Below are 72,089 nucleotides of genomic sequence, written 5' to 3' on the forward strand. Positions count from 1 at the left end.
CAAGCACCTGAGGGCTGGGAGAAGTGTTGGCGGTGCACATGGATAAGGAAGCGGGCCAGCATGGCGGGGGTGTGGGAGCCATGCTGAGCCCTGCAGCGCCCCCTGAGTTGGAGCTGGAGCTTCCTTCCCTTCCCAGGGGAGCTCCAGGCAGGGCAGGGATAGCAGGAGGGCACAGCTGGCCAAGCAGGAGTTCACCTCCACTGGCTGCTTCTTCACATGTTTTCTGGAAGGCACTCCACTTCCTTTCTTTAGAACCATAATCCCCTTGGTTGACTTTAATAACCAGCAAGAACATTTTTCAGGCTGTTTAATTTTATTAAAAGATTCAAATTTGATGATAAATAGTGGCATGGTTGCTTCAAGCCTCAGATACAAGACTTGCTCAGCCATGGACATATTATCGACACCCACTGTCATCCCCACCGGGAACTCCCCCCACCAAGATGTAGTCAAAGACTGTAAATAATCTAATTATTTCTTGTACTTTGGTAAATATGCCAAGAACACCGTAGCTCTCTGAGACCCACACAGAATATTAACTTGGTGGTTTTTCTTTTTTCTCTTTTTTTTTTTGAAAAGAAGAATGGATAATAAGTTAGAGCAATTTGAGCAGGCTGATTGAGACCCACACAATCTCAGGGAGGACAAGGGCTTCCCTCTAAAAGCATCGTTAGCCTCAGAGTGACTGTTGTTCAAAATCTGCAATAAGAGCCAGAGACAGGAACAGGGAAGAGGAAGGAGAGGGTGAATCAACCGCACACAGTCCCCCAAACCCTTGAGCCCATCAGGATACCAGTTAATTTCACAGTGTACAGATGAGGCCCTGGGAACATAGGCAGGGTTCCTGAAGAGGCACAGCCTGTCCCCACCGTGATGATAGCCCTCTCTGAGCTGAGAAGGACACCAGTATATTAGCACCACAGCGAGGGGGCTGGGAGGGGCCGACTTTCCTGGGTCCTGGCCTCCCTGTGTTGCCATGTAGCCTGGTGATGCTGAGCTCCCCCTGGGGTGGTCCCAGAGCTGTGTACTCGGGAGGTTCCCCCCCCCCCCCCCCCCCCCGTCAGTCTGGCACAGGGAATCTGGAAGGCCAAGGACAGCGGTGCAGGGCTAATTACAGAGCATGTTAGCGCTGCTGCTAGCATTAGTATTAATTACTCTCCAAAGACTGGAACACTGCTCTCCTCCACAGACGTGCCCCCGGCATCCAGCCCAGTGTTCACTGGTGTTCTGCATGGGCGAGGGAGGCTCAGAGGCTAAAGCATACCAGGGGAGGCCACATTTCTCAGCTCAAATGGAGCCCTCTTTGCTTGCACGTGGCTCTGGAGAACTGGATTTATCCACACGAAGTGTTGACAGCTTGAGGTCTGACTCGAAGAAGCACAGGCAGATGCAGACAAATGCCAGCAGTCAGAACTCAAGAAAGACAAGTGGCCCCCTAAGAGACAGGCCCTTTGCCAGGAAGCTGAGAAGCTCTGGAAGCCCGAAGTGGCATCTTTAATTCATGGCCCCGCTTTGAGTTTGTATTGCTAAATTTGAATTAATAAACTTTCAACAACAGCCTGAAGGCTTAGCAGAGCAGTGAGCGGCACTGTCCCTAGGCACCATCTCAGGCTCTCGCTCCCATCTCAAAATCTCAAGGGCCAGGAAGGGAGGGGCAGGGAGCTCTTGGACAGTGAGCCTCAGGGTGGTCCTCTGGCTCCAGCCTGCTGGGAGACCATCCAAAACAGGAGCATGGGTTTGTTTGAAAAGTCGTGTAGCCACGAACTTGACCACCATATCCCAGAGTGTGGTCATTGGCCCCAACTTTGCAGGTGCCCTTGAGCTCATGTTTTGGGCCTCTGGGACACAGGCTGCCTGCTGAAGCCCTGGGGCCACGTGGCCGCCACAACAGAGAAGTACTGGTCCTTCCGGAGGTGGCCCAGTCCAGAGAAGGTCTGGAAGTTAAGAGGATGTCATGGCCACTGGAGGAAGGCCAGCTCTGGGAGTAGGAGCAGCAGGGCGAGAGGGGTGTCAGGAGGACACGCCCCCCCTCCACGGGGCTGCAGGGACCTGGGGGTGGCTCCAGCCTGCCCCGTGCAGAGCACCAGGGGTGCCTGGTAGGAAGTGGGGCGCTTCTCGGGCGTGTCTGGACTTGACCCGTCGGTGGGCCTCTGTCCGATGAAGAGCAGGCTCTGCCCGCGGGGGTCTTGCTCCATCTTGAAAAGCTCGTACTCCACGTGCGGGAGCCTGATGCCCAGCGGCAGGCAGCCGTTGGTGACCGTGACGTCCCGCTCGGCACCCACAGACCAGGCCCCGGGGCCCCCGCAGCTGCTCGGCTCGGAGAGGTTGAGCATGGCCGCGGTGACCTGGTCCATGGGAGTCACATGGGCTCGCGTGACCTCGAACACCAGCTCGGTGGCGCCGTGGACCCTGGCAGACGGCGTGCCCCTGGAGTAGCGGCCGGCGGCGAAGACGGTGAAGGTGGGCCGGCGGCAGGCGGGGTCCGAGAAGTGGCGGTAGTACCCTTCCCAGGAGCGGCCGGCGCCGTGGAAGGTGAAGAGCCGCGTGAGGAAGAGCACGGCCGGGCGCGCCTCGCAGCCCGCACTGGCCCAGCGGCCGCCCAGGCGCAGTGGCAGGGCCACCGGGGCGGGCAGCACGGGCGGGTGGCGCTCGTCAGCGCGTGCGATGAGCTGGCAGGCCGGGCAGGGCCGCGCGTGGTGCTGGCAGGGGAGGAACAGAGACCTCTTTTGAGGACTTGGTGACAAGGTGGGTGAGGCCTGGCCCCTCGGTGCTCATCTCCCTCCCAACCTGCTTACCTCCGGCCAGAGGGTCTCACTGCTGACCTTTGGCCCCAGTGAGCAGTCCCCTGCCCAGGATCTTAGCCTGCTGACTTTCCTACCTGGAGCTCCCAGGGGAAAAGTCTGCAGCTCTTCTGCAGGTTTCAGCTCAGAAGAGGTCCCTGAGGGGCTTCTCCAGACCCAGCGAGCCCCTACGAGGCTGTCCCCTGTCCCCTTTTGTTCTCCTCTCCCTGCTACTTTCTCCTGCCTCCTCTGACTCTCTTCCTCCATGAATAAGCACCAAAAAGCTGGGTCTGTCTCCTTGTCTGCAGGGCCTAGCACAGTGCTTGGCTCACAGCAAACATGCTTGGTGCATGAATGAGCGAGAAACGCATGGAAGTCCTCGTGGGCCTGGTGTCTTGGGGCTTAGAAGAAGCTGTCTCCCTCACACCCAGCCGGCTGGGCCCTGAAATGGGACCACTGAAGCCCATCTTGTTTCTCACTCCTGGCTCTTTGAGGCTAGAGCTATGCTAAATGGCTCCTGCAACTACTGCACAGGAAACCAGAGGCAGCTGAGACCTAGAGGGTGGGCGGGGAGGGGTCTGCTACAGCTGCCCTGGCAGGAAGGGGTAGAGCTGAGCTGAAACACAGCTCGGCACAACTTGCTGGTCTGCACAACTTGCTTGTCTGGGTCTACCTCGGTGCAGTTTGTATCTCCTCATGAGGAAAGAGTACTTTTGTCTTCCATCACCCCTTGGACAGCGAATGTGGCAACCAAGATCAGAAGCCATTGAAACAGCTGTGCTTAGGAACCCTCATGCCAGAGGTGGTGCCAAGGGGGTAACTGGGAAGTCATCAAGAGCTGCTCAGAGATGTTCATTCCCGTGCAATTTTCAGTGGGAAAACCAGTCACACCAAGTTTTCAGCCCTCTGTTGCCCCAGGCCATGAACTGATTTCCTCTCTAAGGTCTTATTTACAGTTGTCCGGCCTTACAGATTCTCCAGAGGTTGGTTTACAGTAAAACACGTCAACAGGAAACAGACGCTAAATCAAATTGTGTGGGAGTAGTCAGTCTGAATTTTGGAGCGAAAAAGCTCAGTAGAGGCCAAAAAGGAACCAGATACACATATCTTCTTTTTTCTTAAAGGGAGCTGCCCGAATTTAGCCAAGAGCATCATTCCGAAAGGTCCATGGCTTTGGAACAGCCACTTGTCAAAGCTGACCAGGGAACTAGCAAACACCCATTTTGCCATTCCTAAGGGAAACTTGGGGTCTGGGTCCAAGGGAAAGGGGGCATTTTGAGGACCTGGCTGTGAAGTTAGCTTTAGTATATATTTTCATGCAAAAACCCTGCAAGATTCCCACACATTACAGTTGGGTGAGTTTCATGCCAACCAAGTGGCATAGGGAAGTTCTGGTTTAGAAAGAAAATACCAGATGACTGAGAACCAGGGCTCTTCTTGTTTTGTATTGCCATACTTTAAAAGCTATTACTTAATCCTTATTGAACTCAAACTTCCCCTGGTTTCCATAATATAGGAGACTATACCATTTTTGGCTTGGGGGATTTTTTGGGGGGGGCACTGGGGATTGAACTCAGGGACACTCAACCTCTGAGCCACATCCCCAGCCCCATTTTGTATTTTATTTAGAGACAGGGTCTCACTGAGTTGCTTAGCACCTTGCCATTGCTGAGGCTGACTTTGAACTTGTGATCCTCCTGCTTCAGCCCCCCAGCCCCCCCCCCCAGCTGCTGGGATTACAGGTGTGCACCACTGTGCCTGCCTTGGCTTGGGGGAATATATGTATATATATATATTTTTCAGATGTTGATGAACCTTTATTTTATTCATTTATTTATACGTGGTGCTGAGAATTGAACCCAGGGCCTCACACATGCTAGGCAAGTGCTCTACCACTGAGCCACAACTCCAGCCCAGCTTGGGGGATTTTGACCCAGAGTTTGAAGACACTTTGAAAAGCTAGGACATGACTGCAAAAATGTTTGCAACAGGAAAAAGCAAATACAAGCGTTAGCCTGAGTGTTGGTTATTGGGATTCTGACTGCTAAGTCTCTACTCTAATTGAGGCATTTTAACCTGAATTCCAACTTTTGTCACACTAATGTACATTGACAGGACATAATGCTTTACATCAAAATAATCCCAGAGCTGACCCCCCCATGGGGGTAGGTGGGGATGCTAATTGGCAGAGACAAATTGAGAGTCAGCAAGCTTTCAAGGTGAGAGAGCTGAACGATAAGGCATTTCTTCCGTGGGAAATGTTGAAGGGTCCTGTCCCCCATAGATCATTTCCCAGACATCCTTCTGCAGTGCTCTGGAGTCTCAGGTGTTAATATACAAGGCCCCCAGCCAGCAGAATCCACACTTGTGCGGAAGCCAAACTCTTACTGGCCTGTGCCTGTTACATAAAGTTATTTCTCAAACAGCACATAACAGTTTCTAATTAACCCCCAGAGGTGATACCAGGCTCAGATGATTTTGGTTGAGTGTTGGCTGATTGATTAGGATTCTATATACAGGCAATGAATTTGGGGATCAAATTGGTTTTAAATTAACTTCTAAAAATGTTCATGTTTACCATCTGGTTTGGGTTGTGGGCAAGGCTTAGGCCCCAGAGAGCATAAGGTAATGACTAATTCGTTATTTGGGGATTTATCTGCAGCATTTCCTTATTTGAAATTGTCTCCCCCCTCAGAAGGGGGCTTGGTGAGCGGACATTTAATTTTATGCCTGTACATCTGGCACTGTTCGGCAGTGCCCACGTTTCTGTGTCTTGCTTCTCAATCACATTTCAGGCTGCATAGGCCACCAGGACTGGCCAGGCAGCAGGGAGGGACATCGATGGCCCCAGAAGTCTGCCTGGGGACAGGTGAACTGGTTAGCCCCTGTAGCCCTCAGGGATCTGCCTTTTCCCTCTTGATTGTGGCGCGGGGGGCGGGGGGGGGGGGCAGCAAGCCACTCACCGCCTTGCCCTGGTTTGCTAAGTGGGATTGAGCCAGAGCCGTCTGGAACATTGGTTGCCAAAAAGGGAATGATTTTGAGGTCACTCAAGGAACTCTGAGGCTGATTTTCTGATGACGAGAATTTTGTTGGGTTCCTTCTCTGCTACCCAGATCCTGGGTTTGGGGGAGGGGGTGAAAGAGAGATGGGAGAGTGGCTGGATTTGGGGTCTGTCTCATCCCCAGTGCCACCCCTGTGGACTCTGATAAACTGCTGTTCCCAGGGGTGAGAGGTTTCCCCATCTAGTTTAGTTCCTTGAGTGTCAAATACACAGTAAGCACTCAGTATATGCTAAATGACGTGAGGGTGGCCTAAGAGTTCAAAGGGTACTTGGCAGGGATGCTGAGCTCCTCCATCCTCCCCTCCCTCTTCATCTGCACTTTCAGAAAATGCTGAGTGCCTTGGACCCAAGTTCCTGACCCAGTGTCGTATACTAATTTCACATCCACTAACTTTTAACCTTTCTTCTTGTTGTGAATGTAGGCAGCAAACCCCAGTAGCATCTGCTGAACCTCTGTCACCAATGTTCCTCCATCAGTGTCACAGATACAGAAAGTATCATTGACACCCATCACTGCTCAGGCATGAGCGTGAAGAAATAATTCCTGTTCTTCGTGCTCCCGTGCAGCACATTCGGGTTTTAAGATTGAGGAACTATTTTAATGGGGTGGGTTTCTATTTAAATCAGGTGCATTTCATCTTGTGTTTTTAAAGACAGTTTTTTTTTTTTTTTTTTTTTTTTGTGTGTGTGTGTGTGGGGGGGGAGAACCTTAGGATTCACCTGCACCAGAGAGGTAGGTCTTGGAGACAGAAAAGGTCACAAGGACCACCCTTGTACTGGCTATGTGCCAGGAATACATAATGCAATTAAGGTTAACTTTCTTTCTGTTTGATTATCAGCCAAAAAAAAAAAAGGCTACTAAAACTTCTCCAAATTAGGGCGGCACCTTTGAAATGGCTTCCTAGGTTGATGGGCTTCAGGGAAGTTCACTCTGGAGTTGGGGCTGCATCTCACAGAAATCAGTTCATTTTAGACTGGGCCTCCCCACCCAGAATGCAGACCATGAGGATACATGTTAGAAACATAGGACCCCAGACCCTGCCCGACCTTCACTCTCTCAGATGCCCAGATCCGGGGGCAATATTGATGCAGCTGCACCTAAAGTTAGCGTGAGGGGGTGTCTGTGGCTCTGCTCCCAGGTCCAGGGAGAGGCCCACAATGAGATCCTGAGGGTGGTATCCAGAGGGTATGCAGCAGCCCCAGGAGGAAAGGGGGAAAGATGCCCCTTCGGTTTATTCCTGAGCATCTGTTGGCCAGACGCTGTGCTTTGGCCCCACCCTTGTGAAGGGTTTTGTACCACAGTGAGGAGGCAAAGGAAAAGGGGAGAAGGGCCAGCAGAGCTCCGGGTTGTGCTCTGTGCTGGAAAATATGTGGAGCGGGGATTGGAAGGGACATTTGAGCTGAGAAAACCCGCCCCGTAAGGATAGAAATGAGATCAGCAGGGCCCATGAGGACCAAGTCTGGGGTGCAGGGACTGTGGAAGACCAGACGGGGAAGACTGAACACGTGTCCTTCTGTGAAGGCCTGGAAAGAGAAATCTCAAGCAGGGGCCATGGCATATCCAAATTCCTGAAGCCAGGGTCAATAACGGGCACTGATGAGACAGGGCAGAAAGGACCTTTGGTAGAGACCAGGTCATGTAGGGCCTTCTGGGTGGGCCCAAAGCTCCCCGCCCAGGGCCCCAGACTCACCAGGGCACTCTGCAGTGGGCGCTGGTAGCCGGTGGGCCTGTAGTAATGCCTCTCCGCCCAGGTGGTGTGGACGTCCCCCAGGTACAGTTCCTCCACAAGCTGGGGTGCAGCCCGGGGCTGTGGTTGCAGGCTGCGTTGCACACGGACCAGGCTGAGCTCATGCATGCTGAAGCCCAGTGCTACCATGCAGTCCCCCTGAGTCCGGGTGCTCAGCAGCTCATACAGTGCTCCTGGCAGCCAGGCCTGGGCTGGGGGCAGCCTTCCCATGCAATCCTGGATGGTTTGGGTCTGATTGAGGTGCCTGATGACATCGAGCAGGGCACGGTGGCTGTGGAAGGCGATGCCCACCTTGTGCAGGTGGTAGTCTGCCTCGGTGGCACCCCGAGTGACCCAGGAGGCCCTGCGCAGGCGGACTTTGCCCTTGATGAGCAGAGAGTGGGTTGGCTGCTGGCAGGAGGCATCTCCGTAGTAGAACTGGTAGGCCCGGAAGAGGCGGTTGGGATAGAAGGTGTAGGAGCGGGTGAGGAACTCTGGGCCTGGTCGCACCTCACAGCTGCCGTGGGGAGGAGATGGGTGCTGGGTGGAGAGGTGAGACAGCGTCCTGGGGCCCTCTGTCCTCTGGGCTGGGCTTGGCCTCCCCAACCTCCACTTCTGGCCTGGCCCCCACACTTCAGTTTCCTTGGCTTGTTTGGGTCAGCCTCACTGCTGGGGTGAGTTAGGACCTTCCACCCACTGTCGGATCTTTCTAGTTCCTCTTTCATCCTAACCTTGGGCCTAACAACAGGGGGCTTTTGCAACCATCTCAGGACCTGCTGCTCTGTGAGGTCTGGGAGGCTGTGTCCTGTTTCTTCCCAGTGAGCTCCGGCACCCCCACCCTATGTCCTGACCAGCGAATGAGGGGTGCAGGAACAAGTGATCAGACGATATATAGCTTTGATTTGGTGGGCCAGATGGTTCTGTGGCAGCCACTTATGACTGCAGTTGTAGAGCTAAAGCAGATGTAGATATGGAAGTGCATTGGCCTGGTTGTGTACCAATAGAACTTTCTTTACAGAAGCAGGTGGTGGGTAGGCCTCGGCCCCCAGGCTCAATTCTACTGGTGATGCAAACAAGCTCAGAGTGGAAGGGTAGGAAAGGAAAGCCACCTGGCTCCCAGACCCATCGCCATGCCCCCTGCTGGGCAGGGTAGGCCTCTGGGACTTCCCCACTGGGCTCAGGTGGGGCAATGGGTGGATGTACACCGCTCAACTGGACTCCAACCCGTGCCCCTGTTTTCTTGGTATTTTATAACGGGGCTGTTGGAGCAGAAGAAATATGTTGTCAACCAGTAAGAAAACGGTTTCCCTTTCTTTTCTTTCAATCTTTCTGCTAGTATCAAGGATAAAGGAGCTGGCGTGACTTTAACACCAACCTTTTTTTTTTTTCTTTTTTCCCCAGTGAAGAACAGACTTGGAGCCTTAGGTAGGCCATGAATCTAGAGCAAATCTAATTATGCTGTTTTGTTTCATTGAGTTTCTTTTTACAGTTACTTCTTATTTATGGCAAGTGGCTCTGCTCTTCGTATAGGGGTGATATTGTGCTTCCTTTAAAAATAATTATATTACACTGTAAATGTGTGCAGTTTACTGTATGCCAATTATACCTCAATAAAGCTGTAAAAATGAATGATTATGTTTAAGTAAATAAAGGGAGTTGGTTTAAAGAAAAATAGCAAATGAGTACCAGAACAGGTGGTGGTTAAAGATGGGGAGGGGCGCCCACACCCCAAAGGCCACTGACGAGGCCTGGGGAGTGGAGAGATTTGCTCAAGGGATGCAGCAGGTCACACTGGATGTCTTGGTGGTCCCAGACTCCAGAATCTTTTCCACATTCCTCCCAGAAAGCAACAGGGCTTGCCTTGAGAACATATCAGGGAACTTTCTAGGAAGAAAGTTCTGGAAGAAATTCTAGAATCTGTTTTCTGACTCATCCCTTGGGTTCTCCAGAGTGCTGTTACCTGGAGGAAGGAGAAGCCTAACACCTGTGTCCCCTCCCCATGCCCTGGTTCGGCTTTAGAGTGGCCTTGACAGTGTTGCCTGGACCCCACCTGGACTGGGGAGGGCGGAGGAGCCAGCCCCGGAAAAGCCTGGGAAGAGTCTGAGTGGCTCTGTGGAACTCCCGAGCCTCCCTCCCCGCAAAGCACTACCAGATGTTTGGCAGTGGGGTTTCTCCATGAGCTCAGGAGGCATATGGAGGACACAGAGAGTCCAGTCCTTGACCCCAAAATGGGACTGACTAGGGGGCACATCAGGAGGGATGCAGGAGGAGGAGGCCACAGCTGTCCTACTTTCTACCCCAGCCCTGGGATGGGGGAGCTCAGCTGGCTGCAGCAGGTTTGTGGGCCACAGATGAGGGCCCAGCACAGAGTCCAGGGCTTCAGAGTGGCCACCAGCCTCTGAAACGTCAGTGGAGCCTGTCTGTGAGGAGACCAGCATGGGAACACCAGGCTCTCTGGCCTGCCACTTCCGGCCTCAGGGCCTTTGCCCCAGCTGTGCCCTCTGCTGGGCTTCTCTCTGGCTCTCTGGAGGGCAGACTACTTTTCTTTCAGCTCTTAGCAGAATATCACCCCCTATAGAAGGCTTCCAGGTCATTTGCTTTACAGCCTTGGTTTTCTTTCTTTCGCTGCAGATCTCGGCACCATCTCAAGTTGCTATCAGTTGTTTCTGTTTGGGTACTCAGCACATGCCCCACTGCTGAGCCCTTGTGCCCAGCTCACAACAGGAACTCTCTAAGTATCTAGATAATGGGGCTCCATGTGTTGAATTAACGCATCTCCTGATCTGCTGTCATTGGCAGGGGTGTGATGTCCCAACAGTCCCTGCCCCCAGGTGCCGTCTGCAGAGGGGAGGTAAGCCATGTGCTTAGCACCTACCAGACCTCTTGGGAACTGGGTACACTGTGTGCACACATATGGACACTGAGGCTCGGAGAAGAAGTCCCTCAGCCTAGGGGTCTGTGAGGACTTGGGGGTCTTACCCAGTGGAGATCCAGGGGCCATCAAGGTGGGGGGGCAGAACTGCAGTGATGGGCATGCCTTCAGGCGTGGGTGGCTGGCAAGGGGGCTCCCAGCGCAGGTGGCCACTTCTCACTTCCCCGGTCACTTCTCTGGTGCCAGCTGCAAACCAGACAGATCTGGATCAGAGATGTGTACACCCCAGATACACCACCTGCCTTCCCTACTCTCCACCTCCACCCAGGGATGTAGCTTGGGAGGCCAGAGGAAGCCCCATAGCCTGCCTGCACCTCTACCTCATTCCCCAGGGTGACCATTCCCCTTTCCCTGCCTGTACCTCCACCTTGTCCACCAGGTTGTCCAGCACCCCTTAGACTGCCCCCAGTTCTGGAGGTACTCTGCATGTTGGAATTCCTAGAATCAGTTTTCTGACTCATCCCTTGGATTCCCAGTTGTGACCACCCTGGAATGCAGGCCTCCTTGAGGGAGGCTGGCCCAGATTCTTGGTCTGGGAAGCCTCTGAAAATTCGGCTCTGGGATCCAGACTCCTAGAAGCCCTGCCCTTCTGCAGGCCCCCTCCTGGGCAGTACTGGACAAGGAGGACTCAGATCTGAGGAGCCAGGGCAGTGGGACCCCAGTCCTCCCCCAGAGCAGACCTCTTTCCTTCACCGAGGAACCCAGGTTCTGCTCCACCTCTCCAGCCTTGCTGCCCACACCAGGCCACTTACTCCCTGTCCTGTTCCAGTGCCAGGTCTTTGGTTTGTCCATCTCTATCTGTGGGACCTAGACCAGTGCCAGCTTGCTGGGTGGGTGGTGAATGAGTGTGGGCATGGCCCACCAGCAGAGGCCCAGTGCTCCTGTAGAAGGCCACCTTGCAGCCTCATCCCTAATCCTAGGCAGGAATTAAAATGTCTTAGAAGGAGGTGGTCAGAGGGTGGTTGTGAGCAGCAGAGTCATTGCACTGGGCTCCAGGTCCTCTTGGGGAATCCCCCATGTGCCCTGCCCTGACCCTGCAATAATTGAGCCAGGGCGTGGGATGGCCACTATGATTTCCAGGAGTTGTTATGAGGTGCACCCAGGACCTTCAGCTGCTAAAGAGCAGCAAGTCCCTCAGAAACTGTCATCCTCACTCAGAGGCTGAGGCAACCCAGATGGCGGGATGCTGTGGGAAGCTTGGCAGGAGCAACATCCGAGCATTGCAGCATCGGGCTGTGCTCATGGGGCCCGACCCTGGCCAACCGGCTGCTGCAGCTGCTGTCCTGTCTTGTCCTCCTCTGAGCAGTGGCTAAAGTGGGTCAGGAGCAGCTGAGCCTCCAGGGCTTCAGCCCAGGAGGTGAGACTTTGCCAGGCAGGGCCCTGGGAAGGGTCATGAGCTGAGAGGTGCCTGGTCAGCACATTGTGCCCTCTTCCCTGTGAGTGTTTGTACTTTCCCATCTGGGTTTGGGGGACCACGAGGCCCCACACAGCCCTCTTGGAGCTGTGTGATTGGAAACAGGGGCCCCAAGCTTGCTGTGCCCCGGTGACCTCTCAGAAAAATGAAGTGGAGCAAATTCCTCTGCCCCCGGGAGGTTGGGAGTCCCAGTCAGGGTCCGTGGGGTCCCCAGTGCCCAGCTGAGAAAGCAGAAGTCAGGCTGCTGATGACATGGACGATGACAACAAGGCTGGACTTCATGCACGTGCGCACATCATCCGGTCTGAGGCTTCACGGTCCCCAGAAGAGCCAGAGTATGGTCCTTCTCCAACGGGCTCATCCAGATGGGCCCAGCAGGATGGGGATTGTGACACTCACGTGTGACAAAGCCAGGACCCACACACAATGTTCTCCTGGTCAACCGGCCCCTCGGTTTCAATCAGCCAAACTGGAGAAATGGAAGAAAAGAGCCAATCCAGGCCAAGGTGTCCTCCCACAGACATGTTGTCGTGAGAGTACCTGAAGCTGCTCAAGGCAGTGGAGCAAAGGCCTTGGAAGACAGAAGCTGGTTGCTTTGCGTGGCCCTGGCACAAGGCTAACATGCTGAGGGGAGCCCGAGCCAGGATGTGGGGGCCAGTGAGGCATCCACATTGGCCCTGTCCTAGTGTCACCCCCACCCCCCCAGCCTGCACTGGGACAGGCTGCCTCAGGGTCGGCACCTCGCAGGTTTGGCTGCGTCTTCATTGGAAGACGCCGGGTCCCCCGGATTCAATTCTGCAGGTTAATTTGAACATCACCGGTGTCAATGAAACCTGTCTGCAAGTGTTGATTTGAAGAACAGATGGAAGCAAGGCGAAGAAAAGGATCAGGAGGGGTCAGCCCGACTCGCCTGGTAGGAAAACTGAGCTTGCATCTCAGAGCGAAAGAGCGGGTGGCCCTGCAAATTATATTTTCATTGTTTCATGAAAATCGGTGTTTTGAGAAAATGCTTTCTGTTCCAAAGAAAACAAGCCTCCCCCGACCCCGCACCCCTCCTGAAGGTACCAACGCCGTTTTTGTCACGAATCCTCAGATACTGTGTTCCCGCTAGCCGCGTTTTGGTTCCTCTTGTTTTTCTGGGAGAAATTAGGATTTAATTATGTTAGCAGATTGTGAGATACGGTCAAGCCTCGCTGTCTTCAGAACACGCACACACAGCATAGGACACGACCGTGGACCTTCTTTGTGAAAACACCCGGGCCCCAGCACAAAGCCGCCTCTTGGCCGCGGGCGAAGCCTTGACTTCAAGGTTGCAGAGATAAGCTTAACCAATTAGCAGTGACTCCGTGACATTAGCTCAGTTGCAGCTTTTGGGGTGGACTTTGATTTTCTTTTCTTTCTCTCCCGCCTCTCTTTTTCTCTCCCACAGAAAAGTCCTAACTAGATAAACAACTGGAGGCAGATGAGCTGGGGCTGGGCTGCGCAACTTCTTACAAGGACCTGATAGACAGAGTTAAATACAAGGACCAAATTGATTTTTATCAACCATGGATTTTTAATTAACAGTGGTGTCCACTTACTGCCATTCATTATTTACTGTTTACTCACTAATTAAAAATTATGCTGCTCTTGCACTCATAAGAGCAGGGACATTTGAAATTAGATAGCATCGTTCAAATTACCTGCAGAATTAAATCTAGAGTGCCCAATTGCTCAGACCAGACTCCCAGAGCTGAAAATATGATCTGCCATGGTCCACTGTGTGGTCGTGAGTCATAGCACCAGGGACAGGCCACTTGGACACACGAGCATATGGAATCTGCCTAGGGATTCAGGGGAGCGGACACTTGCTGAGCTCCTACTGGGTACGGGTGCTTGGCTAAGCTTATCACCAGGGCATCATCACCATGGTGACCGCGTCTACCAAGCATGTACCGTGGGAGTCGCCTTGGTCAGAGGCTGTTTCTGCGTCATGGCCATGACCCCTCCAGCAGTCCCAAGGCAGGTGGCGTGTCCACACACGAATGCGATGCTGTATGGAACAACGGATCTGCACAGCCACCCACCACGTGGGTCTGTTGATGCCCCCTGGTACAGACGAGGAAACAGAGGTTCAAAAGGGTGAGAGGACTTGGCTGTGGTCACTCCTCAGGCAGTTGCTTCTTGGACAATTAAAGAATGCAGCAAATCACATCTAACATAAAATTCACCACTTTGACCATCTGCAGGAGTATACTTCAGTAGCATTAGTACATTCCCCACACTCTGCAACCACCGTCTCAGTCTAACCCAGAACCTTCCTATCCCCTGAAAGCAGGCCCACACAGCAAGCACTCCCATGTCCCTCTCCCCATGGACCATGGCAACAGCATGGTTGCCACGGACTGGCCTGTTTGTACAGGCCCTCCTCTTACTTGCCGTTCACAGCGATGCCGGCAGGTCAATGTAGTCATCCCCCTGCAACAGAGGCACCCAGGAGGCTTGGAAAGCCACGCCCTGTCCAGGTCCTCTGTTGGGTTTCCTCCCAAGACCTGAAAGCAGGAGGCGTGGCTCAGGCAGGGTGGAGGGCAAAGGGTGGAGTGGGGTCCCTCCCTGAGCAGACACAGAAAGATCAGCTCTTCGGTTGCCTTCCTTTTGGGGACAAAATGGCATAAAAGAACCATTGCCCCCTGTCCTCACAGGTCGGGGCTGAGGTTGGAGAAGTGCAGCTCGTGGGAGGGGGTGGGTGAAGGGGTTTAGGTGCCACCCTGATTCCTTCACACCCACTTCCAGGCTGTTAGAAAAGCTGCTGTGCAGAGCCCATGTTACTGAGCTTGGAAAGGGGGTCCACCTGAAGGGGACTTTCAAATGTTAAGTAATATTAAAAAAAAATATTTCATATGCAAATCAAAACCTCCCTAAGATACCATCTCACTCCAGTAAGATTGGCAGCCATTATGAAGGCAAACAACAACAAGTGCTGGAGAGGATGTGGGGAAAAGGGTACTCTTGTACATTGCTGGTGGGACTGCAAATTGGTGCGGCCAATTTGGAAAGCAGTATGGAGATTCCTGGGAAAGCTGGGAATGGAACCACCATTTGACCCAGCTATTGCCCTTCTCGGACTATTCCCTGAAGACCTTAAAAGAGCGTACTACAGGGATACTGCCACATTGATGTTCATAGCAGCACAATTCACAATAGCTAGACTGTGGAACCAACCCAGATGCCCTTCAATAGATGAATGGATAAAAAAAATGTGGCATTTATACACAATGGAGTATTACACAGCACTAAAAAATGACAAAATTATGGAATTTGCAGGGAAATGGATGGCACTAGAGCAGATTATGCTAAGTGAAGCTAGCCAATCCCTAAAAAACAAATGCCAAATGTCTTCTTTCATATAATGAGAGCAACTAAGAACAGAGCAGGGAGGAAGAGCAGGAGGAAAAGATCAACTTTAAACAGAGACATGAGGTGGGAGGGAAAGGGAGAGTAAAGGGAAATTGCATGGAAATGGAAGGAGACCCTCATTGTTATACAAAATTACATATAAGAGGTTGTGAGGGGGAAGGGGAAAAAAACAAGGGAAAGAATTAAATCACAACAGATAGGGTAGAGAGAGAAGATGGAGGGGAGGGGAGGGGGGATAGTAGAGGATAGGAAAGGTAGCAGAATTCAACAGTTTCTAATATGGCATTATGTAAAAATGTGGATGTGTAATCGAAGTGATTCTGCAATCTGTATTTGGGGTAAAAATGGGAGTTCATAACCCACTTGAATCGAATGTATGAAATATGATATGTCAAGAGCTTTGTAATCTTTTGAATAACCAATAAAAAAAATTAAAGTAAAAAAAAAAACATTTCATAAATCAATGTGTGAGTGGTGGATGTGGGAAGCAGCCTGAGGGCAGCACAGAGGAAGAGGGAGCCGAGGGAGTAGCCCTTACTTCCCAGGAGAGCACAGGACAGCATGTGAGTTCCTGGAGCTATTGTGACAAATGACCACAAACTGGTATAAACAATAGGAATTTCTCTTCTCTGGCCTGGTGTGTGGAAGTCTAAGTTCTGAAACCCACGCGGGCAGGGCCGCCCTCCCTCCACGGCTGCCTGGGGAGGGTGCTTCCCGCCTCTCCCAGCTCTGGGTGGCACCTCCGTCTGGTCTCCGCCTGTCTTCTCGCTCTGTGTGTCTCCTCCTGTCCACATCTCCATATCCAGTCTCCCTCTCCTTTCTCATGAAAAGGCACCACTCACTGATCAGACCCAAGGGTTCAGCACGACCTCGTTCTACCTTGATCGCTTCTGCAAAGACCCGGTTTCCACATAAGGCCACACTCTCGGGAGGTAGGGGGTCAGGTCTTAAAAATGTCTTTTTTGTTCAAGCTCAACCCCCCCACAGCTAGGGAGGGCCATCTAAAGACGGGGACCCTCCCGTCACCTCGTCTGCTTTCCCTCACCCCTCTGCTCACACACTGCACACCTACCTCTGGTTTTCCTGGTACCTGACAGGCTCTGGATTTATAAGGCTGCCCACAATGGCCAGAACTCTTATTCCGTTAGGGAAGCTGACATTAAATAGGCCCATTGTGGGATACCGTCTCACACCATCTGAGGGTCTTGAAGGAGATTCATGCAACAACCCCAAATTTCTGTGGTTCCCAGCGCACTTGGAGTCCCATTCAAGCTTTCCCAAGAGCCTAGTAGGCCCTTTGGAATCAGTTACCGCCTTTCTTGTCATCCAGCGGGCACTGCTGAGAGCCTTCCCTGTGGCTTCCCAGAGATTCCTGGAGTTCCCTGGGGACTCCCTCTGCCAAGCACTGGGTGCTCCTTCTGCCTCCCAAGCATTTCCTGGCAAATGGCCCTCTGTACTTCTCTCCTACTCTGCTCCACCCACCTCTCCTGTGCAGTGTGTACCACATCTGGCAATTATTGATCTGCTTTCAGTTTTTTTGTTTACTTTTATTTTTTGACTTTTTGTTTTGAAATAATTTCAGACTTACAAAAATGTTGCAAAAGGAGTAGAGAGTGTTATACCCTTTGCCCAGCAGATCTGAAGGTCGACATCTGACACAGACATGAAACAAAGGTCAAAAACCAGGAAGTTAGCACAGGTGCAATGTTACAAGCAAATCCACAACTGATTCAAGGCTCACCCCCCTTGCTGGCCCAGGAGGCCATCCAGGGTCCAACAGGGCATTTAGTTGTCATGTCTCCTTCAATCAGTGACATGTCTTTGTCTTTCATGAATTTGAAACTTTTTTAAAGAGTACTGGCCGGTTATTTCATAATATGTTCCTTAGTCTGGGACAGTCTGATGTATCCTCATGGTTAAATACATCAAATGCATTTTTGGTAATCAAGAAGTCTAAGTGATGTTTACCCTTCTGGGTTCATTATTTCAGGAGGTCCCTCTTGTCAATCCACCTTTTTCTGGTGTTGTTCACTGTGATCACTATCTCATAGAAGTGCCTACCAAGTTCATTCACTGTTAAATTATCATCTTTCCTGTTGCAATTAATAATTATCTTCTGAGGTTCTAACTAGAGATGATGAGAACATGTCCTTTTGCATTATTTATGCCTCTAACATTTGATCATCTATTGATGACCATTGATGATTCTTGCCTACAACAATTTGCTATCCTTTCCCCACCATCCATCCATCATTCCAGTGTGACTTCTAGTAGTACAAACTGTTAGATATTTATTTTGCTTATAGGTGATAATCCCTAACTATGGATATTTTGTTGCTCAAATTGTCCCTGAGTTGGCCACTGAGAGCACTTCCCACTCATCTCCTGTATCCTTTCTACATATTCTTGTTTTGAACAGTTCCTTATTTCCAGGTGCGAGGTGATTTCCCAGGCTCATTTTGTGTTTTTTCAGCCCTGGTCCTGGAATCAGCCATTTCTCCAGGAAGCTCTGGCTCATTTATTGGAAAGTGGTGTTTAGAGACCACAATCTGGGTGCAGGGTGCTCACTAATGGTGGGGTGCCACTCCAGCCATTCAGTGTTCTCTCTCTTCTTTCTTTTCTCATTCCTGCCTTCTCTCCTTTCTTCCTTCCCTCCCTCCTACCTCCCTTCTCTCTTTCTTCCCTTCTTCCCTTCATGTTTCCGCACCAGTGTGTCTGCTCTGTTTAAGATGGGCCTTTCTTGCTCACCGATTATGCCTCACCAAGCCCAGTGCCTGACTGACACTTGATAAGTATTTGTTAAGTCACGGAAAGTTCTTAGTGACATGCCTTCATATGGGAGTGCTAGTCACAGTGCCCACTTTGAGCTAAATGGAGGAAGGACACGCAGTGCAGGAGTGCAGGTGAGGCTCCTTCATGACATGGCTTTAGGGCCAGGCAGGAGGGTGCAGTTGCTGGGATTGATAAGAATCTGGCTGCTTGTCAAAAGGTCACCAGTCAAAGAATACCCAGAAGGCTGGTGGTCTGGACTGATCTGAGTAAGCAGAGAGGGACAAGAAGGGAGATTCAAGAGCAAGCCCTGTCAAGAGCTTAGATGGACTGGGGCCAGCCTAAGAATCTAAAGTGGGTGCTTTGTGGAAAGCAACTACTTATCCTGGGAACCTGCCAGCTAAAACAGCCGGACATGATCCTAGCCCTTCCAGGTAAGGTTTCCCCAGCCCTGCAGCATGGCCTGAGAGAAGCTGAACTCAAGCCATAAATGTAAGCCATGGGTGTGGTTTTACTACATGATGTTTTCTGGACCCAGGCTTCGGTGGCCAAGGTGGGCCTTTGTGAACTCCTGTGCCTAATACCTAATACCTAATACTGAACGTGCTTAGGTGGTGGTCACGTTGAACAGATATTTTACTCAGCCCTAAATATTCTATTATAACATGCAACACATACAGAAACTATGAATGAGATGTTTTATTTGCTGTTCTTTCACACCAAGTCTTCAAAATTAATTGTAAAATTTACACTCACAGCTCTGCTCAATCAAGACTGAACACATTTCAGGTGCTCAGGTGGCCTACATGAGGGTCAGAGCTACAGCTTGGAAAAGGGAGTGTGTGGGCCGTGGGGTGCAGTATTGGAAATTTTCAGGTTGGTTTCTGATGACCCCTGAGGTTGTCTTTGGGACAGAGGGGAGACCCTGTTAGTGGGGCCTAATTTCCCAGGCTCAGCTTTGGCCTAAGAAGCCCCACTCTTTGCTCAGATGAATACACTAGGATTCTGATCAACATTTGCTTTAAAAAACGTGTTTGCTTAAAAAAAAAATCTGGAACATTCTGGTTTATTTCAAATCCCTCAGCTTGAGGTAATTCACCTAAAATGTTTGGATTTGGAAGCTTGTCCACATTTTAAATAAAAATGTCAGCAACAGATCCACCCAAACAATGAGCTCTCTTGATTAGAGGGGCCTGCCTTCCACACACTGAGATGTGCTGGCCGCTTGGCCAGCAGGCTTCAGAAAGCGTCTGTTGAAATGGCAGCCGTTACTGGGTTGCTACAGCAAAAGATGTGCTTTGCAATCAAGTCACTGCATGAAAGCACAAAGTTTCCACTGAAAGTCCCCTGAGAAGTTACAGATTGGCATGCTAAGACAGTCCTAGCAAATCACTGCAATTATGACGACAACCTTGGAATTCTAAGGAGCCAGGCCCCCTATTGTGGGTGGCTGGCCTGCAGACACCTCACATGTCCCATGGTGGACTCTGCAACCGTGGGAAACTCAGAAATGGTGTGTTCTTGAAAAAGCATGTTCCACTCCCTGCTCCCGCTCCCGGCAGCCTCCCAGGTCTTTGGAATGTGCCTTCCTCTGCAGGGTGACCTCAGAGAGTTGGCCGTTGCCCTGAGGAACTTGGGAAGGACCAGGCAGCTGAAAAGAAGCAGGAGGGTGGGCTTCAGATTGAGAAGTTGTGCATGGAAAGGTGGTCGAGGGGACATGGTATGTTCCTCACTGTCCTCCCATTCTTAAGACCAATCCCAGGGTGAGCTGGACCCAGGCTTTGGTGGCAAAGGTGGGCCTTTGTGCACTCCTGTGCCTAATATCCGCTGAAAGTGTCTTGTAAAGGGGAGCAGCTGGCCGCTGAGGACACCTCCCTGTGGCCTGTGTTTAGCATCTCTGCTTAGGGAAGGAAGCATATGGCTGCCTGAGTGGGAAAGGAATGGGGGGCTTGGGGAGACCAGATTTGGCTTAGCACGCCAGCTCATCAGCCAGGTTTTTCTGTTTGTTTGTTTAGGAAGGTTCCAGTACAAAAACCATTCACATCAGAATCCTTCCTCAGCCCCATGGTAATGCTAATTACTCTCGCTCTGGCTGGGGCTTCCACCCAGATGAAAACTGGAAAATTCCAGCCAAAGCCCAGCTGTTTCCAAGCAGCCAAGACATCAGAGTGATTGATGGGCGCATTTCCCCCTCCACCCAGATGTTCTGGTGTCTTGGAGACAAGGCCTCGTTAGCCCAGCTTCAGCACCTGTGTTCCCAGATCTGCACACGGTCTGTAGACATTTATAATCTGTACCAAATTTGGCCAGGGCTCTCCAAGGACGCCACACTTCCGCCCTGGGCTGTGAGGAGGCCCAGGCCCAGGGGGCTCAAGCGAGCTCTTGTAGTGGTACCCAACACCTTTAGGTCTGGATGGACAATGGGGACGGCCCTGAGGGGTGTAGTCACAGGTCAAGGTTTGCTAAACAGAACCTGGTCTAGAAGTCTCTCCTTGGACGGAGTCTTTATCAGCTCTTTTGGCAGAAGACTGAAGCTTCCATTGTTCTCCAGAACAGGAATTTGGCAAGATAATCAGAAGGTTTGGACATACTCAATAAGAAAGAAGACGTCTGTATGAATCGTGACAGACGGTCCCCATGGAACCCTGGAAACCCTGGAAAGGAGGCCTCTTAGAGGCACCACAAGAGCTTAGCTCTTCACGGAGCCTTGAGAAATGGTCGACCACGAGGTCTTCGCAGGACGGGCCCACAACCGTCTCATCCACCAGAAACAGTCGGGTTTGGCGGAGCGATGGCCGCAAGCTGGAGGTCCCCGTGGGTGCGTGGGTCGGGGATCCTGGAGGTGCAGGGCGGCACCCCAGCGCTGGGGGAAGCACACACTTGCCGGGCTGTTCCCGGGACTCTCCACACGGGGGCCCTCTTGAGCTTCGGTTGGGGCGCCTGGGAGCCGGGCGCATCCCGGCGGCTCCACCGGCCTCGGGGCCCCCGGCCCGGGCCACCCGCCTCCCGCCCTCCGCGCGGTCTTCGGGAAGAGCGAGCCCTCGAAGGCCCGCGCTGGGCCCAGCTCTCGTCCACGTGCGGGATCTTCGTGTCCACTCGCGTAGAGCAGGGTTTTAAGGCCGAAGGGCAGCGGTAACGAAGTCGCCCAGTTGTCTCCTGCGGGGAGCACGACGGAGGGGACCTGGGAGGCGTGGTCAGCGGAGGACAAAGGACCTCGAGGCCCCTCCGCAGCCTCTCCGCAGGACGCGCGGGGCCTTGGGCGCCGACGGGAGCCGGGAGAGAGATGCACGAGGAAGATTGTCATTTAACAAATCAATTTTTCCTCCATCGTGTTGAGATGAAGTCCGTGGTCTCCTTCATACATTGGAAATAAGGCATTTCCCCCGAGTGCCGTTTTCTGGGAAAACCTACACCGTGTTTCGAAAAACCCATTTTGTGAGAAGGTCCCAGATTTGAAGAGAAACGGTGATACTTAATTACGGCATTATTTTACCGTCTAGGAAATTAATGTGCTTTCCGAATTTCGGGAGGAAGGTGGGCTGTAAAGTCCAAACCCTATTTTTGTGAATTACCATACAAATAGGATCCCAAAGACGCAAATATTGGCTTAAGTGTTGCAGAGGAGGCACAGGAGAATGAGTTGGCTTCCTGAATGTCAAATAAACAGGCTTGTCTCTCTTGCCTTCCCTTGTGACCCTGAGCCAGCTCTGCTGTCTTCCTGGAGAAGAGGGTCACCACTCACAAAAGGGAAGCTTGGTGCCAACTGGGTGACCACAGTGGATTAGTCACCAAGGGCATCATGGTTACCACTATGGTAAAAAGGCATGCATTTCTGGAAAGTTCTAGCGTTTGCACAGCCTATGTTTAGGTGTTCTTCATAATAAACATTTAGGGTTTATTATCTTCATAACAAACATTTAGGGTGGGCATTGTTACGACCCCAGAAAACAGAGGCTCAGGAGAGAGCCCGCCAGTTACTTGCTTCTCCCATGCAACTCTGTGTAGAAAAGCCCAAACTCGAAGCCACCTTGGGTAGCCATAAACCCCAGGCTCTTTCCTCCAGGACTCACAGCCCCTGATCTTTGTTTGACGTTTATTGAGCACCTACTATGTGTCCAAGCACAGGACTGTAAAGATTCTTCTTCCAGTGCTCTGGGTCTGACCTTCCAAGCTAGGCCTGGAACAGCCATGTGTTCTGCCTGGTGCTGGCCCAGTTTGCCTGAGGGAACTGGAGAAGGAGGGGCCTTGGGGGGCTCTCACTGTCTACATGTTCCTTGAGGGTCTTGCAAGAACAGGAGCCGCCTGACAGATGTAGCTGTGCGTAATGGGCGCTGGGGCAGAGCTGCGAAGGTGGCCGAGAGGTGTGAAGCACAGAGATGGAGAGGATGTAATTAGTCCTGGGCCAGGCGGCCTGGGGGAGGCTGTGGGGAGAGAGGCAGAGGCAGGGGGCCGTCCAAGCTGCTGGAAGGCACGGCCACCGCTCCAGGGGTCAGTACTGTGTGTGACGGGTGAGATCACTGTGTTCTCAAAACCGGTGCACTGCAAAGAGCATTGTGCCTCCTGGGGGGAGCCTGCTATTCCAGGGGGGCCTGATGGACGTCTTATGTTTGATTAGTTTCATGTCTATTTTGACTCAATTCAATAACTGACACATCAAGTCTGGGATGGTGTTAGGATGACACTAAGACATAGAGGGATAGATTATTTTTTAAAAATAAGTGAAAATGAGTTAGTTGATTTCAAGAGAAATGCTGACTCAATTATAGGACAGCAGCTATCAGAGGTGACCAAATTGGTGGTGGCCCACAGCCGCAGGCGGTCGGGGGCCAAGGCTCTCAGGCCCCTGTTGTGTAGAGGATGACGTGGTACCTGGATGCGGGTGGCCAGGGGGGGGAAGGAGGTCCTGTGGGGACACTTCAAGTCCTGAGGAGGCCAGGTTGAGGCCGCGGGGTGTGGACAGGAAAGCGCCTGTGGGGGGAGCTCGTGGTGCGGGTACAAGCCCCAGGCCTGGGGTGGGGAAGATGGGGTGCCATCCCTGTAGTGGAGGTCTGGGGAGTGCTGTTCTAGGGGCTTGCTCTTTGAGCACCCAGGGAAGGTGCTGGCTGGGGCCAGACCCTTGCCCATCGCGCACACACACAGATGGTGACAGCATCCCCAGGACAACAGCTCTGCAGGGAAGGCCAGGGGACTGAGGAGGGCTCTCAGAGGGGAAGGAGCTGGAGAGCAAAGAAGAGGGACTGCAAGTAGGACTGTAAGTAAGACTGTAAGTAGGACTGCAGGTAAAATGCAGGATGCCTGGCTCAGTCTGACAGCCAGATACACAATCAAGTATATTTTACTACCACTGCATCCCAGATTTTGCATAGGTGAGGGTAGAAATGTGTCCGTGGACAGAGAAGAGAGGTCAAAGTAGAGGGATGGTGTGAGAGAGAGATTGTGTTTAATGGTTCAATTACTATTTTTGTATAGATTCTTTAAGACCATACGCAGGGTGAAAAAATTAAATCAGAAAATACAGAAAAGCACTAAGATGATTTGATTTCAAGGTCACCTCCTTCAGAGTGGATTGTACCACCTGCTGGTGTTCATCCCTTCTAGATTCTGGGCCCCAGGACTCCAAGGGGGCACAGAATAGGGACTCGGGTCTCCTCTAGACTCTGTCTCTGCAACAACGCCCCATCCTCGAGAGGCAGGCAATATGTTTTTGTTGAATGAATGAATAAATCTCTCTAGGCTCTTCTTCTTTTCATACACATATAATGTGTATTTATTCTGTATTTTTTAGAAAAATGGGATTAACCTGTATGCATTATTTGAAATCTATTGTTTTAACTTCATAATAGATTTTAGAGATCTTTGCGGAAGGTTGATTTTAAGACCAGAGGGTCTGATGCATATTCATGGTATGCGAGAAGGAACCGGCCAGGATGAGGAGGCAGAAGCAGTGGCTGTAATAACCCGGGGAAGCAGGTGCCCTAATCAGCGAGAGTCCAATAAAAACAGGCTCCACTACTCAGACAAAAGCAGGACGTGGCTCGCAGTGGAATTTTCAAAATGTATAAAAAGGTGTAAAATGAAAAGTGCGAGGCGCATCCTACCCTGAAGCCCTGGTTGCTTCCTCCAAAGTGAATCATTTTCACAGTTTCTTGTGCATCCTCCCAGAAAATGGTTTCATGCCGATGTCTGCATATAAATGTGTATGTTTTTTATTTGGCTATTAAAATATTTTTATGAATGCAATCTTTCTATACACATCGTTCTGCATTTTGCTTTTTACACTTAAATTATCAGAGTTTTTTTTTTCCACCTGAGACTTATTTCTTTTTGGAAAAGACAAAACAATACTCCATTATATCAAGGAAGCTTGATTTAGGACCTAGTTAGCCTTTGCTCTGTCGATGGCTATTGAGGTTGTGATCCTTCCCCTTTCCCTCCATCTCCTCCTTCTCTTTCTCTGATTTTTTGCTATTATATCTTTGTGTAAATTTTGTGTGTTTAATGAAGATGTTTCTAACAGAGAGGCTGAATGTGCATTTAGCATGTCAGTACATTTGACCAAAACCATCCTCAAAAAAAAATGTTTCAACTTATCAATGATGTGCGAGAGTACCTGTGTATTTACCTTTTTGGTCACACTAGATATTATCAGAAATAAAATAGGATATGTTCATTTTTGCAAGTCTAACAGATGAAAAATTATAAGAGAAATTCAAAATTAATAAAGATTTGTGGTTAATCACACTTTTTTTGTGTGTGTATGTGTGCCTACAAATGAACAAGGGACACGTATTAATGACTGGTTACTCCACTGCCATGGTTTATTCTCAACACCACCACTCTGCCTTGGGCACCTGTCATTCTGATCATGGCCTCTTGCTGCCTGCCAGGCAACAACTCTGTGCCTGCAATCATTCTCCACGGAGCTGCAAGCATGGTCTTTAAGGGCCATAAATCAGCCCTCTGCCTCGGCAATACAGCCATCTGAATCCTCAGAGGAACTTCTCCTTTGTGCAAACCAGACTTGACTTAATGACACTTTTTCATAAAGCAGGGAAGCCTCGAGTTCCCTGGACCCCAAAAGTGCAGGGAAGTGGGACCCGTGGAAACCTTCCTAAGGGCAAAGTCAGTGTCAGCCTTGCCTGTGGCATCAGGTTGGGTGAATAGGGGCTGGGGTGGTCTTAGGTTGCTGGTGCTTCTTGGCTCCTGAGATAAGCAAATATGAACACTCTTGAGGAAAGCATTATCATTTTAGATTCCAATGTTTTCACAGAGTCAGATCAAACAAATACGAGTTCTCAATTAGAGATCACCAAGTATACAAGTAAGCAACCCACTGCAGAGTAAGAATGAGCAGAAACAAGAAGTTTATATCCCAAGACCATCAGATAATGGAATTATTTATTACAAAACACATAATAATATGTATGAAATGTTTAACAAAATGAAATGTGAAATTAAAAAAAAAATAAGCAAACAACCTTAGCCTATAAAAATGACCAATCAGATTTTAAAAAGAATCAAGTAGAACTTTAAGAAATATAAAAAATTGTTGAAATAAAAATATAGTGACTGGATTATGGAGCAGATTAGACACAGTTGAAAAGGAGATTAGTCAACTGGAAGTTAGATGTATAGGAATTATATCACATTCAGAAAAGGAAGAGAAGGGCCTGAACACTAAGAAAAAAGGGGCTAGAAGACAGAAGAGGTATATTGAAAAGGATTAACTAATGTCTTCCAGAAGGAAAGGAAAGAAAAGAAAAGGTAGAAGAGAATGAAGAGGTAAAGGAAAAAACATCTGGTAACATTTTTGGAAATTATAAAAGACAGCAAACCTCTGGCATCAGGAATCCCAGTGAGCACACCACAGGGTTAACGAAGAGAAACTAACACTGGAGTCTACAGAACACCAAAGACAAGAAAAAGAGAAAAGGATCATCAACTCCAATTTGTATATCTACTGAAATATCCTTCAAGAACAAGGGTAAACAAAGACACCTTTCAGACGAACAATACTGAGGGTGTTTACTGCTCTATTAATTGTCCCTTCTGAATAAAGGGATTTGAGAAGAAAGAAATTTACTGGAAGGAAGGTCTAATTTTTAAGACAAAATAATGAATAAAGAATTTGAATATATTATGTTTAAGGAAAAAAATAAACAATAATCTCGAATTTTGTGGCATCAGAAAAAAGAAAAAGAAGAAAGAAAGAACAGAACTAAAAAGTTGGAAAAGAGAAACATGTAATTTGAGAGAGGGATGATTAGGTGGTTGTTCTAAATTCCTTGTGTTAATCAGGGAAAGGGTTTAGATTAATTAAATTAATTAATTATAGGAATAGCCGATAAAACAATGGAAGTATTGTATCATTTCCAAACCAGAAGAAAAAGAAAGGGCAGTTATAAGAACGAGTTCAGAAAACGAATCCCTCAAGTATTAAAAAAACCAGAAGCAGACAAAGAGCACATGAAGTACATCTGTAGAAAAGATAACGAAAACAAATGGAATACATCAAACCATTTACTTGCCGACAGAAACCATCAAGTTGGTTTGAAACCCCCAACTCTGTCATCTTTACAGTGGACACAATTGAAGCATGAGGACCAGAAAGGCAGAAAACAGACGGGTGGAACTTACCAAATACTCAATCAAAGGGAACTGGATGACCATACAGAGCCAGATGAAGCAGGACACACAACCCCAAACAAGATTAGGGATGTAGGTTGTCACTGCATAAAAGGCCCAATCTACCAGGAAGCCTGAACTGTAAAATAGCATCAAAATATACGAAGCAGGGCTGAGGTTGTAGCTCAGTGGTAGAGTGCTCGCCTAGCACTGGGGAGGCCCCAGGTTTGATCCTTAGCACCACATAAACAACAACGACAACAACAACAACAACAACAACAACTAAAATAAAGGTTACATTATTTTTAAAAAAATACATGAAGCAAAGATTGCTGTAGATCAAAAGAGACTTGGACAAATACACCATCATTGAAGGGATTTAGCACAATTCTTTAAAAAAAAAAAAAGAATGTTTTTTTCCCCCTTTGGAACCCAGGTCCTCGTGCATGCTAGGCAAGGGCTGTGCCACTGTGCCCACCTCCTCCCTGTAGATGGAAGATCAAGGGAGATGAAAGATGAGTAATAAGGCAGAGGATTTAAAAACACAACCAAAGAGTTTGACTCACTACGTGTGTGCATACACAAGTGTGCCTTAGAATGCACACTCCCTTTGAACATTTTAAAATATGCAGCATTTACAAAAACTGATCCTGTGAAGGGTCATAAAATAAATCTCAAAAAAAATTCTAAGAATTGGTATCATGTAAGCTGCATGTCTGATCCCAGTGCAATGAAATGAAAAGCCAGTAATAAAGAATTTTTAATACATGAAAAGCCAGCAATTGGAAACTGAAATAAAACACTCAGGCATCAAGGAAGAAATCAAAATCCAAAATGACTCAGATGTTAGAACTAAGCTGAAATTGAAATAAAGTGCCTCCAAACTTGTCCAACGCCGAGAGAACAATTCCTTGAGGTAAACCTATAGACGGGCTTAAAAGAAGAAAGTCTGACAGTCACTCTAACTTAAGGAGTCAGAGGAAGAAAAAAAATAAATCAATTCAAAGTAAGAAGAGAAAAGAAATAAGAAAAAAAGAAGATATTAATAAAACAGAAAACAAAGCTCTGACACCTTAATAAACTAGAACCCTCTGGTGAGACTGATTGACAATGAGAAGACAGAGGGAAGAAGAGTGTGCGTGGGTGTCTGGGGAAGAAATGAATAATGTCGGGAAGGGAGCCACAGGTCCAGCAGAAAGGGTTTTTTGTTTGTTTGTTTTTTATTGTTAACATGTACATCTGTATCTACCTGTGTGACTTCCTGGAGAGTCCTGTAACTGCTGAAGAAATTGAGTAGGGATTTAAAATATGCCCCCAAGAAACAGAAACAAAACCCGAAACCAAACCAAAGCAAACAGCAAAAGGAGCAGTGATCTTTTGAACTTCAAAGAAACAGACCCCTTCAAGTTTGCATGAGCGATTCCAGAGAGCAGAAAAAGGGAGCAATGCCCAACTCAGCCTGAGTTCTCATGGCCAAGGGCAGGACCAGCCCTCTCAAAGAAAAGAATGCAAATTATATTAAAACTCGTGTTTGGCATAAATGTAAATATTTATGTACTTTTGGGCTTACTTGTTTTTTTGTGGTGCTAGGGATTGAATCCTGCATGCTGGGCAAGTGCTCTATCACTGAGCGACATCCTCAGCTCCCAAATATTTATTTAAAATAAGAAAAGCATAATTATACGTCTTATAAGCCGGCAAATATCACAGATAGCAAAATCTGGAAAAATACCACAGTATTTTTCACAATCAGCCACTCCTGAGTTCACTCTGATGGTTTTTCCTGCGTTTTCTGGATTGAGCTCTGATTGTCTTTTCATATGACAAAAGCCTCGCTTTTCATTTTCAATGGCGAGAGGAGAAAGCCCATTCAGTCCTCTTCTTCCTTTGTTGATTGCAATTTATTTTTTTTGTTATTGATATTGAGTGTTTTTTTTTTTTTTTTTTTAGTTCCGGAAACTCATTTTTATAATGCCACGAGTTTGAGTTTCGAGGTTGTTACCAGGTTTTGGAAACCGGTTAGGTTTCTTCCCCCTGAGTTGTGAGACGGGCGGCAGCTTGCTGCAGTGGGGCTCTGGTCCGTCTGCTCCTTCTGTGTCTCCTCCACCTCCTGGAGCTGGGCTGACTCCTCCACAGTCATCGTCATGCCACCATGGAGGGGATGTGGTGCAGCCTTAGAAGTTAGCCACAGGGTGTGGCTGCAGAACACACGCGCTGGTCCCAGTGACCGACAGAATTGTCACGCGACTGCCTCTGACACTGGATCCCCCAAATGCTTGTGGTCATGCCACCAATTTGCAGCAAAGGCTTTGTTAAGCAGAAAGAGGTTGGAGTGGGACAGAAGCAGGAAAGCAGGGTGGTGGGAAGAGATGTCTCGACTGATTAATGTTAGAATATCTGGGCTGGGGATGTGGCTCAAGTGGTATCGCGCTCGCCTGGCATGCGTGCATCCCAGGTTCGATCCTCAGCACCACATACCAACAAAGATGTTGTGTCTGCTGAAAACTAAAAAATAAATATTAGTATTCTCTCTCTCTCTCTCTTAAAAAAAATAAATAGAGTTAACTATTAAAAAAAAATGTTAGAATATCTTTTGTTTTCAATGTTTGCAAAACTTCCATCCCTGTGAAGGCACTGTTCCCCCAGGTTCCTCACCCTGCCACCTCTGGGCTTTGGAAAGGACTCCGCAGGAGAGGAACCCTGAAGTCCTTGAGGATAGTGAGAGGAAGAAGAAACAGAGCGAGATGAGAAGAAACAGAGCGAGATGAGAGCAATCTTATTTAGGGCCTGCTTGCTATAAGTCCTGAGTAAAAACTTAGTAGATGGCATAGGGAAGACTATGACCAAACGTAACAAAAAGATAATGCATATGTCTGTGTGGGGGTCTATCTCAGTGAGGCCAGAATGGCTTCCGTCAGAAGGATCTGTGAATGTCAGACACCACGTTCACAGATTAAAAGACCCATTCATAGATGCAGAAAGAACATCTGATAAAATTCCGCACCCATTCATAATCAAAAGCTTTCATCAAAAGAAAGATAGTTTGATATGTTCTTGTGCTGATTAAAGGCATTATCAAAAATCCCTACAGTAAATGATATTTTTTTTTTAATGGTGAAAAACCAAACTCAAGACCAGGGATGAGACAAGAACATCGTCATCACAATGAATGCCAATTACTTCCGGCATTTTACCAAAGGTCCTGGCAGTGAGACACAAAAAAGAAATAAGAGGCTTAAAGATTAGAAAAGAAACAAAATCATCACTATTTGTAGATGATGTGATTGTCTGTATAAAAACTCAGCATCTACAGACAAAATTATTAGTAATAATTTGTATTTAGCAAGATGTGCACAAACTAATGATGTTCCCTGGCAGCAACCAGCAGCTGGGGAGAGACCACTTGCAGCAGCAATAAGGACTTCGAGGTCCCTAGGAACATACTTCCTCAACATAAGCAGGGTGTGCTTAGCAGGGATCATGAAAAATTTTGAAAGACATTAAAGAAGATGTAGATAAACCAAGAGAGGCACATTCCTGCATAGAGCATACTGAGAGACATCTGTTGTCTACCCACTGATTCAGATACGATGGGTTCCATTTGGAATCCCAACAGGTCCCCTTATTTTATGTTTTTGGGTTCTTGACAAGATGGCTATAAAACATAGGACAGAGCCAAGGTAACAGGAGCTGAAGGAACATAAGATATAGGGGTGTCTTGTATCAGAGACCGAGACCTATTGGAAATTTGAATAATTGTAATGCTGTTTATTTTGCAAAGAGATAAACAAATTGACCAAAAGAATGGAACACTGAGCTCAGATCTTGACTCAGGGAGTTTCTGCCAGCTACAGGGAGCGGAAAGAGAGGGAAGACCCCTGATAAGTAGGGTTGGGAGGATTGGCCGTCCACCTGGAGAAGAACAAGAAGTCAATTTCGTCCTCAGCTACACCCCCGAACCAATTTCCAAAGATCAAAGACTTAACATAAAAGGTAAAGTGCTAAAGCTTTTAGAAGATATGGAGTGTTTTTATGATCTCCAGAGAGTAAAGGATTTCTTACACAAAATGCAAAAACTACAAAAGGGATTGAAAGGCAACTTGGTAAATATGACCACATTAAAATTAGGAACTTCTGTTACTCGAAGGACCCCACAAAGAGAATGAAAAGAAAATGTCACAAACGGGAAGGTGCCTGCCACACACGCACTGCCAAGGAAAGGTAACTGACAGGCGTGCAAAGGCACCTCCGACCTTAAGACAGACTGGCGCATAGGGACACTGGCACGGGACAGGAGATGGGACCTCACCGACGAAAGTGGAGCGCAAAGGAAGATGCAGAGAAACTTCCCCTCATGAGCATCAGGGCATGCAAATGAAGACCAGCAAGGTGATACTTTGTGCTCCTTGAAGAGGCAGAAGTTATGAATTCCCAAAAGTCAAGTGTAGGTGAGGATCCAGGGGAACCCTGCCACTGGGAGCATAAGCTGGGCTAGTGACTTTGTAAAACGACTTTGGTGAATCAACTCTGTAGACGTCCCCAGCATGAGCACGGTGGTTAACGAACATTTCCCGTGATTCTCAGTCAGAAGTACATTTGATGTCACCACCTGATATGCACACTCACGCGGTGTACACAAGTACACTCGCATATGATGGGCACAGAATTTCCAGGAAATAATGCTGGCTCTCCCTAGGAGCCACCACTTGCAAGTACCCTCTTTTCTTCCATGTGTGAAAAAGTACCACTTGGGTCCTGCTAATGTGGTTTCACGACTCATTAGGAGATGGTGACTCAGATGCTGGCAACGTGTGTACCAGGCAATGAGGACAGGAAGGTCCTTCACAGCCGGCTCACGACAGCCAAGGCTGCACCCAGACGAGCGCCTGGAGACAGAGGCTCAGGAAGCAGCCCGCGGCTTCTTCACACCCCGGAATATTATCCAGTGGTGAAAAGTGGGTGATGCATCAGCACCTGATAGAGGCTCTTAGCCAAGCTATCGGAGGACAGGAGCAAGTGCTGAAGCACAGGTGCTATCAGCCACCCCCTGTAGAAAGCCAAGAACACACAGGGCTAAAAATATGGTGTGCAAGAGCACCTTGCTGGAAAAGACAGCCAGGGAGGAAGAGGCAGGAAATTCACGAAGACCGGGTACTCAGAGGCACAGGCAGCGGAGTTTGGGGTGAGGGTATTTCAAAGTGTGCATTCTCCCTAGTCAAGGCTCCATCAAGCCTCCTGCTGAGACCCTTCCCCTTCCAAAGTCCTAAAAGCCCACTCTGTGCCCAGGATTCCTCTCCTGCCGGGTTCTCCTTGCTCAGTGCTCTCTAAACTGCCATCATCTTTTTGGTCACGCTGAGCCCATGCCAGCCCCCAGCCCTGAGCTCACAGCTGCACGATTGTGGCCTTGAGCCCACTTCTCCAAGCTTTTGGTCCCTGAGCCTGGTCCGGGCCTGGTGCTCCCACGTCCCTCTTCCCAGCACCAAGCGCAGACTGCTCAGAGTGGCCCGCAGAGCCAGGGCCAGGCAACACTGACGGTGCTCAATCCTCCTGAGCACAGACATCAGGGCTTTCCTACCCAGTTCCGCTCCCCAGGGTTCAAGATGCCAGTGGGTTTTCTGAATCCCGTGGGGGAATATCAGAGGGTGCAAGTCCTGGGCAGGGGCCGGGTGTGGGAGGGGCACCAGGTGTGGAGCGTGGCTCCAGGGGGACTAGGGGCCCAGCCCAGGTGCATGGCCGCTATTCAGGGTGCTGTGGGGACACGTGCACCTCTGCCAGCCTCGGGCATGTGCCATGCTGGGTGTGAGGGTTTGCTGAGCAAGGGCGGTCAGCATGGGCCCTCAGGCCTCTGGGCAGACAGTGTTGCCCCACTCATCCTTTGAGGGACCCGGTTCCTTTAAGTAAGACTGGGAGCTCCCTGGGGTGGGGAGCTTAGGGAGCTGAGGTAGAGAAGCAGCTGAGGTGGCCTGGCTGAGGAGCCGAAGCTACCAGGACACTAGTCACATTGGATTAGGGTCCACCCCAATGGCCTCGTTTTAATTTGATCACCTCTGTTAAGACCCTATCTCCAAACAAGGTCCCATTCTGAGGTCCTGGGGGTTAGGACTTCAACACGTGAATTTGGGTGGTTTGGGAACACAATTCAGCCCATAACACTTAGTTGGGCGGTGGGACCCGCCTGCAGTCTCTGAACGCATAGTCACCGCTACCGAACATCTGTGGTGGCAGGCCCTGACAACAATGTGGCCAGATTTACTGGACGGTCTTCTGCTGTGTAGGCACATTACAATGACGTTCACACAGTGACGAGATCACCTCAGAACATGTCCCGTTAGGCCACAATTCACATATCAAACGATAATCCATACAGAGACTCAAAGTGGCCCTTTGTCCCTCCAGCCACGGGCAGTAACCACTGTTAGTGGTTTGGGATCCCTTCCAGATCTTCTTCTAGGAAGAAATAGACATAAATATGTGTTGGGGGTGTGTCAGGCTGTTTTTAATATAAATTTAAATCCTTGTTACAGTGAAAAAATCCGTCTAATGAAAATTGTGTTTCAAAATAGACTGAGGCGTTCTTCGTGCTAAATACATGTTCTGTGTCTCATTTGCAATGGAAAAATCCTTTCTTTCAAAAAAAATTACATTATTAAGAGGCTTTACAATACAAACCACATTTTCCAGTTCAATAGCGCACAAGGTCAGCCAAGCAGAGACTATGCAAACTAGCCTTGAAGCCGCTTGCTCGACAGCCTGGCTCCGAGCAGCGCTGCAATCAGTGCCCTGAAATGATAACCCCCAAGCCCACCCTTCGGCAAGTGGACCGTATTGAAGGATGCTTAACTGCTGTGCCAGCCGTGGCATTTCCTGATTAACAAGGATATGATTTCTTGAAGGAGGAAAGAAAGGATCTTGTTAATATTCTTGGTTTTCCTGAATTGGTCCTTCGCAAAAGAAATACCACCTGCTGCTGGTCTCGGGGTTGCTGATGGGAGCCTGCAGGGACAGCGGGGCCCCGGGAGGGGAGAAGATCTGTCTGAAGTGGCCACTGGAGTCCTGCTGAACCCTAAGCCCGGCTGGATCCACATCTCCCTCCCCAGCACCCTTTCTCTCTATCTGCAGGTCGACCCCTGATGGCGGGTCCCAAGCTACAGAGCTTTCAGAACAATCCCTCCCGCTCTGTGTGACAGCCCCTCACTCCTGGGGCCCACCTCACGCTTGGTCCTCTGCAGTGACACGGTTGGCAGCCAGTGTGCTGCTCTTGGCTGCTGAGGCTGTGAAGCCCCCTCTCCCATGGCCATGTCCTCTCTGGGAGCCTGTGCTCCATCAGTGCCTATCAGGGTGACCAGTTGCCACCTGGGCTCCAAGCACTCCGGCTCCTCATTTCATTTAGTTCTTTAGAATACAACAGAGACCACAGTATGGTCACCATGGCCAGGTGGAGGGGCCTCTGCAGGAAAGACAGGTTGGTTTCACAGCTCTGACCAGGCTCCTTCTGTTGTGTGGCTGTGCCCCGACCCTGGGCATGACTTGCATCTACGTGGTCCAGCTAGGAAGGGAGCGAGTCTGCGTTAGTCTGCAGAAAGGGAAGCAGGGGCAGGCACGTCCTTCCAGTTGGCCAACCCGCCGGCCGCAAAGAAGTTGCAAAGAAGGCTGGGAAGGGCTCTGCCACCTCCGGACTGCCACGTAGCCAGGTAAAGACAGGGCTTCCAGGACAATGTGCAGGGAAGCTAAGGGGTCCTGAGAGACAGCCCTCCGTGTCCCCCACATCTCCTCTGACTATGTCCATGGCAGGGCCTGTCTTAGGAGGAATATTCTCCTGCAATAACCCTTTCTCTCTCTTCTGGCCTACCTCCTCATGGCCTCACCTCTGTGGTTTGGTTTCAAGATCAGTCACTTGACCGACCCTCCTTCCTCATCCCCATCCCCAGGGCCACTGGAGAAAAACCTTCAGATGTTGTGGGACCAGAACAGCCCTGGGACAAACTGTGGCTCCTCCTTAGCCAGCTCCTGTTCTCTTCACCTCCTCAGTGTCCCTTAAAAACTGTGGGGCCCTGTCTGCTCCTGCCCCGTGGGTGACTCCCCTCCACATCGGGGCTGTGGGAGACTTTGGAGCTTGGGATACCCCTGGGCACGAGCCCCTCCCTGTCCCCACCTCCCCCTCTTCCTCCAGCTCTCAGCCTTCTCTGATCTGCTGACCATTCTTTTGAGCATAAAACCTGCTCAACTTCCTCTCTCACTCCCTTGGCCTCAGTCTGTTCATTTATTCTTCCAACAGATATTCTGTATGTGTGGCCTGCTCTGGACGGGCTGTTCCCACCTCATACCATCAAACTCAGGGTCTCACAAATGCCTGGCAACTGGTCTACCCTGAGTGCAGCTCAAGGTTTTTTTTTTTTTTTTTTAAGATGTAATACTTGAGGTTTTTTTTTTTAATTTTTTAATATTTATTTTTTAGTTTTCGGCAGACACAACATCTTTGTTTGTATGTGGTGCTGAGGATCGAACCCAGGCGAGTTAGGTGAGCGCGCTACTGCTTGAGCCACATCCCCAGCCCCAATACTTTAGTTTTTAAATAGAGCTGGTACCTATGGGAAAAAAAATTAAAAAGTATTATGTGGAAGGCCTAAAATAAAGTTTCTGTCTCCTTCCAGCCTAGTCTATCTCTCCAAAAGCAAAAACTATTTCTAGATTCTTGAGCATTGGTCCTTTTTCCAGATCCACATCTTCATCACAGTGGACATGTATTCTTGGAAGGACCTCAGGCCATTGAAAGTCAATGAATTCACAGTGGAATTAGTCACCTTCCTAGTGCCCATTCAGTCACAAACATCTGGAACAAGGAAGCCACCAGCTACCAGGCAAACCCTACTGTCAGCTCCCTGTCGGCTGTCACAATATCCAGAAAATTCGACCTTTCTTGGATGTTTATTTATTTATTTTTATGTGGTGCTAAGGAATGAACCCAGGCCTCACATGTGCTATGCAAGTGCCCCACCACTGAACCACAATGCCAGCCCTTTCCTGAACTTTTAAACCTGCCCGCTTCTCACCAACCCTCTGCTCTTGCTCAAACTCAGCTTTTGGATGTTGCCACCAATGGTTTTATACAATGGTATTATTTATACAATGGTATTATTTATAACGTCTACTTTAAAGATGGCCCCTGGGATGAATCTGAACATTTCCAATCCTATTTGAAGCCTCCTGGGTGCTACTCTGCTGCCCCATCCGTGGAGGAGAACATAATCCTGAATTTTGGACAAATTATTCCCTTGAATAATTGTGGTTGACTTCAAAATGTAATTCTACATTTGTTAGTTTTTAAGGGCCTCTGTTTGTGGCTGAGCTGTGTCCCCAAATTAATATGTTGATGTGCTAACCTCTAGTTCCTCAGAATGTGACTGTATTTTGGAGACGGACTCTTTAAAATGGGATAAAAATAAAATGAGGCGATTCAAGATGCCTGAGTAGAAGCAGCCGGTGTTCCTTGTTTCTCTGTGGCTTGGGATTCAAGCAGCAGGAGGATTGCTCTTCAGTGAGGTGAGTAAAAGAGGGATGTCACTAAAATTCAATATTGGACAGTCAGAGTGTCTTAGAGACTCAGAAATTTGGGTGCATTAAACAAAGAAGAAAGAGTACCTGGAGCTGAGCCGGTTACATGGTAGTGGCGCTGGCTCAGCACAAAGGGAGGGAGAGCACAGAAAAACTAGACCATGAAAGAGACCCGAGATTAGCTGACCCACATAGTGCACTGTGCACTGGTGCTTGGAAAGTGCTCTCTGTTCTTCAACTGGCTGTAGAGCTGAGCTGGAGCCATCTTGTGATGGCCATGCTGTCGCTGCCGCGGCAGAGCCAGGAGATCACCGCAAACACTGCCACACTGTCCTGGCAATTACCTGTATGTGGCCTCGCAGAATGTGAGTGAAACAGGCATAGAGAAGATTGTACCCAGGGGAATTCAAGTGGGAATGTTGCTGAAAGCTCCATCCTTGTCCCCCGATGCCAATCCAATGACAAGGACACAGTTTTGAGAAAAAGGTAAAAGATGGTTGATTGCTTTGCTAGCAAAGAAGAAACACAGGGGATTTCTGTCCCAAAGGCTGTGATTCTGCAGACCCACAGGAACAGATGAGGTGATTGGAGATTAGGGAGGAGAGATCAGGAAGGAGAAGGTCAGGGAAAAGAAGATCATGGAGGAAAAGATTGGGAAAAACAACAACAACAACAACAACAACAACAACAACAACAACAATGTAAGTTTCAAAGCCACAAGGAAAAGCAAAGGGGAGCCCAACTCACTTCTCCCTTTGAGTGTGGCAGCTCACGTGACCAGCTGCAGTGGGTCGGGAATCTGCAGAGGCAGGTGTAAACACACCGGTACTAAACCCCAGGAGCCTGGGAAGCCTGTGTTCACGGCCAGCAGAGGGGTGAAGGATTGGCTCTCCTACCCCGTGAGTAGAATCCTTGGGAGACTCCTGAGATACCAACTCCCAGCAGAGATTAGTTAGCAACTGCCAGGCCCTCTACATACATTGATCTAATCTGTCCAGAGCGGAAATCGCCCAACTAAGCCCCTGAGGCCTGATTAGACCTAAGCCTGACCCACTGGTCCTCCACTCGCAGAACTCTACAGCAGCCCCATCCTGGGAATGCCCTGTTCTGGTCTGTGTGGCCCAGACACCAAATGACAGTACTTCTACCCCATCCTATCTCATACAGGTGAAGGAGAAGCTGAGACTTATTTCACCCAGCTTTAGGCCCAGCCCACTCCAATTGGCAGCTCTGAAAGTAATGCAAAAACAGAAAGGGGTCGACAACCCCTGGCTCTTGCTCTCTGTCTCAGTATACAGCTCAAGAAGAAATAGAAAGAAAGACACTTGGGAATAGACAGTGACCATCCATTCTTGTAGACTATTTTGACCACTTCAGTGGAGACATATCCATCAGTTTTCTTCTTCTTTCTCTTTTGCACCAGGAATTGAACACCAGGGCATTTACACTGAGCCACATCCCCAGCCCTCTTTTTAAATCTAAAAAATTTTGAGACAGAGTCTTGCTAAGTTGCTGAGGCTGGCTTCAGATGTGTAATCTTCCTGACTCAGCTTCCTGAGATGCTGGGATTACAGACATGGGCCACTGCCCCTGCCTGCCATTTTTCATTAAGAAACATTTTCTTTTTTCTTTCTTTCTTTATTTTTTTTTGTGTGTATTCTTGATGTGATGATTGGTTTGGGGACATATATGTATGAACATATTTGTTTATTTTTTCTCATTTCTAGCATTTTTTACATGTAGTTATTTTTCCTTGCTTTGTCTTTTAAGGGTTAGGATTTTGGGGTTGGTATATTTTGGTTTTGTTTTGTATTGTTTTCATTTGTTTTTCTTTCTCTCTTTTCTTCTCCTGTTAACAACCAAATTCTATTAGTCTCCCTTTTTCACTCCCTTTACTTTGTTTCTCCTATTTTTCTCTTTCTTCTTTATAACCATCACCTGCTAAATCTCTTCTACATTCTCTCTATTCACATTTTGAAACTGTAAACTCTTTTTTACTTGTCTATCACATTCTTTTCATTGATTAACTGTATTTTACTATCTTTTAGAATTGGCTTAAATAATTTCTGCCCTCACCATTAATGCTGATGAAATTGTTACTGCTATGGATGACACAGTTGACACCTGCTGTTTGCTTTAAAGCCATATCTAGTTCATGGTTATTGTTTCTATTGTTGATAATTGTTGACCCCACCATTCCTGTTTTTCATGGTAATTAATGTTGTAGAAGTCATAGCAGGAACTGAGTATTTATTTTAATGTTATGTATTTGTTTGCATCAGTTGTTACTACTGTTTGTTTTGCCCTATTCTATGAGGTGCTGCATACCTACAGGGACACTACCAATTCACAGGGTTGAGGCTCTATTGTTGAACTAAACCCAATCAAAAGATGGTGCACCTCACCCACAAATAAATGACACTCAATCTTCAGTTATACTTTAATACAAAGAAGAGACAAAAACCCAAACTAACAACCAGGCCTCAAGTAGAAACAGAGATGGGCCCCCACATCCCACCTACAGACTGTTAGAGTCTGTAAACAAGTCTGGATGGTGCCTGGCAAAATGCCAGAGGGAGTGGTTTGTGAAGTAACACCAGTGAGCCATTAAGTGTGGAGATTCCTTATTGGTTGACTGCTGTATCTAGTTTATGTTAATTAAGATAAGCTGTGTGGAATGTATATATACCCCTCATGTCCTACAATAAACGGCTCCCACTCCAGCTGTATCAACGTATACAAGTTATTCGTCACCCCCCCCCCCAGTTATTTTGCCCAGCCAGCCGGGCTGCGGCAACAGACATCCACTGCTACAGCAAAAACAGAGAATTAACACAAAATCTGTGGGTACCATACCTATGATGGGGTCTCAATTTAAATCACTCTAGACACTTTGGCAAGTGAAGACTGTGCCCTCCAAAGGCCCACACATAAGAGCAGAAGAGAAATCTGTTTATCCAAACAGATGGATAAAACCCGACATAGAAATACAAGAAAAGTGAAAAAAAAAGTTAGCATGAAACCTCCCAAGGTTCATAATTCACCAGCAACTGACCCCAAAGATACTGAACTGAATGAAATATCAGATAAAAAATTCAAAAAATCATTATAAGAACAATCAATGAATTCCAAGAGAACATAGAAAAACAACTGAATGAATTAGGGAAGTCAGCACAGAATATTAATGAGAAATTCAGTAAGGAGATAGAAACATTGAAAAGGAACCAAGCAAATCTTGAAAATGCAAGACACAATAAATCAAATAAAATGTTCAGTTGAAAGTCTCTCTAATAGAGTAGACCATGCTGAAGACAGCATCTCAGAGCTGGAAGGTAAAGTGGCCAGTCTTGAACATTCAGGCCTCTTAAAGAAGAGAAAAATAAGTAATCAAGATCAGAATATACAAGAACTCTGGGGTAACATTAAGAGACTAAATTTAAGAATCACTGGAATTGAGGAGGGTTGTGAGATGCAGGCTAAGGGAATTGATAACCTCTTCAAGGAAATAATAACAGAAAAATGTCCAAACCTTGAGAATGAGATGGACCTCCAGACACAGGATACATTCAGAGCCCCAAATAGACAAGATCAAAAAAGAACTTCTTCATGACACATTATAATTAAGATGCCTAACACACAGAACAAGGATGGAATTCTAAAATCCTCAAGGGAAAAGCATCAGGTCACATTTAGAGGCAAGCCTATTAAAATCACTTCCAATTTCTCAGCACAAACTCTAAAAGGCAAAACGGCTTGGGATGATGTGTTCCAAGTCCTGAAAGAAAATAACTGTCAATCAAGACTGCTATATTCAGCAAAGTTATCATCCAAAATCAAAGAAGAAATAAAAACCTTCCAAGATAAGCAGAAACTAAAAGATTTTATGGCAACTACATCAGCATTACAGAATTATTTAACAAAATACTCCACACAGAAGAAATCAAAAAAACAAACCAAGAGTTCATTTGAAGAATTCCTAAGCCCATGAGAAATAGGACCAAATTAAATATTATAAATAAATCAAAATGGCATGAATGAATAAATATTTCTCTGTAATCACATTGAATGTAAATGGTCTCAACTCTCCAATTAAAAAACAGGCAGAATGGATTAAAAAACTATATGTTACTTGCAACTATATGTTGATGCAAATAGATGATATTTGCAAGAGACTCACGGGCAAAGATGGTCACAGGCTGAAAGTAAATGATGGAAATTAATATACAATATGAATGAAACCTATAAGTGCCTACTCTCATATCTGACAAAACAGATTTCAAACCATAATTAATCAGAAGAGACAAAGAAGGTCAATTCATACTGTAAAGGGAACAATCCAACAAGAAGACATGACAATAATGAATATTTATGCCCTCAAAAATGGGTACAACTAATTATATAAAAGAGACACTACTCAAAATCGAACCCTTACATAGACCTTAGTACAATAATACTGGGTGATTTCAACACACCTCTCTCATTATTGGATAGATCAACCAGACATAAACTCAGTAAAGACTCTTTGGACCTGAATGATATTATAAATCAAATGGACTTAATAGACATCTGTATAATATTTCATTCAACAATAGTTGGATACACCTTCTTCTCAGTGGCTGGTGGAACTTTCTCTAAAATAAAGAATATTTTAGGACACAAAGCAACTCTTTCAACTGCAAATCAATTTGATATGATTCCTTGTATCTTATCAGATCATAATGGTGAGAAATTAGAAATCAACCTGAAAAAACCCTACAGAAACTATATAAATACATGGAGATTGAACAATACACTTTCAAGTGATAAATAGGTGATAGAAGAAATCAAGGAAGAAATTAAAAAACTCTTAGATTCAAGTGAGAATAGTGATACAACATATTAGAACCTCTGGGACACTATGAAAGCAATTCTAAGAGGAAACTTTATAGCTACGAGTGCTTATGTAAGAAAATCAGAAAGATCCCAAATAAAAAATCCTAATGATGCATCTTAAGGCTCTTAAAAAGAAAAACCAATTCCAAAACCAGTAGAAGGAGAAAAATAATTAAGATCTGAGCCAAGATTAATAAAACTAAGAATAAAAAAATATAAAGGATCAATGAAAGAATTGGTTTTCTTTGAAAAGATAGACAAGGTTGATAAGCCCTTAGCTAAACTAGCCAAAAGAAAAAGAGAAAAAAAAAATAATAAAATTAGAGATGAAAAAGGAGAAATCACTACAGACATCACAGAAATCCAGTGGATCATTAGGGACTATTTTGAAATTTTATCTCCCAACAAATTGGAAAACCTAGAAGAAATGGATACATTTCTAAACAAATATAATCTACCCAAACTGGTTATATATGAGATAGAAAACCTAAATAGATCAATAACTAGCAATGAGATAGAAGTAGTAATACAAAGCCTTCCAACCAAGATATAGGATCAGATGGATTCTCAGCTGAATTTTACTAAACTTTTAATGCCGAACTAATGTCAATACTCCTCAAATTATTTCATAAAATAGAAAGGGACAGAATACTTCCAAATTCATTCTATGATGCCAATATCACACTTATACCAAAAGGACACATCCAGGAAAGAATGCAATAGAACAATATTCCTAATGAACTTAGATGCAAATATACTTAATAAAATAACAGCAAATCATATACAACAACATGTTAAGAAGATTATATACCACAGTCAAGTTGGTTTTATTCCAGAGAGGCAAGGATGTTTTAATGTGCACAAATCAATAAATGTAATTCATCACATACATAGAAATAAGGACAAAAATCACTTAGTCATCTCAATAGATGCAGAGAAGGCCTTGGACAAAATTCAGCATGAATTCATGATAAAAACAACAAAACAAAACAAAACAAACCTAAAACTAGGGATAGAAGGAATCTACCTCAACATCATAAAGGTTATATATGAAAAACCCAAAACAAACTTCATAGTAAATGGGGAAACGCTAAAAGCATTTCCATTGAAATCTGGGACAAGACAGGATGTCCATTCTCACCATTCCTGTTTAACATATTGCTAGAAATTCTAGCCACAGCAATGACATAAGAGAAGGAAATAAATGGGATGAAAAATAGGAAAGAAAGAAGTCAAATGATCTCTGATTGCAGATGATATGATCCTGTACCTAGAAATGAAAGTAACTCCCCCAAAAGACTTCTAGAGCTAATAAACAAATTTGGCAAAGTAGGAAGTTACAAAATCAACATACAAAAGCCAATAGCTTTCCTATATACCAACAACAAAACTACTGAGAAACAAATCAGGAAAACAGTTCCATTCACAATAGCCTCAAACAAACAAACAAACAACAACAAACAAACCAAAAACTAGGAGTAAATTTAATCAAGGAGGTAAAAGACCTCTACAATAAAAGATATAGAACACTGGAGAAAGAAATTGAAGAAGACCTCAGAGGATGGAAAGACCTGCCATGTTCATGAATAGGCAGGATTAATATTATCCAAATGACCATGCTGGCGCTGGGGATGTGGCTCAAGCGGTAGCGCGCTCGCCTGGCATGCGTGAGGCCCGGGTTCGATCCTCAGCACCACATACCAACAAAGATGTTGTGTCCGCCGAGAACTAAAAAATAAATATTAAAAATTCCCTCTCTCTCTCTCTCTCTCTCTCTCTCTCTCTCCCTCTCTCTCTCTCTCCTCTCTCACTCTCTCTTAAAAAAAAAAAAACCAAATGACCATGCTATCAAAAGTAATATACAGATTCAATGTCATTCACATCAAAATATTAATGACATTCTTCACAGACATAGAAGAGTCCTAAAATGCATTTGGAAGGATAAAAGACCCAGAATGACCAATGCAATTTCAAGCCAAAAAAGCAACGCTGGAGGCATCACAATACCTGACTTTAAAGTAGACTATGGAGCTGCAGTAACAAAAACTGCATAGTAACTAGCATAAAAAGAGACACATCGGCCAACGGTGCAGAATAGGACACACAGACAGACCCACACGTCTGCAGTCATCTGATCTTTGACAAAGGAGCCAAAAACATACACTGGAGAAAAGACAGACTTTTTAACAAATTGTTCTGGGAAAACTGATTATCCACATGCAGAAGAATGAAACTAGAGCTGTATCTTTCACTCTGTGCAAAAACCAACTCAAAATGAATCGAAGACCCAGGCATTAGACCAGAAACCATGCAACTCCTAGAAGAGAATGTAGGGTCAACACACCCAGCTTTCAGGGATAGGCAACAGCTTTCTCAATAGGACCCTTAAAGCTCAGGAAATCACGCCAGGAATTAACAAATGGGTGGCATCAAATTAAAAAGCTTCTGCACAGCCGAGGACGCAATCAGAAATGTGAAGAGAGAACCTAGAGAATGGGAGAAAATCTTTGCTATTTACTCTTCTGACAGAGGATTAATATCTAATGTATAAAGAACTCAAAACCTTTGTACCAAAAACAAAAACAAACCAAAAACAAAAAACCAAATAGCCCAATTACTAAATGGGCAAGTGAATTAAACAGACGCTTCTCAAAAGAAGACATACAAGTGGCCAACACATACATGAAAACTGTTCAAAATCATTAGCAATCAGGGGACTGCAAATCAAAACTACCCTGAGATTTCGTCTCACTCCAGCCAGAATGGCAGCCATCGAGAATATAAACAATAATACATGCTGGGGAGGGTGCAGAGAAGAAGGAACACTTTCACACTGTAGGTTGGACTGTAAGTTAGTACGAGCACTATGGAGATCAGTATGGAGGCTCCTCAAAAGACTAGGCATGGAACCACCATGTGACCAGCTGTACCACTCCTCAGTATTTAACCTGAAGAATTAAAGTCATCTTGTTACAGTGATCCATGAAAGCCCATGGTTATAGCAGCACAATTCACAATAGCCCAACTATGAAATCATCAATGGATGAATGGATAGAGGAAATGTGGTATATATACACAATGGAATTTTATTCAGCCATAAGGAAAAATTAATTATGTCATTTGCAAGAAAATGGATAGAACTAGAGACCATTATGTTAAGTGAGATAAGTTACACTTAGAAGGTGAAGGGTTTTATGTTTTCCCTCGTATGTGGAAGCCAGAAAAGAAAAAGGAAAAGAAAGGTAGGGGATCTCATGAAAATTCAAGGGAGATCAGCAGAGGAAAGGAACCACAGGGTGGGGGTTGATGATGGCTGGGGAGTGATATTGGCCTAATTATATTGTTTGATTGTGTGTATGTATGAGTATGCAGCAACAAATCCCATCAGCATGTACAACTACAAAGCACCCATTAAAAAGTGGGGAAAGCAATTAAAACGAGGCCTCAGGGAGGCTTTGTGTTCCAGTTGGACTGATGTCCTTATTAGAAGACAAAATTTGGACATACAGAGAGACGGATGATGTATGCACACAGAGGACTGGCCACGCGAGGAGACAGTGAGAAGCCTAGCCAAGGAAAGAGGCCTTAGCCTCTGGCCTCTAGAACTCCTGTTGTACTAAGGCCACCAGTTGGTGGCACTTTGTAATGTCAGCTACGGGAAGCATCAGCCTCCACATCCAAACCACCCACAAGTCCTGACCATCCTGACTCCATATCCATGTTCCCCTAGAGATAATGCCTCCTTCTCTCCATCCCTCTAAACACGACCAAGTCCCTGTCACTGCCTCCCAGTGACACTTCTCCACCTTGCAGCTAGAGGACCTTGCACTGAAAACCTGCCACTCGCCTCACAGAGCCCTTAGTCCTGCCTGACTTGCTGTCAGTTGGTACCTTCGGGTTGGCTCCTTTCCATCTCTTAGGGCTGGGCCTCATCGTGGCTCCTGAGGAGGAGCCTCCCTAAGCAGCCCCTCGGTCCTCTCTGGCCTCTCTTCTTATCACCATTTTCAGCACTTATCCCATTGGGCATTTTCTTGTTGACTTATTTTCCACTCCACCCTTCCAACTGGAATAGGACTACCCCCCCAGGGCCACATCATGTCCTTTTTGTCCCTGGGGTGTACAGCGGCACCTGGCAGGTGGGCAGCACCCACTAAATGCTTGCTGAAGAGCTGAGCACCTGAGTAGAGAGCATTCACACCATCAGGCTGAAGCTATAGGAATCTATGGAGCAAACATGTGCTCATTCATTTAAGCCATCCCGAAGATTAAAAAAAAAAAAAGCTTGCCTTTGTGCTTGGGAGATAAAATAAAAGATAAGAAATTTCTGGGCTGGGGTTGTGGCTCAGCGGTAGAATGCTCGCCTAGCACCTGCAAGGCCCTGGGTTTGATCCTCAGCACCAGATAAAAATAAATAAATAAAATAAAGGTATTGTGTGCAACTACAACTAAAAAATAAATATTAAAAAAAGATAAGAAATTTCTAAGCAAATGACCCATGTTACTAGGAATCCGTTTCAGCCACTTACTAATGAAAGTCTTTTTTGCAGATGCTTAGCACTGCTCCAAGTGATACATGTCCTGGTTGAATCCCCTATTGGATTCAGGAGATTACAGACCTGACCTCTCTTCCCTGGGCCCCTGTCAGCAGCAATAATGAAAGTCCTGGTGGGAATGGACTTGGCTTTACATGGAACCGGGGACTCTGACTTTTCTGAAAATCAGGCTGCCCCCAACCGCCCCGGAGGCTCCATTATGAATGGGACTCCTTCAGTCCTTGGAAGCCTGAGATGGGGTTTACTAGAAAGTTCCATCCGTCACTCACTCGGGCAGGTTCTTAGCTTCTCTGAGATTGATTTTACTGCTGCAGAGTCAATTCTCTGCAAGAAGCAGATAAAAACGCAAAGGTATTATAAGAGTGTGGGAGAAATAATAAATTGGAATGCTACTCGTGTAAAAGCCCAGACCCTCTCATTCACCAGCAAGTCGGTTTTAATTTCAGTAACTGTGGGTTGCTGTAAAGGAAAGAGGAGCCCATCAGAATTTGGTTAAAGCTGATGGGCCAAACAGTAGACTTCAATTTCAAACTATCTAGAAACCACACCCAACCACCAAAAACACATGTTAAGACAACTCTAATTGTACATTTCAAAGAACAAGTAATTTTGTTTCACTGTGGTCATTGCTAATTCCAATCTAAACACACCCATGTCCTGTTCTCTGTATTTGCCCATACTTTTGGGAAAGTGCTTGCCCCTCCCCCACCCTGTATAATTTAATACTGAAACTCAGGGAGGGCAATTCAGCTTTTTTTTTTTAACTGTACCCCAAGCTCTGGGGGTGGTGGATGATGAAGGCGTATGGCATGTCCACTGTTAAGCTAATTACTCAGACAGCATGGGCCTCAAATGGGCATTGGAAGCATACTGATTAGATGCTTTGGATGTAAGCAACAGAATGTCACCCGTGACCCCTGAAGGCTAAAAAGGATTCCTCAGAAGAGCATGGGTACCCAGTGGACCAAAGGATGCTCTGGGAATCCAGCTGGAGACACCTACTCTGCTTTTTCCAGGACCTCTTGTAGGTGTAAATGCATTTAGTGTCTGCTCATTGTTTTTAAAAGTCAGAGTCCTGGAGTGATCCTCCTGTGGGCACAGCTACAGATTTACCTGCTTGGTGGAGGTGATGCCCCCTGACTGGCAAGCTCCCCAGGATTGGCATCCCTGAGGGATGGGTTCTGTAGCTAAATAAAGGGCCCTGCAGGCTGGGTAGGCACAACCATCACTAACTTGTTCACTGCAATTTTGCATGAAGCAGTCCATGGTTTGCGGTGGGGGAGGGATGGGGCAGGCAAAGGCTCCATTGTCCATGGAACTAACAAGTATGGTGTGTCTCCTGGTTTGGTGAAGGACCCCACTCTCACTGGTTCATCTCTGTAGTGGGCAATGGGTGCCCATGGGCTGACCATACAGAGAGATTATTAGCATCTCAGGACCGATAATCAGGAAGCAGCGAGTTCCAGGTTTAGCTAGAATCCCATATGATTCCTAAGCAACCAAGATCCTACCAGGCCTCAGTATCCCAGGATTTCTACCCCTAAAGCACCCTAGTCCAGTAGCATCCAATTCCTCAGGTTTAAGTGTTGATAATAACAGCACCTAAGTGACAAGGCAGGGTAAAGAAAGAATGCAATGCTCCTACAGGAATCATTCAGAACAGTACCTAGTGGATGCTCACAGCAGTCTACCCATAGCTATAGTTTGGGCTCAATCACTCTACAGGAACTCCATTTCCCTGTTCTGAAGTCCTGTCCACCAGACTGAGGATAGGTTACTTGCAATCCATTCTCAACATAGCAGGGAGGACACAGGACCCTATCTAAACATCCGGATGTCTGAGTGTTCCCAGATCAACCCTCAGGAACACAGCCTGCCTAAGAGCATTCCTCCAGCCCAGGACTCCTAGCAGTATAGGTAATCCCTCTTCTGATACGAGGAATTGCAGCCAGGCTAGGTTTCACTTCTGTAACTCCAGCCCCTGTCATATCTTAATCAGCCTCTCTAGCTGAGTTTTAGCTAATTAAAGGTTGAAACCTGGGAGACTGCAAACCCAGCCTCTTTCCTTGGGATCCCCAATCCCACATGGAACTGACCCTATGGGAAATACAGGAGAAAAACATTAAGACCCAGAGAGAAATCACCTACAATTCCACCTCCCAGAGAGAACCACTCATTTTTTTTTTGCTTTCTTTATGTACTTAAAAAATAAGGACAACCCCCAAATGAAAATATACTACACTCTGTTTCTTGAGTTAACATGTCATAAATATATTTGCATGTGCATAATTCCCTCAAAATTTGTTGAAGCTGGGGTCTCTTGTTGGGTGTTCAGGTTGTGGTTTCCTGGTCTTCCTTGCCTTCTGGGCACCTGGGTGTTGCTTGACTCTGTTCCATTGACCTATCAACTACTGAATGATCACATGACTTTTCCAACCCCCACTTCCCAGAAACTCTTAGTTCACCCCATCCACCAGAGAGGACCCTTTGGCTGCACCTCAGGCAAAGGCAACCGGAGTCCCCTGTGCCTTTGGAAGCAGGAACTTGGGCTCATGATCTCCTTTTTTATTCTGCACCTCCATCATGCTGTGGCCAGTCCAGCCACCATTTCTGACCCTTGCTTCTCAGCCAAGCTCCCCATGTCCCAGAGTACCTTGCAGCTACGGTGAAGCAGCGGCATAGCTTGTCTCCAACACTGTCATCCATAAGGCAGTGTTCTGTTGCCCTAAAGAATGACGTGGGTGGCATATACTGAGCACTTGCTCTGTGCCTGGCAAGGTGAATGCTCGCCTCCGCAAGCATGGAGAGATGTGGCTTTGCAAATGAGGAAACTGAGGCACAGAGGACTAAGTTGCAGGCAAGTTAGTGGGCAGCTGGAACTGGAACTGGGCAGCTGAATTCCAGGGACCCGTGTTTCTGCAGCCTCTGTAGGTGGAAAATAAGGGCCTTCTCTCTTCAACACTCTCAGGTTAGCATTTAACTGGGGCTTTACAAAACTGTTCATGCCAGCACGTCTATAGTGTCCCCACTGCAGTCTTTCCAGTAAGGTGTGCTGGGGAAGCCCTGGATTCAGATGCCAGAGAGCATGCGGCTTCTGGTGCCTGGACTTCCCTTTAAAAATCATGTTCTTGCCAACAGGCTGCAGAGAGGGATCCTTGTGTGAACTTGAGTTGAACTTTCCCTGGATGGGGGCAATTGAGGCATAAAACTCAGTGGCCCACAAATCTTAGCCCCTGGGCTTGGTGGCTGGATGACCTGAGTGCATGGGCTCATTTCCCCTTCCCTGCCACAGCGTCCACCACAGGGAGGTATAGTGTGCTCTCTCTCTCTCTCTCTCTCTCTCTCTCTCTCTCACACACACACACACACACACACACACACACACAGCTCATACTCATATACATACTTGAAAGTAGGCATTATGGCAGGAGTATTGGCCACCTGCTCTCTCCTCTGGGGAAAGTGCACGTCTGCTAATGGCCCACATGTGGCTGCAGACATGTCAAGGGTGTGACCATGCATGAGAAGAGGAATAGCAGTTCTATTCTGGGGACTTGGGTGAACAAGCAACAAGCTGGGGAGAGCTGCGCATGTACAGGCGACAGCTGCTTTCCTGTATACAAAGAGCACTTACAGATCAATAAGAACAAAGATTCTGTTCAGAGTCCAGTATAAAGCTGGGCGAAACCTATGACCAGGCAGTTCACTGGCAAAGCAATCCAAGGGCCATAAAACACAGACTTTTCCTGTTTCCTAATGACATGAGTGCAAATCACAACTACCAAACGTGGCCACTGTGAGATTCTTAAAGAGTGCTAACGGTGAGGGCTGGTGGGATGTAAGCAATTCCTGCCTTTGTAGGCCACCCGGACCCCATGACCCTCCAGGACCTGGCTCTGCTGACCTCTGACATGGTCCACCTCCTGGCCTCAGCCCCTCGCAGCCCAGCAGCCTTCTCTCCTTGAACACATTCCCACTGTCCTGAGCATCAGGCCTCTGCGCTCCTACCTGGAGGTTCCTCCAGCCCTGGTTAACGGCTCCTCCTGTTCACAAGGTCCAATTGACCTGTCTATCACCTTTTTAGGGGCCTTCTTCAACCTCCCTGATGCCCCTGGATCTGTTCTGTAGGCAGCTCTTCACTCTTGTAATTACTTGCACCTTTGAGGATTAATTGCCTGTTTGACTTTGGTTTCCCTGGGGGCAGGGACCCATCTGACTGTCCCTCCACCTTCACCATTGCACACCAGCAATGGCACATGCAGAAGGAGCCCGATATATGTCCCCCAAGTTGAGACTCTGAACACAGCTCTGCCAGACTGTTCCTCTTCCCCCCACCTGCCCGCCGTCTGTATTGTCTGTATTCGCATTTCACATAAGAACATTGGTGACAGAGAAAGGCCTGGGCCTGGCCCCACAGAGCTTCAGGGCGCCCTACATGGGAACAATAGGGAATTTTGTGGCTGTTGTTGGTACTATCACAGTAGCCAAGGAGACTCCTGTGGGCACATAGGACATCAGAGAGGGAAGAAAACATGGCACTTGCCACCAGGAATGAACATGAGGTGACATCTCTAGCTCCAGCCAAGGCAGCAGCGCCCTGTCTCCTCCTTCTCTGGGTCTGGGGAGCTCTGAGCAGGGACAGTGCTATGGTAACAGCACGGGACTAGCAAGTCCTTGGTGTTAAATACCTAACCACGCATCAGTCCTACTTAACCCTTTCAGCTCCCCAAGGCCACAACTGTCACCATTCCCAATTCACTGATGGAGACACAGACCCAGGGAGGCTCAGTGGGTATAGGTGATAGGTAGGAACGTCATGAAGCAAGGGTGGGATCTAGTGTATTTCCAAAAACAGTGTTCTCAAGCTCTCTGCAGCACACAAAGTGTGCTAGTTTCAGCCCTGCCAGCTGACTTCCAAGTGCACGGGCAGAAGACTGGGGACGGTCTGCCCCTACCAGTCACCTCAGTGCCCCTGGCCTGTTGGTCACCACTCCAGCGGGCCTGACATCCTTTGGGACAAGGCTTCCCACATGGCCTGTCCCTTTCTTCTTTCTGCCACGGATCTAACTTCCTAGATGTCAGTTTTTCCACATCAAGGTCTTTTGGAAACAATCTGATAATCCATGTGGCGACAGGATTTGGCTTTGCACAAAAGTCATTCTCACTTAAGGAACAACAGCACCAACCCCCCAGCTATAACTCATAACTGCCCCTGCACCACCTTCAGATTTAGTCCTCTCCAAGAGGCTCCTTGCTCAGTTTAGATGCCCCAACTTCACTCAGTTTTGCAGCCTCTCTTTCCTTTGCAACAGGCTCCTGATCTCCATATTGACCTTGACAGCGAACCTCCCTATCTTAAAAATTGTAACAGGGGTTCTTTCTGGCTTGCAGCTCTCATGAGCACAGTTGACTCTCAATATGTTGCAAAAATATTTCTTCATGTGTAGCTTCTAACTGGTTTGCCATCCAGATGGTTTTGAAATCAAGGAAGCTGCTATATTTGCCTTGAGCTGGTTATTTTGAATTTAGAGATTACAGCCTTGGTCAGAAGATAAGTGAAACAGCTGCCCGGGATGATTTGCTTGCGACTTGCCAAGCGGCAAGATGAAGTTTCCATTGATAATTTTGTTTTAAATAATTAATATGATTACCCATCTCTATTCATATTTAATTTTCAGACAAGTGTGTTTTTACTTAATTTTCTTCCCCATTTTTATTCTGGGTTTTGAAGCTCCGCATCAACAACTAATTTATTACTGTACAGCCTGTGATTTTGTCCTAGTTAATCTGTCTCCAAATGATAACTTGCAATCACAAAAAATATATGGCTAGAGATGAAAACAGGACCAAAATCTGAAAAAAAAATACAAGTGAGAAAAAAAAAAAAACCTTTGGTTTCTCTTTTTCCCCCTCAAGCATAAATTGTTGAATAAGGAGATTTTTTAAAAGCCAGAAATTACTGAGGAGGGAACCAAAGCTGGCAGCTGGAGAGCTGGCCTGATACATCTGGCATCCTGGGTTGGAGGCAGGTTCGCTGCAGCGGGTAACTGGGTGTTCCGCAGTCTCCCTCCTGTCCCAAACCCGAGGACATTGTCAAGTACAGATGGAGGGAGAACAAATGGGAAAAATCAACGTCCCCATTAGAAACCACCTAGGCTGTGTTGTTTTTCCTGGGGCCCCGCTGTGCCCTTGATTTCCTGATTGTTCAAAGCAAAAATAACAAAGTCCACCCAACCTGATGATTTGGACAAAGATTTATGTGAAAAGCTACCAACTGGGGTCAATCTCTCCATACCACACCAGACCAGTGGCTCTTGGCAGGGGACAATTTTGCCCCCAGGAGACACCTGGCAATGTCTGGGGACTTTTTTTTGGATATCACGACTGAAAGGGGGTGCCACTGGCAGCTGGCAGGGAGAGGTCAGAGATACTGCTAAACAGCCCACCATGGGCTGGACAGCTCCGCGCCCCCAACAAAGACTCTGGTTCCAAATGTCACTCAGTCATGCTGAGGTCCGGACGCCCTGGCGAGGGTGTGTGTGTATATGTGCATGCGTGCTCAACCTGAATGTCCTTGGCAGGGCACTCTGGGTGCCATTCTACTCCAAGCTTCTAGAACCTGGACACCAAGTTCACATGCCTCAGCTCAGGTACCAAATGATGCAAGTGGCTGAGGGATTAGCTGGGCTGTTTCCTTTTAGGAAAGCAAGAGGATCTTGCCATCTTGTGATGCGGCCAGTGGCAAAAAGGACATCTGACAAAAGTACCCCTTGGAAAATGATTCCCAGGGCTCCTGCTGGTGACCGAGCCCTCTTGGCTGCTCTCCTCCGGAATCTGTCTGGCCTGCTATAGCAAAAAGTCACCAAGGAATGAAGCAGCAGGACTCCCCAAGAGCCTTGATGTAAACTTCCAGTGACTTTATTGGCATGTCGAGAGACTCGGGCCTGCCAAAGACAACAACCCTGCACTGTGACTGAGAATGTCGGCTCCTGGGATAATGTGTCCTACCAATCAGGACTGCCCTGTTCCCCAGCATGGGAGAGCTGGGGGCCGGGTGCTGCAGGAGTGGATATGGACACAAGGTATCCTTGTCCGCGCATCTCAACACCCAGCATGGACTCTTCTTGGCTATCCCTGGATACCCTTCCGGTCTTGACTTTCTAGTAAGTCAACGGGGTTGTCTCAGGCCTATTTTTGCCAAAAATAGGCACTTTGTAGCCAAGGGATAGCTGTGTGACCTCTCACTTCCAGCTGAGTGGGGAAGGCAGCCTTTGACCAATGTGCCTTTTGAGGGGTGCATCTGCAACTCCTCAAACTGAGCACACCCTTCCCTTGACCTTCTTTACGGAACCTCTGTATCTTCTCAAAACATCTTGTGAAGAAACCAGGGCTATAAGAAAAGTCTGGGCTCAAAGAGCACCTGTGCCAGAGGTGGGCTTTGTTCCCCGCCTGTGGGTGGAGTTGAGTGCCCACGGTGTGGGCAGCACTTCATGGCCATGGAACTGGCTGCCATTCACGGGGACACTTGATTGGTCCCAGGGGTGCCAGGCAGCAAGCCGAGGGCTTCTCTTGCACACCCTCTTGCAATCCTTGCAGTGATCCCCAAAGGCAGCGAGTCTGCTGAGCCGATCTGAAAAGGAGGCAGTTGAGGTGGATAGGGCTGGCGGCCAGCGGCCAGCGCTGATGGCCACGCGAACAGAGCTGATGGCCACGCACACAGGTTGAAATAAAGCTGATCTGTGTTTCCAAGCCAGGGGGTTTGACTCCAGGGCCAAAATTCTTAGTTCTTCATCAATGTGAGGATGCTTGGGATGAGCCCTGGGCTGAGCCACACTTCAACAACTGCTGTTGTTATCATCATTTTTGCCAACAGTGACTGGGCCCCCATAATGACATGCCACACTCAGGTGGCATTTACAGAGTCCCCACCCCATGAAGAGCCATCAGGAGGCCACTGTCTTTTCTACTAAGTTTTCCAGGGGGTCCTTGACTCTTTCTGCCAGGCCTGATGGGCACCAACTTGGGCCCAGTTACACTCCACCCTCCCCTAAACTTCTCCCAAGCTGAGTTTCACGGTTCAGCGATCCATTCCAGCAGCACTCCTCTGAGTGACCTGGGGTGAGTCCCCGGCTGGGTGTGGGGGGGTGTCTCCGTGGACCTGGGATACTCCTGCAACTTGTTGGAGGACTGCACCCCTGGGGCCCTACACAAGGAACTGCTCTTGACCTATAGAGGCCAGTCCCCAAAGACACAGAGTGACAATTCCTCCTGCCTGGGCTCCTCTGCAGCAGGGCTGCAGAGGGGCGCGGAGAGCACAGCAGCACTGGCCAGGCGGGGTACAGCAGTCCCTACGACCTCAGGGAATGTCAGACTGTGAGCTCTCTCCCTCCCTTCCCTTCTCAGGCGGTGAGACAGAGTGAGGGGGTCGGAGTGGCACCTACCTCCCAAAAGCACCAGCATACAAGCATAGGGGAGCATGGCTGCAGGCATCCCGTCGGGGCTCTCAGGAAGTCCTGGAGGCGCTTGCACTGAGAGGGGTTGAGGGCGCAGGGTTCTCTGGCGGCAGCGGACCCCGGCGTCCAGGCTGAGTCCTGAGACAAAGTTGCAAAGGTCCTGCGCTCCTGCCCCTGTCGGCTCTCACACGCGCTCACCCTCCCGGGCTGCGGCTGCGGAGAGTTCTAAGTGGAGCTGCGCACTCATAGGTCCAACTTGCCAGAAGAGGTGGAGACAGCCCCCAGCGTTGGGCGCTCACCCGCGCAGCGCTCACAGCCCTCTGGAGCAGCTCCTCCTGCCATTCAGACCTCCGGCAGACCCCGCTCCCCACGCTGCCCCTTGCCTCTGCCAAAGTCTTTGCAGTGGGCAAGGAGGCCTCCCCAAACCCTTGACTCCTCCAAGCAAGAGTGGTGCGCTCCTAGAGCCAAAGTGCACCCCTAGCCAGCAATTCCTTGGAAGGGGAAGGGCGTGGGGGTCGGGAAAGCTCCTCCAAAGTCCCGCTGGGTCCTAGGACCCCTGAAGTTTTTGTGTAGGCTTCCAGACACTCTCGGAAAAGTTGTGTCAACTTGGAACCCAGCAAGCAGAGGAGCACAGTGAAAGTGGCCAAGCCTGGTGCCCAGAATCCAACAGCCACTCTGTAATTAGCTGTCCTCAGCGCCGCAGAGCATCTAGGCAGTATGGAAACGACAAGGGCAGGCGTCTTCCCAACAATCCTCCTCTTGCTTCCTCACAATCCTCCTCTGAGTGAGTCTGTTCAGGGTGGAAGGCAGAGGTAAGGCACGTGAGGACAGACAAACTGGCTCCTCCTACCAGCACCCTAGCATTGGACATCCTTGGTGGCATCCTATTCTGCAGGCAAGCCTGAAAGATAGGTGTGAGGGCACCTGGGAAGAAGACTTTGGCCTTTGTTGGTTTTATGAATGGGGTGGGGGGAGCTGGATTGCTCCTCCAGGCCTGGAGGTCTTGCTGCTGAAGTAGAATGGTGGTGGTGTGTGTGCGGGGGGAGACCTGTGGATCCCAAGGACCAGCTTCTGGTGCAGCTGTGAACTGGGAGAGAGAGAAAGGAAGAAAAGGAGAGAAATGGGGAAGGAAGAAGTGAGTCAGAAAAGGAGGAGGGAGTGAAAGGGATCAAGGATGGAAGAATGAAGAAGGGGGGGCAAAAGAGAATAGGGAGATGCAGAAGAGAATGTTCCCCTAGGGCAGGGTGGGGGAATCTGTGCCCTGGGGTTGCACGAATTAATCTGTGCCACTTTTGTGGCTGATCATCCCAGAAGAGGCTAGGACATTAGCTCCCCTTGACTTTTTACCAGAAACTTGAGCGATATTCTGGGAGTCATAGAGCCTTTCGCCATCCACCCCAGGACCCTGTCCAGGCCTCCTGGCCACCCTTGCTTTCCTGCTATCCAGAGGCAACAGCAAACACAACAGAGTGGGACCACAGTGTGATTTTATATAGTTGGAAATGTGAGGAAAGTGACCGGTTTCCTTCTCAAAAGTGACAATTCCCCCTATTTCTGTGGATTACCAAAAGTGGCATGAGGCTCAAGGTGGCCTGCTGAAACTAGAACTGGTGAGAACCTTCCGTCAGACAATGGCCACATGCCTCACATTAAATCCAAATAAGAAAGAGATAACTTTTATGGGCCAGAGGAGAGTTGTACAGGGTGATTATTTATAATTGCGTAATTATGACTGTGAAAATTATGTGTCTTTTTAAATTTGCAAAATTTGTAATTACAGATAGTATAAACACTACATGTAATTCTGGCCATGACTGCTGAAAACTGCCCTCTCTGGGCTTCCGAATGTGGCATTTCCAAGTTTCAGGCACAGTCGAGGATTCAAGTATTAATGATCTGTCCTGGGGAGTGGAGAGTCACTTTGATGCGGTGTGGTAGGGGTGGGGGTGTCATCTTTCCGTACTTGCAGAACTTACTGCACTGTGATTTCAAATAGGAACTTCTCCTATTTGAAATATGGTGTGTGTGTGTGTGTGTGTGTGTGTGTGTGTGTGTGTGTTAACAGAGTATTGGTTATTTGTAAGAAAGGAATTTCCAATGACTCTTGAGACTATGGTGTGGGCTGGGGCTGAGTCTTTTTCATCCAAGTCACCCAATGAGAAAGGCAAGCATTGATATTATTAGTCCCATTTTACAAAATGGGTAAATGAGTTGCTAGAGCCTGTACCACTGTCCTGATGCCCCACAGCTGAAGGGCAGGAGGGCTCCTGCTTGTGATCCCTGTGCTGTGTCTCTCTACAGAGCACTCTGTCTCACCATGATGAGGAGGGCTTCAAAGGCATTCTGCCCTTCACAGATGAGGCCCCAGAAGCACAGGGCAGGTGGGTCACTGGTACCTACCTCTACAGAGGCAGCAGGCTGAGCTCCAAACAAACAAAGCAGAGAAAGTGGACAAATAGTGTCTCAACGGGCTCTCCTTGAGTTACGGGAGATCAGATGAGTGAGGAAGAAGGAACTAAAGCTGAGACTCATTTATTGGCTTCGAACATATCTTTATTTTTAACAAAGAAAGAAAGTGGGAAAAAGAAGGAAGGAAGAAGGGAGGGAGGAAGGGAGAGCTATGTTGTCCAGACTTTGCATTTTGTTACGGGGGCATGCACTCAGCTCCTGACCTCTTTCTCAGATACAGAATAATCACTCAAGAGGATTTGAAGTGGCAGCAACTCTAAGGCCATTTCTGGGAGGAGTCCTGACAGTGCTGGCCATAAGTCACAGCCAAGCGCATTTTCACAATTTGACTTCCAGACCTGGCCTTTCTGGGCTGGTAACTGCAGGGGGCCTCCCCAGGTGATCAGAGCTGCCTGGGGCTTGGGGTGGACACAGGGTTGTCTTACTGGGGTCAGATATAGGGGCTTGAGAAGGTGACCATGAGCCAGATGTCCAGGAGTGGGAGAGAGGAGGCCAGCCTTCCTGCTCCATGTTCCCCTATCTCTCCCCACAAACCACCTAAACCAAAGTCCAGTGTAGGTGGATGGGAAAGCATGGAGGACAGGCCCTTTCTCCTTCTCCTCTGCTCCTTGTCCCTTTAAAAGTACAGTGGAAAGATAAGATCACCCCAGGAATCCTGCTAAGAAACAGGCTGTTTCTTCTGCTTGTTATCAGGGCTGCTTATCAAAGAAACAGGGGTGCCAGCCTGGTTATCCAACAACCACACACACCCAGGCCAGCCTCCCAGGTGGCTCTGGAAAAGTGAGGACCAGGCTGGAGCAGGATCCAGTGTTCTCAGACCCTGAAACTCTAGAGAGAAGTCAGAAGTCACAGAGCTGGTGCTCCATGGAGCCTGGATGAGAACTTGTCTGGGCTTGGAAGTCTGGCTTCTCAGCCTGACTATAAACTGCCTGGGTCCTGAGTGGTTTCTTGTCCTGCTGCCCCTGGAGTAGGCTGTGGAAACCTCTTGGGCTACCTGGGAACTTCTTCCATCAGTCCTCTCACCAGCCTCTGCCCTGCTTCATCTGGCTATTATGTGTTGTGAGGAGATGGCATTGGAGGACTTAAGAACACATTTTGAATGTACAGTAAATTTTAGGGTGGATGGCTGAATGAGTATGATAGATGGATGGGTGGTTACCTGGTGATGGGTGGATAGATGGATGGGTGGTGAATAGGTAGATGGGTAGGTAAATGGGTAAATGGATGAAGGGATGGATCATGTATGTGTGGGTGGATGGATAGATGGATAGGTGGGGTAGATGGATGGATGAATGGATGGTTGGATGGGTAGGTGGATGGGTGAATAGGTAGATGGATGAGTGGATGGGTGGATGGATGGGTAGGTGGGTCGATGGGTGGATGGACAGATGGTTGGATGGGTGGATGGATGGATTATTGGATGGGTAGATGGATGGGTGGATGGGTGGATGGATAGGTGGGTAGGTGGGTGGATGAATGGATGGATGGGTGCATGGGTGGGTGGACGGATGGATGGGTTGGTGGGAGGGAGGATGAATGGGTGGATGGATGGATTGTTGGATGGATAGGAGGATGGGTGGGTGGGTGGATGAATGGGTAGATGGATGGGTGGATAGATGGGTGGATGGGTAGATGGATGAATGGGTGGATGGATGGATGAATGGATGGATGAATGGATAGAAGGGTTGGAGATTGGGTGGATGTTGTCTAGCATTGTAGTTATCATAATTATTTCTCTGGGGGTTTCCCAAGTTGAATGGTTTGGTGATTTTATCCTCACATTCATTAATTATTAGTAATAATTCATCCACTCAGAAATTCATTAGTTTGTCCTTGAATTGCCAACCCCTAAGTTGTGGAGGACTCAGGGCACTTACCCACAAAGGAGGCCTCATATAAGTAGCCACAGGACAACATGGTGGGTTGGTACTTAAACTTTGCTGGGCAAAGAGCAAACACTTATTCTCATGTCACCAGTCTTGTCTGCCTGGGGGTCTGGTGCTTTTTCTCATTAACTTTTGGGTTTGCTGTCAGCCCAGCCCTCCTACTAATGCCCTGGCCCTGTGTTGTCCCTGTGTCTACTCAGAGCTGGTTAGTTGTGGGGTCACCTGATGCACAGTGGGGGCTGGGTGTCTGCAGTCTGGTTCACATGACCCCCAGCTGGTTCCCGCTGCTCATGGGTGACAGAGAGTCTGGAGCTTTTCAGATAGAACAGGACTTGCAGACAGTTGAAGGAAGAATGCAGTGGCTCAGTTCATTTTACTCGAGAAGCAAGGAAATTCAGCTGAGAAAAGCTTCTCTTGGTGCCAGGTTGAGGAGCACTGCCTGCCTGGAGCAGGACAGGGCATTTCACAGAGTTCAAGAGGCATCACTGCAGAGGTGCGTGACTGTGGACACCCTCTCTGAGCCTAAAAGTGAGGATCCTCTGAGGGTTTGGGGGAGAATCTGGTAAGGGATGCAGGGAGAGCTCTTAGGGTGGTGCTGGTGGTTGTAGGTCCTTGGTAAGGGAGCGGACACCGCCTATGGTTTCAGTGGACTATGGGTGGGTGGGTGGATGGATGGATGGGTTGGTGGGAGGGTGGATGAATGGTGTATCTCCCATGTGCTGAGACTCCCTGCTGGGGCTCTGCACTACAGGCAGCAGGAGCTGGGAGGCCCTGAGAGGTAATCAGGTCCCTGTCTCCAAATGGCTCTGTGGGTGTATCGTGGGAGGAGAGGCCCATCCTGAACCCTTGCCCTGGCCGGTCTCAGCAGCTCCAGCACCATGTGTGTCATCATAGTGCTCTCTGGATGGGTGGGATGGGAGGCCTGTCAAGTGTCTGTCACGTGAGGATTGCAAGGAGAGATCCCCAGCTATCAGAGCAACAGAGGAGACACACAACAATGTGGAGAGATCTAGAAAGTGCAGCATCTCGTGAAGGAGCAACTAGAGGAAGAGCTCAATCACAACTGCACACAGGCATGCATCCACGTGTGTCCATGCCTGTGTGTGTGTCTGAGGCCACACATCAGACATATTTGAGTGGATGTCTTTTCAGAGGGGGCAGAAAGAAACAGGCAAAGGAAGGATGAAGAGAAACATTTATAAGAAAATGAGACCAACGAGGGTCCTAACATAGACCAAGGTCATCAATTAGTGTAACTTTCTGTGTCTGAAGTCCAAAAGTAAGAGAAGCAAAAAGAGAGTCTAATCCCCACTTCTGACTCTGGGAAACTGAGGCACAGGCAGGGGTTGAGGAGTGCCAAGATGGGGCTGGGTGTCATGATTCCTCTTGGCTTCTCCTTCCACTCTGCCTAGACCACTGAGGATATGACCCAACCCAGCTTCTCACACCTGCTCATGTTTGTAAAAGAGCTGCTTCAGGTGGGGTCCACCTCTACCTGTCCATTAGCTGGTGCCAAGGAAGGGCAAGCCTGTTGGGATGGATCCCCTGCTTTGCTAGAGGAGGGGGAAAAAAGAACAGTTCATCTGCATGGCCTTAGACTGTCGAATGTGAAGTTTATTACTGGTCTTCCATGTAAAAACCAGTACATGCTCCTGATACAGAATCTTGATAGTGCAAAGTTTATCATTCCTTTTCCATTTATAACATTAACAGAGCTCCTAACATATTATTTGGGAAATACAAAGTAAAAAGAGAAATGAGAGTCACACATGCTCCTGTCACCTGGGGACAACCCTGCCTACACTTAGATGTGTATTCTCTTCTGCATTTTTGTGTGTGATTATATATATATATATATATATATATCCCAATCTATGATGAAATACCTAAAAAAATACCTAAAAAAACACCAGTCCCCCAATTTCACCTTTTGGTTGGTTTCCACCTTTAAGGAACTATTAGGTGCAAGGCCATGAGTGAGGCGGGGTCCCAGAAAGATTAAAAAAAGTCATATATATTTTTTTTTCAAAATATCTCGTGGGTGGGATTTGGCTTGTTTTGTTGTGAGCCTTCTTAGGTAGCTATTTGTAAACCTTTTTCCTGCTTTTGATTTCAGTCTGGGGGCAGCAAAAGGATCTTAAATAGACATAGCTACAGGTGCTGGGTTTGGGGGTTCTCCAGGACATCCCTTGCCCCCAGCATGGGGGTGGTGATGTCCAGAGCTCCCAGTCAATGCAGGGTTGTGCGTGTGGAGGGGAAGTTTGGCAGAATCCATGGTGAGGAGAGGACTGCTTCCCCGCGGGCTGGCTGCCTGGTTTGGGGGCCTCAGGGAATGGGAGAAGCAGGATTGGGGGACAGGGACATCTTTGAAGTGCTCACAGCACAGCCCAAGCAGAACTTGCTTATTTTTTACCCCCCTTCCTTCTTCTTTTTCGGTTTACAATTAACATGCGGGGCTTAGTCTCCACCCCTCCTCTTGAAATGGAATTTTTATCTCTTGATTCATGCTACAAGATAAAATCCCTGTTTATCCAGTTGCATGAATAATTGATAAGTTCTCTCCAACTTGCCAGAAGCAACTTAACAGTCTTGCTTTGTGGCCTGGAACCCCTAGCAATTTCCGGCACACCAGCAAGAGACCTTCGCACAGTTTCTGTGTGGAGTCCACCGGCTTCTGTCTCCAAGGTGGGGGTTTATTCTTGATCCAGATTTGTGAGCTACAGATTGGGCACCCAGGGTCACAGTGCCAGGGACGCGGGGTGGGAAGGGAGCATATCAGTGTCCACTTAGGTTTTCCGAACTCACAGCTGTGACAGGTGTGAACTGGGTTCCACTGGGAGCCTGGCGGGCGGTTAGTTTCGGAGTTCACAGCATTAATTAACTCTAATCTTTTCCCTGACAGTTTAAACCGGGCCCAAGACGTGAAAGCATTTTCTTTCCTACATATTTAATGGACTTAATGAGATAACAAGAGAACCTGTGTTTAGGCTCCTTAATGCACTCGCCCTCTGGACATGTTTCTATGATAAACGGCAGTAGGGTGTTATTTATGTGCTTATCTGGGTTTATCCTTCTTTAAGCAGGTCAGCACAGCAACCTGTGATATTCAGCTCAGCCTGCGCTGCAGAATGGCCCCATCCTTCAAGGCCAGGCAGGTGCAACCTGGCACAGTAGTGAGGGGCAAAGTGCCCTCGAAGAGAGGGGCTGACAAGGCACCTGCCTCCGTCCAGCCCCACTTGGGAGTTGTCCCACTGGGCTTCCAGGTGACAGACATGAACTTGATGTGCCTGCGACTTGCTGCCTCTGGGGCTGGCACGGGTCTCTTGTGGAAGCCTGCTGAAAGGAGCCTGTGTCCAAAACTCTTGGGAACTGTGCAGTTGCCACAGGGGACTCGGGGCTTCTATTTAAGCCACTCATATTTATCTATACAAGGCATCCATTCTGTTTCGCTTTCATTTGGAGATGGTGGAGAGAAAATGAATTTGAGGCTGATTTTTTTTTTTTCTGATTTGTCTCCCCAACGCTCCAGGAAATTAAGAAACATGCCATCGGTTTTGCAAACAATTTGAACAAACTAAAATCTGGTGTCCTGCCACCCCCAGGGTGGTCTTAGTGGCCCCAGTCCTCCCTCTGGGTCCTGCTGGCTGTAGGTGCAGAGCTGTGGAGACACACACGGTGTGTGTGGACCTTCTCCTACCACGCATCTCACGGTGCCTGTGTTCCTGCAGGGTGGCTCCAGAGAAATGGGAGCAAAGAAGGCTGCTCGGATCTGGTCCTGCGGGGAAGCTGGTGGACATCAGTGGGCTCCGACAGACCCACCTGCAGACCTGGAACACCACAGGTATTCTCTGGAAGCTGGTTCCCAGGATGGCTCTGGGTGGCCTGCTTCTGTGTCCCACCTCAATGCAGAGAGTGCTGCTCAGTCTCCAGAGCCGTGTGGCTTCTTGGGAAACCAAGCGTATGCGGATTTCAATGATCTATCCTTTGTGAGAACCGTGAGGGTCGGGGAGGGGGAGCAAGGCATCCTGCTGGCCATTCTGCACCCAGCAAGGGCGGGATGGGAAGCCACAGCCCTACCGCTCCCTGGGTGTCTGCTGGCATCTGCCCGTAGGGTGTACACTGTCACACTCTGGTTTTGGTGTTCAAGATGTACGTTAGTTGGACCACACTAACTAGGTGTGGGGTGACTATTCTGAGAAAAGGAGTTGATGTGGGTGAAACCCTAGGCAGAGCTTTGCCCAAGAGCCTGGGAGAGTGCTGGTCCCGGTGGTGAGGGGAAGAAGAGAAGTAGGACCAGCAGTTCTGGCTGCACTCAAACACTTACACCAGTGTGGCCTCGGCCAGTCTCCGTCTCTCTCTGGACTCAGGTTGTTGGTCCACTGGAGGGCGGCAAGCAGTGTAGATGGGCCCCCGCTGACCCTGCGAGTGGGGTCTCCTAGCTCGGGCTTCCTGCTTCTCTTGGGTTTGTTACAAGGTAAAACACATTTCTCTTACAGAGATCTGTAAAGCACAGAAAAACACACCCCTGGATCACTCATCAACAGATGCCCCCAGCGACGGGGGAGTGAACCTGAGGTGGGAACCTGAGGCGGGAACCTGAGGCGGGACCTGGCTGGAGATGGGCCTTTCTTCAAGCGTGATGGGAGCTGTGGGAATCTGACCCTCAGAGTTTCAAAGTCTCTCCTTGGTCGTAGGCATTTGTGCCAGGAGAGGTGGATCCTTCCAGTCTGGCTGCAGACACGCCCTAGAGATGGATGCTCCCCCGAGGAGGGGGAACGTCAGCTACGGGGGTGGCAGACGGTGCAGGCTAGGGAAGGGAGGCCCAGGAAGGAGGCTGGAGTGCTCGTGCTCCAGAAAGGGGGTGCAGTTTTGGGAGAAGGCGGTGGGCCCCAGCCCTGGAGGCCCTGTGTGAGTACAGCTGGGATGATTGCGGAGGTTCTATGGAGCAGGGGGCAATACCACTGACTCTTTTCAGCTGTGGCATCATTTAGGAACAGGCTCTGCTGGGTGCAGGCACACCTCCCCCACGGCGGGCAATGACATGAGGGTGAGGGGTGCTGTTCTGGGGGCTAGCGAGCAGGTCAATGTCTAGCCAACCTTTAATTTCTACTGTCCTTAAAAAGGAGTGGATATCTTCCATTTGCCACAGGAGATTCTACTTTGCATTGTCTTTTTCTTCCATTTTTTTTTTTCCTGAAGGTATAATTTACATACAGGAGAGGCAAGCTTGTTTAGTACAGCTTTGAATTTTGATGACTATATACAGCATGTAACTAGAACACCGAGTGTGTGAAAAACAGAATTCTGTCACCCCTCAATCCTCCCTTGGGGGTGACACCCTCCTCATTCCCAGTCCTTGGCAGCTAATGAGCTGTGTTCTGTTCCTCTGATTTTGCCGTTTCCAGCATGTTCTATAAGTGGAATTGCAGAGCCATAGCCTTTGAGTCTAGCTTCTCTCACCTGGCAGGATGTGTCTGGTGTCCCTCCAGCTGCATAGTTCCTTCCTTTGAACTGAAGAGTAGCATCCAACTGTGGGGACATATCACAATTTGTGGAGGGACATTAGAGTTGTCTCTAGACTTGACGGTTACATAAAGCTGCTGCACACGTCAGCAGTGGGTTTTCATGGGAATTCGAGTTCTTGTTTCTCTTGGATGAGTGTCTGTGTGGGACACTGCTGTGTTGTGTGATGAATGTGTTGGACCCACGGGAGGCTGCCAGGCCCCTTTCCAAAGTGATGGGACATTCTGTGCCCCCAGCTGTGGAGGAGAGCACGTTGCTCCACACCCTCATCAGTACTGGGGTATTGTTGGAAGTTTGGGGGTTCGTTAGTCTAATGGGTATGTAGTGGCATCAGACTGTGGTTTTAATTTCAATTTCCCCGATGACTGATGACATTTAGCCTCTTTTCATGGGCATATTTTCAACCCATATATTTTCTTTGGTGAGGTGTCTGTTCAAGTCTTTTGCCCGTTTTTCATTTGCCTTGCTTATTTTCGGAGATCAGCCTTTGAGTATTCTTGACTTATTCTGGACACGAGTTCTTGAAGAGACATATCACTCTCTAATCATTTCTTCCAGTTGGTAGCTTTCTTATTAATTTTCTTAATGATGTCTTTTGAAGACCGTGTTAATTTTGATAAAGCATCATTTATCATTTTTTTTCCTTTTATGGATCACCCAACATTCACAGTAAGTCTGGGAGCCATTGAATGTAATTCTATTCTTTAAAAGATATTATTTTATTCTATCTTGATTCTGCTTTTTCAAAATTGTTTTGGTTATTCTTACTTTGCCTTTTCTTACACTTTAGAATCAATGTGTTGATTTCTACCAAAAGATCCTGCTTGGTTTTAGATTGGAGATGTGTTGTCAATAAAAATCAGTTTGGAAGAGTTGACACCCTGACAGTATTGTCTCAAGCCCCATCAACAAAGCACCTCTCTGCAGTTATTTAGATCTTTGGTTTCCTTTATCTTTTGTTTGTTTTCAGCCCATAGAGCTTGGATGTATATTGTAAGATTCATACCTAACTATTCCATGGGGTTTAGTGCAAAAAAATTCAATTTCCAATTGTTCATTGCCACTGTATAGAAATACAAATAATTTTTACATATGGATCTTGAATCCTGGGAGCTTGCTAAACTCACTTTTCATTTCTAAGAGCTTTTTAACAGATTCTTTGGAATTTATGTGAAGATGATCATGTCATCTATGCACAGGAGCAGTTTTGTTCTTCCTGAATGCCTTTTTTTCCTGTGGCCTTATTGTGTAGAAGGGATGAACGTCAACACCCTTGCCTTGTCCTTGACTTTGGGGAAAACAGTCTTTACCATGATGTGCAATGCTAGCTGCAGGGTTTTGGCAGATGCCCTTTATCAAATTGAGCATTGTTATCACAAATGTGCATTTATAAAATGCTTTTCTTTGCATTATATGTGATTATCGTGACTTTTATTCTTTAGTCTGCTGATATGGTGAGTTATATTGATTGACTTTTGATTGTTGAACTGGCCTTGTGATCTCTGATTGAACTCCTCTGGTTTGTGATGTGTTGTCCTTTTATATATATTGTTGGGCTTGACCTGCTTTCATCTTGTTGAAGATTTTCTCCATTTCCACAAGCATTTTTGGTCTGCAGTTTTCTTCTCCGGTAAGATCATTGTCAGGGAGGGTTATGATGGTCTCATAGGATGAGTCGGGGAGTCTGCCCTCCTCTTTATACTCTGGGAGAACACGTGTAAACTTGGAATTCATTCTTTTTTTTTTCTTAAACATTTTGAGGAATTCACCAGTGAGGACATCTGGGCCTGATGTTTTCATTTTTGCAAAGTTAAATTGCACATTTAATTTCCTTAGTAGATACAGGATTATTCAAGTTATCTATTTCTTCTTGAGTGAACTTTGGCTATTGGTATGTTTAACCACATGCCCCCATTTAATCGAAATTGGCCAATTTGAAGGCATGAGTTGGTTGTAACATTCCCTGATTTTATACACACACACACACACACACACACACACACACTATATAATATATATATATAGTGTGTGTGTGTGTGTGTGTGTGTGTGTACTAGGTATTGAACTCAGGGGCACTCAACCACTGAGCCACATCCCCAGCCCTATTTCGTATTTTATTTAGAGACGGGGTCTTACTGAGTTGCTTAGCACCTCACCAGTGCTGAGGCTGGCTTTGAACCCATGATCCTCCTGCCTCAGCTTCTGGAGCTGCCAAGATTGCAGGCGTGTGCCACCGTGCCCAGCCTTTATTATCTTTTAATCTTTGCAATGTGATGCCCAGTCCTTTTTGGTGTTGATAATTTGCTATTCTCCTTTTTCCTTGCTCAGTCTGGTGTTAGAAATTTGTTTTAGGTTTCATTTTTTGGTTGTCATTTTTCTGTTCTCAATTCTATTAATCTCTGCTCTTCTGTTTATTATTTCTCGCCTGTTTATGACTCCATTTTACCTTCACTATTGGTTTATTACTTTTATCTCTTTCAAAAAATTTTAATGGTAGCCTTAGGTTTTACAAGCTGCATTTTTGATTATAAACTCTAACTTCAGATACCATGAGACACACGCGTTCTGCCCAGGAAGCGCCTGGCAGCCAGCAGTGGTTCAAGGCTTTGTGCGTTGGTGCTGTGTGTGTGTGGAGGGTTCACAGTCGATTGCCCCAACCTTGCCACACCTGTTTTGGACGGGATTGTCTACACCAGGAGTTGATGGCCTTTTCCTGTGAGGGGATAGATGGCCAACATTTTGGGTCTTGTGGGCTCCATGGTTTTGTTCACGACTTCTCCAAGACCTGCTGCTGTCGTGTGGAAGCAGCCACTCACTACAACACAGAAATGAACTTGTGGACTTTGGTTCTATATAATCTTTATTCATAAGAGAAGGCAGTGGGCTGCCTTTGACCCACACATATACACACATTTGGGTGTAAGTTTGGTGCTTATCGTTTTTTTAATTTTAGTTCTTTTTCCTAGTATTGAAAAACTAAAAAAAAAAAATTCTAGATTGAAACTGGGGGCTCTGTACTGACAAGCTACACCCCCAGCCCTTTTTATTTTTGTTTCAAGCTTTGGAAGTTCTGCAGGCTGGCATCAAACTTGGGATTGATGTGCCTGGTGCTTTTATTGCTTTAAGGAAGTAATTTTCTTTGTCATCTGAGTCACCTGATTTCTGATAAGTGTGATGTCGTTCTTGTCTGTCTTCCCTCATCTCTGATGCCCACCTGTGAGACAGTCTCTTTACCCTTAGGTTCTGCTGACTTGTTTTGGTTTAATTTCCCTGGTTGGTGTTCTCTGAGCTTCCTGGATCTGTGGTTTAGTGTCATTAGTTTTGGAAAATGCTTTGTGTGTAATTTCAATTATTTTAAATTATTAACCTCAGTTTCACAGCCTGGAATGTGGTTTGTTTTGGTGGCTGTCCCTGGTGTACTTGGGTAGAGGTTTATGAATGTCAATTAGATCATTATTCTTCAGATAGGCTGTTCTGCCTCTCCCTCCTTCTGGGATTCCAGTTGCTCTTCAGGAAGGCTGTGTTCTGGCCCCAGGGCCTTGGACACGCTGCTTGCTCCACGGCCCTGCTCCCCACTGAATTTCTGTTCGGGTCATTGCCATCTGCCCCCCTTGTCCCCCTGCTGTGGTCTCACTGTACAGATGCACTAACATAACAGGTCTGTCAAAACGTCCTTCCTCTTGGTCCCTGTGGTCTTTATTTCTAGTACTCCCATTTGGTTTTTCTCCCATGCGTTTCCCTCCTCTGTCCCATGTGGTAACTGTGCTCTGCTCATTGGCACCAGGGTCTTTGGTAGGGCCTTATTGATTGGCTCTTGTTGTCACAGAAGGGACAGTAGCAATGATGCTCTCCAGCCACTGACATCTGCAGCAGTCCGACTTCTTTTAAAAATAAAAAATTTTCCAAAGAATAAATGAATAATGTGAAGCAAAGTTAACACCGTCAAACACCTACATCGTGGCTAGGAGGCAGTGGGTGAGGTGTGATCTGGGGAACGTGGGCTCCAGCCAGGCCTCTGGATCGGACCCCCACTTCTCACGTCCCACGTGATCTCAGAGAGAGATTTGACCAGTCTCAGTTTGTTTCACCCTCTGTACAATGGCCACCAAACGTCATCTATTCCAGACTCTCCAAAAAGTGCTTGGCTGATTTAGGTGCTCGATGGATGGAGAGGTCCATCTATCTAGATGCGAAGGCTCTCTTTGCAGTGGGGAAAGCAGCTGCACCCCCCTGAGAGAGGAGGTGTTCTCTTTTGTGGGAGTCCCTCTCCTGGACTCCAGGTGATGTGCATTCGTGTGTGTGTGTGTGTGTGTGTGTGTGTGTGTGTGTGTATGATGTCACTGGCCAACTTCTCTGAAATAGCATCTGCCTCTTCTCCCACCATTGGAAGTCATCCTAAGACAAAAGCAGATGTGGCTCAGGAACCATTTAGAGAGAGAGAAGGTGAAGTCTCCAGCCCAGGGCCAGACCTGCAAAGATGCTCAGAATCCTGGGGAAACAGGAAGGAGAGCTGCAGAGGGAGCCACTCCCTGGCCTGGTCCCACTTTTGTTAGCCGTGTGTCTGGGTGACCTTGGGCAAGACCCTGGTCTTCTCCAAGCTTCCATTTTTCATCGAAAGATAACAGAAATCATTGCTGCCCTCGCTGCCGCCTAGGATTGTTATGAAGTTGAAACAAGACAACGCCTGTGACCATTTCAAAACTCTACAAACATATACAACATTAGTGTTAAAAATGGTCACTCAAATCCGTTCTGAAAGGTTGAAGGATATGTGAGAAGTGGACCTTGGGACCTCCTCAATTATGGTTCAGAAGTAGTCACGGTAGAGTCGGGCAGCAAGTCATCAATTCCTCCCGTGTTTCTTTCCCAAGGAGGCACTAGGAGTTTTGCGGCTGCCTGACATGTTTCTTAACAAGTTGCCTCCAACTGGAGAAACATCAGTAGCTGTCGAGGCCGCGGTTTGTCTGGCTGATTTATACAAATCGGTGAAACAATCTCTCCAGCCTGTTCTTTGATCTTGGTTTGAAGCGAGTCAACTTAAACACTCGTGGGAGCTGGAAGGAGATCCTTCACATAAATGCGTCCACAAATCTTTCTCAGATGCTCAGGGTGAGGCCTCCGCCAGTTGCTTCCAAGGTCTCATCCATCACGACAGGGGGAATAAAAACCCAAGCTATGCTTTATTGATCTTATGATTGCCACCCTTGACCCCGCTCAACCGATATCCAACTGCGGCAAGAATTTCCAACCCAACTTTGGCTGGAGAGGACTGTGCTTCCTCCACCCTATTCCACTCTGGCTCCTGGGCCCTTCTCTCTCTCTGCTCAGGCAGTGAGGCATGTTCCTCAAGGGCCTCGGGGTGCTGGGGGTGCATCTCTGGAGCCCACTGCCTGTGCCTGAGTTCCGGCTCCAGCAAGTCATGGAAACCTGCCCCCTCCTTGGTTTTTCCACTGATAAGTTCAGATGGTGTATTGGTAAGGATTATTCCAGACAAATGGGAATGGATGGGATATTTGTGTGGTGGGGAATTGCTTCCGGTTCAGGAAGTCAGAAATCTGCTGGGCAGACTGGCAGGTGGGATCTTCCCGGAGGCTAGCCTCGGGGAAGCCTCAAAGTTTTGCTCAGAGTCTTTCCCACGGACTGATGGAAGTCCCAGAATACGGAGGATGATCTCTACTTAAAAGACACCAATCACAGCTGTTGATACAGTCCAGATGCCTCTCAGCAGCACCCAGATTTGTGACTGAATCATTAGGTGCAGGGGCCTGATACAGGTGCAAACCAGATATTATTTCTGCTGATTTGTCTTTGGAAATCTGAATTGAGTCCCCTGCCCTTCTTTATTTTCTTGTTATTTTTCTGCTGCCAACCATGTCATCTGTCCTATAGGATTTGCCTCTGTTTGGATTTTGCCAATTACATACACATGGTATCTCTTACCATGTTCCACTGTCCCCTGTGCTTCCAGAAAAACCTGTTGCTAGCTCTCTTCATCTCAAAGTTTGAGGAGATTCACATTTGATTTTTTGGCAATTAAAAAAGAAGCAGTAATCAGAGTGGTGTGAGCTTGCAGGCACTGTCCCAGGATGCATGTGATGGTGAAATCTGTCTGTAGGTCTGCATGATGTCTGTCTGATCAGGAGCTTTGGTCACCAGCCTGATCCCTCTAGGATCTGCTGCCTCCTTAGCCTCTGATGGGACTTTATCAGCAAACAGGAATCCTCAGCTGGATCCATTCTTTCCCAGGGTTGCAAGGTGTGATGTTAGAGGTCCTTTTCTCTCTGAAGTCACTAGCTGGGATTTTTCTATGAAGAATGTGACTTCATGTGGTTATCCTGAATTTTAGTTGGTAAAGGAAAGGCAGAATCTAGTTTAGATCTTACTTACTAGTTTTCAGAATAACAAGCTAAGTCTCTGGCAACCTCCAAAGGTGACGAGGGAGTTGTTGTTTTTAATTTGGATTTCATTATGAACTCAGACATAGAACATATTTGGGGTCTTTAAAAAATTTTTTTGTAGTTGTAGATGGACAAAATGCCTTTATTTGTTTATTTTTATGTGATGCCAAGGATGGAACCCAGTGCCTCACTCGTGCTAGGCAAGTGCTCTGCCACCAGCCCCAGCCCCAGCCCCAGCCCCAGCCCCAGCCCCAGCCCCAGCCCCAGCTTGTATTTGGTGTTTTTTAATCCATTGCAATGGTCATTCTTTTTTTAAAAAAAATATTTATTTATTTTTTAATTGCAGCTGGACCCAATATCTTTATTTCATTTATTTATTTTTATATGCTGAGGATGGAACCCAGGGTTCCAAACATGCTAGGCGAGCGCTCTACCGCTGAGCCACAATCCCAGCCCCTGGTCATTCTTTTTGATATTCAAATTGTCACATTCTTGGCCAATGAGAGCCTTTACTGTTGCTCTCTGTGCCCCTTCACCATCTTCCCTCCTGTCCTCAGGAGGATCTGGCGATGAAGTTCCAGGCTCATTTTAAGTTCCAAGGAACCCCCTTCTTCTAGGCATAGCTTGTCTGGGGCAGGATGGACATTTGCTTCTCCAGGACGCGCTGGTCATGGCTCCTAGGCTGCTCAGTGGACAGAGTTAGGAAACAGGGATGGGGAGACGTGTCACAACTGATTCCAAGTTTAAGAAGACAGGAGTTTCACTTGGTCACTTTGACTTTATATTTGTGTTTTCCTTGAGACTGGCAATACTTAAAATAATTGCTTATTTTACATACACACACACATACATATATATGTTTATATATATCTATACACTCATATATGTGTATGTATGTTTGTATTTTTTCAAAATAATAATACCAACACCATTACTAACAATATGATTATTCCTAAGACAATTTAAGATTTCCTCATGAAGATCCTTTTCTGGTGGAGTAAGCCAGGGGCTGCCAGATATTTTCTTATAGGGCTAAATAAGAAGTGTCTTCTAGCTTTGCAGGTCTCACTGTCTCTGTTGCAACCACAGCTCCCCCAGCCTCCTTATCCAAGGCTTTGCTTCCTCCATTTCAGCTACCTATGGTCCACTTCTCTGAAAACATTATATGGAAAGTTCCAGAAGTAGCAGTTCCTAAGTTTTGAATCACGTGCTGCTCTGAGCAGTGTGAGGAGGTCTTGCGCTCTCGGCACCTTTCTGCCCGGGACTTGATCCTCCCCTGGTCCGGTGTGTCCCTACTATGCGCTACCAAGTCGGCTTCACAGTACTTGTGTCCAAGTGGCCCTTGTTCTATGTAAAAATAGCCGCAAAGCACAAGAGTGATGGTGCTGGCAATTTTATTACAGTGTCATGTTATCATTGTTGTTATTATTTTAACCTCTTACTGTGCCTACTTAGTTACACTTTACCATAGATGTGTGTACACGGGACAAAACACAGCAGCATACAGGATGTGCTACTAGCCAGCTTCAGGCACCCACTGGGGGTCTGAAAACAATCCCCTTGGGACATGGGGAGATTTCTGTATTCAGCCCTGCCACTGCAGCACAAAGGCAGCTACAGAGACAATGTGGAAATGAGTGGGCTTTGTCACGTTCCAATAAAACTGTATTTACAAAAAG

The 72,089-nt window shown here is 47.7% G+C and overlaps 1 protein-coding gene across 1 annotated transcript; it reads right to left on the reverse strand.

The window, feature by feature from the left end:
* Positions 1-1,952: 1,952 nt before the first annotated feature.
* Positions 1,953-54,280, reverse strand: APCDD1L (APC down-regulated 1 like; the record flags this gene model as incomplete). Its single annotated transcript, XM_081289354.1, has 4 exons — positions 54,123-54,280; positions 10,548-10,686; positions 7,533-8,085; positions 1,953-2,699 (listed from the first exon to the last, which is right to left on the reverse strand). The coding sequence occupies exons 1-4, from the start codon at positions 54,169-54,171 to the stop codon at positions 1,953-1,955; spliced, it is 1,488 nt and encodes a 495-aa protein (XP_081145480.1). The 5' UTR covers positions 54,172-54,280.
* Positions 54,281-72,089: the final 17,809 nt, after the last annotated feature.

Source organism: Spermophilus citellus, assembly GCF_964194105.1.
Source record: "Spermophilus citellus genome assembly, chromosome: 4".
NCBI classification, from domain to species: domain Eukaryota; kingdom Metazoa; phylum Chordata; class Mammalia; order Rodentia; family Sciuridae; genus Spermophilus; species Spermophilus citellus.